Source organism: Passer domesticus, chromosome 4, assembly GCF_036417665.1.
Source record: "Passer domesticus isolate bPasDom1 chromosome 4, bPasDom1.hap1, whole genome shotgun sequence".
Taxonomy (NCBI): Eukaryota; Metazoa; Chordata; class Aves; order Passeriformes; family Passeridae; genus Passer; species Passer domesticus.
Genome location: NC_087477.1, coordinates 69219696 through 69291784, shown reverse-complemented (window position 1 = coordinate 69291784; position 72089 = coordinate 69219696). Strand labels below are relative to the sequence as shown.

At 42.4% G+C, this 72089-nt stretch overlaps 1 protein-coding gene across 4 annotated transcripts; it reads left to right on the top strand.

Moving 5' to 3' along the window:
• The first annotated feature begins 21992 nt into the window (after window positions 1-21992).
• On the top strand, window positions 21993-71647 carry C1QTNF7 (C1q and TNF related 7). Of its 4 annotated transcripts, none has more exons than XM_064418621.1 (4): window positions 21993-22447; window positions 68645-68844; window positions 69726-69971; window positions 70650-71647. In XM_064418621.1, exons 3-4 carry the CDS (start codon window positions 69734-69736, stop codon window positions 71279-71281), a joined length of 870 nt encoding a protein of 289 aa, XP_064274691.1. In that variant the 5' UTR covers window positions 21993-22447; window positions 68645-68844; window positions 69726-69733; the 3' UTR covers window positions 71282-71647. The 4 variants fall into 4 exon arrangements, with proteins under 4 accessions (XP_064274691.1, XP_064274693.1, XP_064274690.1 ...); XM_064418623.1 differs by lacking the exon at window positions 21993-22447 and adding an exon at window positions 36395-36847 and having other exon boundaries at window positions 69726-69953; XM_064418620.1 differs by lacking the exon at window positions 21993-22447 and adding an exon at window positions 36399-36847.
• The last annotated feature ends 442 nt before the right edge of the window (window positions 71648-72089 follow it).

Genomic DNA, 72089 nt, shown 5'->3' with positions numbered 1-72089 from the left:
GTGCTACAGCCTCCTCCGTCACTGAAGGACAATGGCAGCGTCAGGAAAAGGCCCTGACAAAAGGGCCCAAAAAAGACGTCTTTTGCTAGTGTGATGCATGCTAAAAGCAGAAGAGCACCAGGCTAGATGTGGTTTGCTGAAAGCAAGGACAAAGTCCCCCAACCTGTGATGGGAGCTGGGTTCATCCCAATGCTGGCCATCAAAATTTGTTACCTCTCTTGCAGCTCCTCTGTGGCAGGAATGATGTATTTCAGGTAGAATTTCAGACCTTTCAGTAAGCATTTCAGCCTTTATATGTAATTTTTTATTTAGAAAAACCTCAGGTGCAATCAAAGCCACAGAAAATGTTAAAACAGAAAATTAAATGGACCAAGATGGAAAAATTGTGGTATGAGCAGATCGACATATTACCATTGCCAGCAAAACAGCCAAAATTCTGTGGGTTCGTGCTGAACAAAAAGGAGTCATCCTTTTTAACATTTTTTTCATGCAAGAGTAAAAAGAGTTTATGGATACACAGAAGGCAGGAAATGCATTACAGGGCTGCAGGGCATATATGACTGGAAGAAAACCCAGATTGCTCCATTGCAGGGACAGTATCTCCCCCCATCTTTGCTTATGTTTTCCAGCCAACACTCCAGAAAAGCAGCTGAGATCAAAGCCATGGAGGGAAGATTTTACTTTGCCTCCAAGAAAGGGATTAAAGTATTTGAAAATAAAGTTCAGCTAAGATACCTGTGATTTGACACAGTTTTTTGCAGGAGGAGCTTCAGCCCCTTTCCCTGCCCTGCAGATGCAGGTTTCAGGTAGCATTCCCTGCCTGTCTCTTAAAAAATCACTCAGCAGTTTTAAGTATGTCACCACCAGGATCAGTCTCTCTTTTTACAAGTAAACCTTTGAAAGGACACCTGTCCCCAGTGACACAGCATGGTGAAGTGGGCCTGTGGCCTGTGGAGCCATTTTAAATCTTCCACGTTTGCATGCATCTCCTGGAGCTGGTATTTCATACACCTGTCAGGAGCTGAAACCTCCACAGTGGCACTTGGAGAGGAAATATTGTGACAGATTTTATTTCTGAAATACATTGAAGAGAGTCAGAGTCAGGCAACCGGGTGCAGAAGCAAAAGGGTGGGGGGAAAAAGCAGGCTTGCACTGAGGAAAAGCTCTTGTAGCACTTTTCCAGAATTGCCTTTTCTCTCTCTTGCTGTTTTCACTGTTTTCATTCTGCCTACTTCAGCCCCTGGATAAAAATATAGAGAACCTTTTATAAGAGAAGATAAATCCTTTCTTTAGTGAGATGTAGGTTACTGATATCTGCCTGGTTATAAAACCAAACTGAGATTTCTAGCTCAGGAAAATTCCAGTGCATAGAAAAGCAGATTTCTTTTGGCTTGCTGACATAGGTGGGGTGCATCTCCATTCCTGGACAGGACAGTAGCATTCCTCAGGATTCTCAATATTTCAGCCTCATCTCTTTGCATTAGCACTGGCACCATGTCAGACCAACAAAACCATGATGAGGTTTGTAGAGGCAAGTGTCTCACACTGAGCTGTGCTGGAGAATGGGTGGTGCCCACCTCCAGCTGCGCACACACACATAACCTGACATGTGAGGCTCATCCTGTAATGACTCTTCACTCTGCACACTCTCTGGAGACAGCTGAACACCACTCATGCGCCAGCCTGGCTTCACCAGAGAGCTGCTCCAGGAGCCCTGCTAGTGAGCAGGCTGCTTGGGAAACCTCTGGTTTTGAGTGCGCTGGTTTTCCTGGAGAGCAAATGCAATTTGGTGTGTTGTTTTGATTCCAGAACTCCTGATCTTCTGTGTCCACCCTGCTGGCTATCACCAGATGATGTCCCCAGCCCAGCCCAACATGGATTTGGTCCCCAGCCACCTCCCAGGTCCATGGCTGTGCCTGCAGGAGGCAGGTGCAGTCCCAGAGACACGGCTTGGTCCCAGCTCCACTGCTGCTGAGGGACCTGTGCCAGGCCCTGCACCATGCAGAGCAGCTGGGTCATGCCTGGGGCTCCCAGAAATGGTGCCCAGGCTGAGCCAAGGCCAGATGCAGGGTGACTCATCATCCTCAGATCTCCCAACAAGAGGATGTGACTGGGTGGCTTTTAGCACTAGAATCACAGGATCATAGAACATGCTGAGCAGGAAGGGACCCATCAGGCTGGGGTCCAACTTCTGGCCCTGTGCAGGACACCACAAGAATCACACCAAGAGCTTTTCTAATGCATCTCATTTTGAAAACAAGCTCACACATGCAGTTGTGCTGTCAGGTCTGACAAGCTGAGGAATTATAGAAAGGAGGAAAGAGAAAAAGAGAAGAACCTTTCAGCTCTTTAAACCAAAATCTGTTGAGAGTCAGGTGAATCCATCACAGTTTTGGTCTGAATAGTGTTATCCATTCCTTTTGCTTATTTTGCACAATTACAATTGCTTTTGTAAGCACTGACAGAGATTAAGATACCACCAATCTTAGAAGAACAAATGATGTATTGCTAATTTCTGAGCATTAGAGAGAGAGGTCACATCTGAATGATTAGGTTAATTCCTGAGACCCCTGCTCATATCATACAGCTACCTCAATTAATTTAGCTATAATGGAAGTACATATACTACAAACATAATAACTGTCGCAGTTCATCATGTAATTCATCTTACAGTTATTGGATTACTTGCCCTCCCTCAGAGATCTGGTTTATCCCCAGATAAACCTGCATCTCCAGAGTGGCAGGAGGGCCCTGCAGAGCCACTGTATCCCTGGCAGTGCAGACAGTCTCAGTCATTCCCCCTGCAATGACCCCCTTGCAGCACCAAGCCCAGCCTTTGGCCCTCCAGCAATGCTGACCTTCCTTATCACTTGCTGTCCCCTTCCCTCTCTCAAACATGCTCATATTTTCCACAGGCAGCTTCTCCTGTTCAGGAAGAAAAGGAGAAAGGGCCCCTCCATCATTGCCACATGGCTGATCCTTTACCTGCCCCAGAAAACCTTTATGCTGCTGCACTAGTCCCTGAGATGTGCCAGGTGCCCAACTAGCCAGTTACAAGCCAAGATTCTTGCTTCATATTTAGCAGAGACCTCATTTTAGTGCTATTCTGTGCTGTACACAGATTCCCACTTTTTTACCATAGACTTTTTTATCTACAGATTATGTATAGCCACTACAGCATGCTGATGAGTGTGCTGTTTGTTGCCTGATCCTTCCTTAGCTCAAGCTGCAGATGGACCAATCTTGGTATAATAGAGACTTCAGCCATGCCTGCAGCTCTGCATGGTGCCTGTTGAACCTGGCACGTGGCACATGAACTTTCCACTCGGGAGGATTTTACTCTTTTTTTTTTTTTTTCAGGGCAGCTAACTCAAAGATAGCTCAATCACTGCTCTGAACTCATAGACATTGCTACAATACTGCTGCTGAACAAAGGCAGGCTTTGATTTATGCAGTGGAAACAGAGTGGGTGGAAATGTCTCAGGATTCAACAACCTGTCAGTTTTAAACCTTATCCTCAGTCCCCATAAATTATGTTTGAATTAAAAGCCAACTTGGAGCAGCAAAAAATAAATTGGGGTATATCATGTGTCTGTGTGTCCCTGTCCTTGTTCCATACTCCAGCCTTACACTGCACTCACATCTTTCAGAGGGATGCAGCATTTCCAGGCTTTCATGTGAGAACACATTGTACTTCCATTTTGGGTTTCTGAGACAATATTTTTTTGTGCTCCCATTTTGGGTTTGTGAGACAGAAACAGAAACCACTGCAGTTCCTGTTTTTGCAGAATTAATTTCCTTCAAGCCAACAGTTTGTTTAATTTACCAAAGCTTTAGCTGCTACACCTGCAAAGCACATCCTCATATGATTTTCCAACAAGCAGGAAAGAATCCAATAGGGAAATTAGTTTCCTTTTTCTCTCTTTCTTTTTTTGGTGCTTTTCAGTAATGATGCCAAAAATTTCTCTGCCCAAACAGTGAGTTTAGTGTGTTTGGCTTTGGGATGTGAATATTTTCACACAGCTTCTAATCTGCTGTTATTTAGTTACAGTTTTTATTGTGTTATTTTCCTGCACAACTTGGAGGCTGCAGACAGTTCACAGAGATTTTTGGCAACTTTTTGAGTGGCCTATTCTTTACTGTGTGCATTTGTGCTTGAAAAACTAAGAACAAATCGGCCTGGAGGATAGAAAGCTTTTAGAACTCTTGCCTATGCAGAAAAGCTTGAAAATATGGGCTGATTTCATTTGAAATATTCAAAAGCTAGAAGGAAATGAAGACTCACATATATTGTATTTAACATTTTATCATTTGGAGTTGGGAATAGTTGAATTCATGAATTTTGCATGTTTGGAAGTGCTCTTGTTATAATCATGGCCTAAATCAAATGTAAGTAGCAATAATCAGATCTAGTTTGAGGAGATCATAGAAAATTTAAGAAAAAAACTTATACTACTTATAAATGTGCAAATGAAAGCTTTCCAAATGACCAGATGAGTGTGAGAGACAAAAGAATGACGCAAAATGCTTTTAAATTGGATCTGCAAATGGTTTGATCAGATATTCCAGGCATGTCCTACCAAAGCAGCTACTATAAACCCTTGATACAAAAATGAAATGTTCAGCACAGGTCTGCACATCTACTGCTGAAAATCAGACACCTCTTTTGACAAATGCCTGCCTTTTTCTGGAGCAACATTCACTTCAAAGGCTAAACAAAAGAATTATTCAAAATAAAACAACATCCTTAAATTTCCCGCAGCTCTGAGCTGTGTTTAGCTCTGCAGATGCAGAGTGTCTGCAATCATACCACACACCTCAGGCGGTTGCTGTAAAATCTGAGCTTTCACCTCTGCACAACACTTCTCTAGTTTTGATTTATTTATTTTAAACATAAAATAGCCTGTCAGTTGCAAAAATTAAGGGTATTGGAGCACTGCTTTCACAACATTAATAAAAAACCCTTCAAGGATCTATAGAGGATGTGTTTGGCATGTACTTCTTTACAGGTTTTAACTGAATGGCTTTTATATGTGCTAATTAATTCCATCACTATTTTAAGCTAAATACTAAAATAGTTGCATGCTCACAAATGCTACATTTTTCATCGTCTCAGATAAATATCATACTATTGTGGAGCATCAGAAAACCCCATCAACAGACCAAAACAAAGAAAGAAAGAAACTGGCATAGATCTGAACTGATCACAGTTCAGGCTGAGAGCTGTGAGAATTGTGTCACCCACTTGCTGACCCTACAGATCTCCCAGCAGTGCAGGGTGGCTCAACCCTAAGAATTGTTGTCCTGCTATCCCAAACTGTTTTCTGGATGCTCCAGGCTGTTAGATGACTGCTGTGCCCATCAGGTCTTGTGCTCAGCCCCCATCACTTCCCTGTTCTCTTCCCCGGGGTGCTAGGACATCACACCAGCCTTTCCCCAGCAGTGAAGGGGCCATGGGGGGAGTGATGGGGAGCAGACTGACCCTGCAGGTAAAACTTCTTCCCTCTGTTGCTCATTTGTAAAATAATGGAGTAAAGGATAGCAGCACTGTGCTCCCACAGGAGATGTCCTGAGGAAAAAGATTAATGGCCATTAAGTGTTTGGGTGCTGTGATGGGCACATCAGCACCCAACTCCCCAGCCTGTCTATGGCTGCTTTAATCCTGCACATCAGTGAAAACAAGTCTCTTCTGCATCTGTTTCCTGTCTCCTTCCTCTGCAGCCCAATCCCAGCTTCCCTCCCCAAGCCTTTGTGTCCCCATTCCTTGTGCCTGCCCATGACCTTGGTCTATATGGAAATAACCTCAGCAGCACCTAATTCACTCCACTTATAGTGTGAAGAAAGCGCTGCTTTACAACACTAGCATTTTTTAGTTTAAAAATGGCATTTCAGTTATTGCAAATGGTTGGTAAACTGATAACCACATTGTTTCTTCCGTCTTACTACTTTCATCCCAAAAGGCACATAATATTCTTGTTCTGCCTTTAGAGATTTGGTTTTTTAAGTTATGTGTCTTGAGGTCAAATTGTTGTGCTTTTTAATTAGCTATAATAGCAACCCAAAATTCCACTTCCAAAAATAAGTTAATTATTGAATTTTCTATATTATGTAAATAATTCAAACTTTTGTAAGAAGAAACTGCAACAGAGTTCTTGATATTGCTGAAGTAAAACGTGTGTTTGATCCCACTCAGGAGATTTTTCAGGTCCTGGCTGGTGATTGAACAGGTACTGGATTCCCATAATTGTATATTCAAAAAGAAATACTGAAACATTCAAAAGCTCAAAGTGAAGCAGTTAAAAATAAATGTGAAATATTAAGACCATTCTTGGAGTGAAACGACAAGCCAAATTATGGTCTTGCTTTCAGCAGCAGGACAGGGTGTGTCATGCAGCTGCTATTGAGAATATCATGGGAGATAAGCATCACAGATCTCTGGGAAAAAAAATAGGAGATGCTAACAAAATGAGAGAGGAATGTATTCCTTTGAATTCAAGGGCTTTGAAAAACAAAAGAAAACAAACCAAACCAAACAAACAAACACCCCCTAACACAAAAAATAAATATAACAAAACAAAAAACAAACAAACAACAAAAACCCAATAATAATAACAAAACAAAACAAAAAGTACACACCAAAGACCCTGGCTTTCTTCTTACCTTGTTTTATAAAAAAGGCATCTTCTAGATGATGTTGTACAAAATTTCCCAATTCCATGCTTCAAATCTGGCCCTGTGGTTCACCAGACAAAACCACAATCACATTCCCAGGCAGATGCCTAAAAGATAAAGATCTTGCCCTTTTACCCACTTTCAAGGCACCATGATATGGCCAGCATCCAAGGCCAGTGCCTGAGCATCCAAGGGCCTACTCAGAACCACCCTTCAGCCACTTCAGCAGTGTTGCTAAGACCAGTTCTTTATCTTTTTTAATTAGTTAAAGCTCATTCTGTTGTCATATCCATTTCCATAATGAGGAATTAATTTACTAGACTTGCAATGTTAAGGACTATGGAAGGATCTACTTTCTTGTTTCTTACTGCATCAGAAGATTCAGTGCCTGGGTTTAGCTCTGCTGCCTTCCCTGCACATTAAATCCTTTTAAGATGTCTCTTTTCCTTTCCCTGTAACTTTGACTTGCTTCCTTCTCCCAGCCCAGCAGATGCCTCTTGATCCTTGCAGGCATTTGTGAGCTCCCTGGTCCTTCCTTTCTCCTTTGCACAGCCCCAGGGGCTGTAGACTTCCCACCAGAAGGGCACATTAATGTACTTTCCTCACTCTGACCTGAGGCACTCCCTAAGGCCTGTAAGTGTAGAAGATATTTCCAACAGCAGGAGACTCTGAAATGCCAGTTTGGCTTTGCTCGTCTCAGGGTTCAGATCAGAGCTCTGCATTTCTTTTGGGTTTGTTGGTTTGTTTCTCAGTTTGTTGTTAGGTCTGAATTCTCATTCAGAGGCTGCAACAATTCTTTTTAAACCTCTGTGAAAGAGCTTCTCTGATTTTGGGAACAGCTGGGTTCAATGGTTCAGAGTGGAAATCCAGACGTAAATCATCATTTTTATGCTATCTTATCTTGTGTTATTTACAGACCAGGTCTGCTACTCAGCCATGAAAGTGGAAGATCCTGTTGGTGCATCAAGGTGGTTTGTCTGCCAGCTCCAGAAAAGAAAGGACCACATGCCAGCTGGTTTACTGGGGTCGCTGCTTTTCACGATCTTTAGCACAGTTAGCACTGAAGTTGCCTCTGCTGTAGAATCAAAGTCTCACCAAAATTACTTGCTGGGAGCTCTGCAGCCTCTTCAGCAGGGGCAAGACATGCACAGAGGGAGTGAAGGCAACACTGTACTCAGAATTCAGCTGGCCAAGACATGGTCTCAGGGCACAACTGCGGGAGAAGTATTTGACAGCCGAGATACCTTTTGGAACAGGAGACTGAAGAGCTCATACTCCTTTTGCCATGGACAGGGCTATGGGACCGGGAGGCTCTGGGTCTGCTCTTTCACAGCCACACAGTGGGTCTGCAGCCTCCTCACCCTGACACCCTACATCCTTCCCTCCCACACCCAACCCTCATACCACCTGTGTGGACAGTCTGGTTTTGGAGGGATATTTCCCATATTCAGTCAAGTTTACTAAAAATGTGGATGTTTTCCAAAATTTTATGAATTTTGGGTGAGGAAGGTTCATTCTTTTATTTTATATGAAAGATCTCTAAGCTTTAAGTTATATCTCTAATGAAAGATGCTCTTTTATTGGTGGAGTTGATTCCGAGTCTTCGTCCTTCTAAACGTACAGAAGTTATTCTGAGAAGCTGTAATGCTAAGCTTGTTTTAGGGCAGACCATCTCCATCCATTTTCACTGATGTCCTGGAGAAAACAATTCACTCTTGTCCTGGCTTCAGAAAAAAAACTCCAAACCTTTCTTGAGCAGAAACAAGCAATTTGAATATTGGGGTGAATATTGAAGCCAGCCCACTGGGAGATGCTGCTCCAAGAGTGTGTTAAACCAAGAAGGGCACATTCTGACCTGACGCAATCCAGTGTGCAGGAGTATCACCCTGAGCAGGTTAGGTGGGTGAAACATCAGTAGCAAAATCCCTACTGATGAAGGAGGATCTTTTACAAGAGCTTGGTAACCAAGCAATTATGTTTTAGCATCACCACTCTGAAGCTGCTCAAGCTGGCAGTGAAACACGTTGGAGGCAAACTGCGAAAGAAGAACACCAAGAGCGGAGGCAATGGGGGACGGACGGCGGTCCCAGGGACAGACAGCCACGATGGCATTTCCACAAGTGCCACCAGAGGGCAATCAGAGGCAGAAAACGAGAGAACCCTGGGCTCTCTGGGGCTGGGCAACTCTCGCCTCCGGGCGTGGAAGGTCCTTTGACTTGTCCTAGAGAAAAAAATATTCCCTGTGGTTTGCCTTGCGCACCCTGCTTGGCAATGCGGGAGGACTTTGCATCTCAAAGATTTCGTAAATATTTCTGTGTCCGTGCAGGGAGCGGAGCGCAGGTACCGCAGAGCCCCTCGAGCCCGGGGCTGTGCCCGCAGCTCCCAGCCGGGAAACTCAGCATCCCTAAGGATGGAGCACGTCCCTGCACCCGGCCCGGCTGGGCAGCGCACGGGCTGCAGCTACACAGCCAGCTTTCCGCTGGTTTTCTTTCTTTCTTTCTTTCTTTCTTTCTTTCTTTCTTTCTTTCTTTGGGGTTGGGTTTCATTCATTCCTAGGAAAAGCTGGTTGGATGGCTGATGTGGAGAGTGAGGCTGCAGAGGGAACCAGACTCAACCTCAGGCAGATGTGCCTGTGGACCCGTGGAGCTGTGAGGATTTTCCACGTCAGGAAGGAGGCCATCACCTCCTCACATCCCTGCATCCCCCATATCTTCACATCCCCACACCCCCCTGCCTGAGCACAGCAGCCCAGACCGTCCCTGCCCTGGTGCAGCTCATCTGCTCCGGAGGGGCTTTCCCCCCGTTGCTCAGCAGCAGATGAGTGACTTGGGAGCAGTGATTCCATCATTTCTCACCGTGGAATCCAACTGTGACCATAGCAAATGTTGCTTTTACATCACCCTTTTTTTCTCTCTTCAGAAAAGTTTAAAAGCAGCAAATAAACTAAGAGATGGATTTTCTGGAGTACAGCTAGGAAGACTATTCTATTTCCTATGTCTTTTCTTTGAGGAGGGGGGAAGGGAACAAATAGCTTTCTCTTTAAATAAAATTATTTAGAAGCTGCAGATGTAATTTGTGAACTCATACGGAGATTTTCTTTGAGTCATAGGGAGACTGGGATGTGGAACCTCCCCCTTCACTGGGGAGTGTCCTCACCCTCTCAATGATAAAATAATCTCATTACCTAGTCTGTAAAGCTGAACTTATGTCAGCAAGGCTCAGAGGATCCACCCAAGAATATTATCACAGCTGAACATCAGGATATTTTCCTGGAGGGAGGGACAGATTCAGATATTCTGAAGAAGAGAAACTAATTGTCTCCCACACTTCATGACAGTCACATTTTTTTGTTTCATTGCTTTTAATATCAGTATTCAAAAAATTAATATTTTTCTCCAACTCAAAGCAGCTCTTCCATTCTCCTCCATTTTTAATTTTGATTTTGCTTTGGAAAAAAAAAAGAGAGAGAAAAGAAAATGAAGTATTCGGAAGCAGCTTAGCCAAATTTTTCTCTCAATTGGCAGCTAAACCAAAACAATCCATGAGCCGCAAAACTATTATCTAGACTTTTTAACTCCTATTGAAAGGTGTCAAACAAGGATGTTTGAAAACAGCAGATTCCTTGTTTGTGGGTAAAAACCATACACACACAAATTCTAGCACAGAAGTGGGAAGAAGAGTAGTTTAGCTTATGTAGAAAATAGAGGGAAGTGGTCAGAATGAGAATCAGCTCTTTGTGTATGTGGTGGTATACAAGTGGAAAGGTCAAGCCATGCTCCCTTTCTATGGAATATGTATAGAGTTCCTTGGTGCTCTGAGGCTTTGTGCTATGTTGGAGGAGGAAAAATAGTAATTTTAACCAAGAACTTATGGGGGGAAAAAATTACTTCTTTTCTTTCAAGTGCTGTTCAAATCCATTCCATATCTCAACCCATCCTAAAGTTACTGTTTCTCCTTGCACTGAGCTGGCATCAGGAGGGAACCTGGGGATGGGAGCAGCCTGTCCCTTAGCGTGATGGCCTCTGGCCCTGGGGCCACTTGCTGTGGTGCCAGGTCTGGATGGCTCAGCAAGTCCAGGGAATTGCACACCTGGGCACAGTGGATGACCTCCTCCCTCCCTCCCTCCCTCCCTGATGCCAGTGGGATTCTCCCTGCTGGTTTCACCAGCAGCTTGACATGGGCAGGGTAACATCCTGTCCAGGTGGGGGTTGCTGTTTAAAAGATCTGCTAAAAATAGCAAAAATACCCTATAGAAGTAGTTTCGGTTTTCAGGTGTTCCATTCTCACTGGAAGGACAGGCTTTTAGTGGCAGAGAGGGTATCAAAGAATGATCATTAAAGCCACAGTAGCTATCTCTGCACTGGGGCCATTTGGGAGCCAAACTAATTGTGTCTCTCAAAGATGAGCCTGTTATGTGTGAGCCCACTCAGGTCCTTCTGTGCTAGCACAGCAACCCTTAATGAGCCCTTTTAAATGCCACAAAGAGGCACAAAGACACATTAGTGCAAAAAGAGATCAAGTCCATGATTTCTTAGCAATTCCTAATGATGTAATTCTTTTGCTTTGCAGCACTAATACTCCTGGGTTGTTTGGCTGGAGTCACTTAGGAAACTTCAAGAAACTTTGGAAAACAGCACTGCGGAAATTGGAGGTTTCTCTCATATCTGTGAGGATAATATATTCACAGCAAAATTAACTGCTGTGGAGTTAAAATCATGTCCAGAAAATATAAGGGGTGGAGAATGGTGACATTTTGGAACAAGAGAAAAAGATATTTGGAAACATTTAAAATATAAACCCTTTAGAAAACAGGTCACCTGGGACACAGAAAGGATATCCTCATTTTTCATCATTAGAAAGAAACAAGACTGTAATTAAAAACACATTCCAGAATACTGATCTGTTTATTCACTATAGATGGTCTGAATTAGCAATGGGTTAGGAAACATAGATGCACAAGGATAAAAAATAAGGGTACGTAAGACTGGGTTTTTCCTTTTAGACTTCCATATCCAGGCACAGACAAGTTTTTAATCTAATGATGCATGTTCTTCTCTTTGCTGGAGTGAGGTAGTTTAACAGCTCCCAGCCTTAGATGGGAACAGGACATGGCTGTGATGATCTTTGCAGCTTTCTGGGCTTGTTACCACTCCAATTTCTGCTGTGTGCCATGATTTTCCAAATTCCTTGCTGCTCTTCATATTACATTTGTACCTTCATTTCCAAGTGGTGAAGGCTGAGCTGGGGGCTGGGTAAGGACAGAGTGGGGAGGACTCAGCCTCTGGCAGTGTCCCTTCCCTGGGCAGTGAAGCTGCAGAGGCCCTTGTTCCTGGCAGCAGCAAGGAAAGCCTTAGCACTCCTCTGCTCCCCTTCTGCTCCTTTTTCCACAGCCACTATCTGACCACACCTATGGACTGTTGTACCCTTGGCCTGGCTGAAACCACATCACTCCACCAGCCAGTTTTGGGCTGCCCCCCACTGCTGCTTCAGCACCTTCCCTCCATCTGCACTGTGCTTTGCTTTACCCAAGAACCAAGCTTTGCTGTGAGAGCAGTGGGGTAGGAAGGAGCAGAATTTCCAAGACTTTTCTCCCAGTTCAGTGCTCCAGCAGCCAGGCTAGGCAGCTTCCCTCTCTCCCACAGAGAGGGATGCTGAACCACAGAACCATGGGAGGTGGCTGTAAGATTGATGTATCTTCTGCTTGAGGCACTCCAATAAAAACCTAGAATGGAGCCTAGTAGATTCTAGCCTCTGTTCCTTTAATTCAATGAAATATATCCTTCAAACCTAAATCAAACCCCATTACCCAGGAAAGTTTGTGCACTCCCAGTCTCAGCAAGTGGTTGCAGTATCACTGCCTCCAGCCACATTCCTGAAAACTGGACCTGAACTGGACTGAAACATGAACTGCAGTATCTTGATCCAGCACAGGCCACTATCATTTGCTCTGGGATAGGCAGCCTGCAGAGAAGAGTTGGTGATGCCAGGGGGTGGCAACATATTCAGCCACCCAGGTCTAACATGCTGCCTGACATGGGTGGGTGCATCCCTACAGCATCCTGCTGCAGGGAATCACTCCATCACTGCTCTTCACCAAGTTTGATGTGCTCTGAGTCCTCCACTTTCAGCTTGTTAATTAGGCAGGTGACTTCATGCTGTGAGTCCCAGGTTAATGGGCTCCCACCAGCGAGGTGGCCAGCAAGTGGGAGGACCAGCAGCAGGAGCACACAGCTGAGCAGGACAGGGTGCTGAGGGGCAGACACCCTGTTCTTGGCAGTGGGGAACTGCCAGATAAGGTCAGTCTGTCTTTTGGACTGTACCCAGTGATAGCTGGTTCCCCAATGCCTGTGTATTTAAATCCATATCTGCATGGCCCATCATGAGCTGATCCCCAGTCTTCTGTTAGTAACAACACTCAGTTGCACAGAGGTAGCAGTAAATCTCCACCATGGCAGCACACCCTGAGGATTTAAGATAAGCATTAAAACCTTCAGCAGTGCCTGTTGAAGTTGCTAACTTAAATTTCTGGTCTTTCTAGAACATCTCTGAATGCATGATAGACAGATTTTTCTGCTAAGCAATAATAAATGTTCCAGCTTTTTAAGATAAATTGCTCATTCTGGTCACTGCTGCTATGCTACCTCAACAGCTTGAAGTATTCAAGCTAATTGTGACAGCAGTGATTTGTTTGTTCCGAATCAGAAGTTTCATTACAGAAAGTTACTGGCTATATTTTGTTACCATTAGTGTCAGAGAACTTGTATAGGTCAGGAAATGCGTAGAGCCAGCAGTCTACTCACTTGGAAAGGTATCTGTAGACAATAAAGTTTTATGAACAGAAGTTTAATGGCATGGATCTTTCCAGACTTTCCAAAGAGGCTAAACATAAATGATTTTTAATGCTGAATCCTTTTAGTTAAGTATCTGCTGGTAGCACAGGCTGCATTCTTCTCCACTGCTGTACAATGAGGCCATTCTGCACAATGGGGCCATCTGTAATTAATGAACCTTCAACCTTCCTGCATTAGTTTTGTCTAAGCTTTGTAGGAAGGTGCTGATTAAAAATTAAAAGAATCCTCTTTCCATTAAATTAAAGAGCATTTAAAAAAAGAAATGCCACCCTCTGATAGCAGTTTGGCAGCCAGGAGGATCGTCTATCAGGCAGCCAGGAAGGAGCAGCAGAAATGAATATACATGTGTACCCATATGTAGTGCTCCGTTTTCTTGAGCAATTGCCATTTTATCCTGGAGTAACCCTTGAATCATTTGCAGGAGGGTGTCAGATAATGCTTTCTTCAAACCCAAGCCAGCTGTATGTGCAGTCAGGGAGAGCCATATGGTGCCTCTTGTGCAAGGCTGATACTTGCTGTGTTCTGAAGATAGTTCTAAAGACTGTCTCATGGCGTGAGCCCTGAGCTGCTCTTGGCAGCTGCCCTTTCTGCCTGGGAGACTCATGGATCAAGGGACACATTGGAGGCATTGGAAGGCAGGACATTTTCTGAATTATGTAGAAAAGCTGTCCCTCTTAAAGAAGGAGATTTTTTTCATTTTGCCATTCATTCAAACCACTCTCAGCAGATAAAGTAAATGTGTAATTGTTTTAATGCTTTTGTCTTTCTGGTTACAAGGTTCATTAATTCAGTACAATTCCTGTCCTTCTTGGAGGTATGCACCCTTTTCTTATCAATTTTTTTTCTGTAGTGACTAAATGTTAGAATTTAATAATGAGTTTTGAGACTGGGTAACTGTGCTGCGACTCATCTAAATACTGCATTTCTGTCTGGACAGGTCTGCCAACATCTCAGCATAAATTGTTTTGCATGTACACTTAAAAATTCACTTTTTTGTTGTTTGAATTTCTTTCACAGTGAGTTTTTTCACAATTACTCAAGACCAATAGAGTTTGGCTTTTCATAAACCCCATTTTTGAGAGGTTTGAGAGGTTGGTGTTCTCTGCACTTCCTTTACTTTTGAAGGACTTTCTCCTTGTAAAATATTACTAGAATAGATGCATCCTTCACATCCATGGACTTGGCTCCTTTGTTTGTCCAGGGGAGTTTTATATGCAGGTGAGCATGAAAGAGTTCAAGTCTACACCTCTTAATGCTCAGGAGGGTGCCTGACCATCAGGCTATGCCCAAAGGACATTCTCTGCCCTTCTGTGTCATGCTGCAGTGGAGAAGTTGTGGATCCAAGGGTCACTGAGTGAAGCTTTATTTTCTCCTTAGCCCTGTGTTCAAACAAGTGTCCTTGTTTGGAAAAGGAATAGCTTCATTCCCATTTGTGCTTTGGTACCCATTCCTAGCACTAGCAATGTTAGTGTTAAAATAAACATAGCACTGACCCCTGCATCTTTTTAGGAGTTTGGAGCTGGAAATGTGAGAGATCTGAACAGGTACATGGCACAGCTGAGTGGGCATAGTCTGGAGAACCTTGTCTGACAGCTATGATTAAATTCCTAACTCTGTATCAGCTTGTTTATCTCCATCTTTTTACGCCTATTCATATTCCTGGGAAAAAATGATAGGTTAGAGGAGGAAAAATGATAGGTTAGAGACAAGGAAAATACAGAGTTTCGTTTTAGCTGTGTTAAATTAAAGGAATTGGCAAGATAGTTAGAAAGAAAGTGTAGGGACCAACAGTAGAAGTTAGATCATTGTGAGAAACAGGAATATTAACTGCTTTGTACAGGGGTGATGGGATCCCATAAGATTATTATTTTCCCAAAAAAGATTTATCAAAATATTGTAATATCATCATAATTTGTCAGCAATTGTGAAGCCTAGGCACCTCAGCCAACTTTTCAAATTTTACAAAATCGTCAAAATCTATGTGAAATACAATGAAATATGCCCTGTTCTTAATTGATTCCTTTTGCACCACATTTTTCACACAGACTTGGCTGTTGGCCTTTCTTTGCTAAGTGAGGGTTTCAACAAGTGAAGAAGATGGATGGCCAAACCAATCAACTCCAGAATATGAAAAGGTCAAAGCACTCAGTGAGCACACTGCAGGCTGCTTCCAGATAGCCCAAGCATAATGAGTCAGATAAGTTTCTCTTAGAACAAACAAAACAAGGAAACTAGAAGTAGTTCAAGGCAGTAATGTTTTCTTCATGACCACCATGCATAGTACTGTGGAGTACAAAACAGGATAAAATTCCTTTCCTGATCTATCCTGTTGAAATAGAAGAGAACAAAAGTAAATAGTTTGCATTTGCAATGATGAATAGATTTGTGTCAACATTTAAAGTAAATTAAGACTGATATGTGCAAGCAGAGAGATGTTGTTAACTTTTGTGTATGGTTACATCTTCCTTCTTTGTAAGGGTTTTAAATGAGAGGCTTGTGGAAACACGACCTGTGTGTGTACCCTTAGCTCCTGGGCAAGGGACACAGCTAAGCAAAAGGAGCACAGGAGGGCTGCCATGCTCTCTCTTTGTGTCTCAATGCCAACAGCTCTACATTGCAATGACTGAATTGAAGCCCAAGATGTAGTGTTTTGGTGGGTGGTGCTGGGGGATTCCTGCCCACAGCATGCCAGTAGCAGCAGGGCTGTGGGAACTCCACTGGTGTCAGCAGAGCACGGATGAAAGCACCCGTCGTGGCAGAGGGGCCCGGCTGCTGGCAGCCCAGGGCCAGCAGAACCTGCCTTCTCACCTGGACAAACTCAGTGCATCTGGGAAGGGGAAACTGTTCAGAATCATCAGAGGAAGTGTTTGGTTTGACAAATAGTCCCAAATCAGTATGTGTGCTAATTTTTAATGGGTTTCTGTTACTTTCAGGCTTATCTTTAGCTGCTGCTCTGCTGCACTTGGCAGGAGAGAAATAAATATAAGCCATTACTGCTGCACTATCTTGAATACCAAGCATGTTTTCATTCCATCTAGCTAACATGAGTAGAAGATAAACTGGCAGCTTATTCCCTCTTTATGTACCAAAATAAAGGAGAGTGATAAGTGAAGACCTCATGCAGAGGAAGCTGTGGCTCTGGAGGGTACATCTGTACAACCACATATGAGATAAAGACAATAATACTGCTCTGAAAGGGACATGAGTGACAGATGTGTATTTTACTTCTATTTTCATCATGAACAGTTTGTGGGGATTCAGAAGAAATAATAAAAGCCCAGGGTATTTAATGAAACATCTCTAATCTTGTGAAGGAGCTTCATCTCAGCCCATGTGAGATCCTAATTCCCAGTCAAGTAATGTGGAGGTAGACCTTGTTGTAACTTCCAGGAAGAACCTGTGCCCGGTGATATTACCCTGGCACTTTCTGAGAAACACAGATGTCCAGCTTTGGGAGAAGAAATACTTGGATCTGCATTCAATACAAAAGCCATTCTCTCTGCTTTGGGAAAACAGACTAACAAACATAAAATTAACTAGAAGATCTATACAAAGCATTGCTTTTTGCAGGTATTGTCAGCTTACAATAGCGCCCACTCATTTTGGGAGCCTTTTAAATGCCACTGACTTTCAGGGATGGAATGAGGTGTCAAAACACCTTTGCAAGTCTGGGCTCTGGTATTTAAGGCTCCTGCTGGAAAAGTGTGGTTGAAGGCAAAAGGGAGGGGAGGTGGGGTGGAAAAGCCCTCATCATCTGGAGGTGTAGGCATGTGAAGTGAAACTCCAACTACAACTTTAATTGCAAATGTGTGGTGGAGGAAATGGAGCTGTAATGCTCTGCCCCATTAAGACTCCAAGCCCTAACACTGGGGTGATTTGATTCATTGGAGGGTGAGAAATTTAATGTGCTGTACTGCTTGCCACAAACAACATTTGATTTCAAAACAGTAAGTATACCAGAGTTGTTCCAAGCTGTTCCAAGCAGATAAGATTTAAACCCAGCATGCTAGCTTTACATTGGTGACTAATGATTGAATGGAGGTGCAGAACAGAGGTATCTTCAGGTAGGTAATCTCACTGGGTAAATGAGATTTGGACTGTGTTTTCTAGCAAATTTAGCCTTAGAATAAATTACACTTTTTTGAAAAATTACAGGCCCTGTTGGAATTGCACTTTGCATCTCACATAGGTAGAAAATGCATGTGTAGTTAATCCATTAGTATTTAGCTGCCTCCCTGAGGTGCACAGCCCCAGCACCTGCAGTCACCTGGACATGAGCTCTTCCCATGAATCCATCCCATCCTGCAGCCATTCACTGGATAGGCATCTCCAGATGGATGCACCAGCTAGAAATCATAGAATCATAGAATGGTCTGGCTTGGAAGGGACTTTAAAGGTCATCTAATTCCAATCTCCCTCCATGGGTAGGGATGCCACCCACTGGACAGGATTGCTCAGAGCCACATCCAGCCTGATCTTGAACTCCTGCAGGAATAAGGCATCCACAACTTCTCTGGGCAACCTATGCCAGTGCCTCAAAACCCTTCCAGTAAAGGATTCCTCCTTAATATCATATCTAAACCTCTTCTCTGTCAGTTTAAAGCCATTCTCTCTTGTCTTATCATGACGTATCTTGTAGAAAGTCCCTCCCCAGGTCTCTTGTCAGCCTCTTTAGGTACTGGAAGGTGCTATATGATTTCCCTGGGCTCTTCTACAGGCTGAACAACCTCAACTCTCTCAGCCTGCCTTCATAGTAGAGATGCTCCATCCCTCTGATCAGCTTTGTAGCCTCTTCTGGACTCACTCCAGCAGGTCCATCTCCTTCGTATGTCGTAGCCCTGGAGCTGGATGCAGAGTTCCAGGTGGGGTTTCACGAGAGCAGAGCAGAGAGAGGGACAGAACCAGCTCCCTCGACCTTCTGGTCATGCTGATTTCTGGGCTGCAAAGGCACATTGCCAGGCCATACTGAGCTTCTCATCAATCAAAAGTAGCATCCCTTAAAATGGGTCAGGACAAAAGCAGCTCTCCTATCCCTTCCTCTTCCCTGGAGCTGTAAAGGCCAGGATCTTGTAACCCAAAAACTGAAACCAAACTGAAAGAAGCAACAGCTATATAAAATATCCTCCAATGCTCACCCATCAAACTAAGCAAAAATGACCATGTTCTTTGACATCTTATTTCTATGTAGCAAAGGATTCTTCTTCTCATTTGGAGCCACTGGACAATGACATATTTTTGTTTACCTGGATGAAGCCAGTCTTCTGTATGAGGGGACAACTAGACTTCTGGCTTTTAGCAGCTTTGTGACCTCCACTTGCCATTTATACCTGCTCATTGTCTGAGCACTGGGGCAAGATGAATCCTGAGCCCTTACACCCACATCTTGGCAGCTGAACTGAGCACTAAATGGATGTGAATGCATTCAGCCATAGCACAGGAAAATCCCAAATCTCAGCATCAAAGGATACTTCTCTTTTTAATGCCACAACATCGTAATTCCTTTCTGCCAACAAAACAACTTCTTAGTGGTTCACAGATGAAGGATTTTGTTTGATTGTTGGTTCAGATATTTGTGTTGGAAACATCCTTTATACTTATTAAAGCCTGCTGCATCTTAAAATGTTTTGTTCAGAGAAGGGACTTAGAGATGTAACCAGGAAAATTTATCAGCTGCTTGCCACATGAGAGGATTAAGGACCACAATTCGTCAAGGGTGTGACAACTCTATTCTTTAGAGCACATGTAATCTCATGTGACTCTTACAAACATTCATGTGGTTTGTCCTCAAGATGCAATCTGTTATGCAGCAAATGTCCACACACACCGGACCATAGGAAGACTTGCACCCACAGGTGAGCCAAGGGGCATTTTCTTTCCCATTGAAATTTCCCCAAGACGACTCATTCCTTTTTTCCTAACCCCTCTGTTGGCTGTTCCATTGTGTCTCTGAGGACATGAACACCAAGTTACCATTCCTGGTCCAGCTGCTGCAGCAGGAAGATTGATCCTACCTCAGTTATCCCTTCCTAAAGCCAAAAGCCAGAAAATCAGTGTTCTGGTGAAGTGCTAAAATGTGAAATAGTTGGCAAGAATTGGAACTTTAGAGGGATTAAAAATGAGCCTATCACAACCACCAGTGAACAACCCTATTAAAAAAATCTTTCTTCCAAAAAAATTGAACCTGTGTTTTCTGTTGAACATTTAATTCTCCAGGGCTTGCAGAGCACTTTGCAATTTCTCCTTCACTCTTACCCTTGTCTCTTTCCTCTGGTCTGGAAAGTCTGGTGAGCAAATTAAATGGATTCAACTTCTCCCTTTTCAGACTTTTTGTATGTTGGAGCTAACATCCCTGTCCCTCTGACAAAGCTTTAACACCATCTTCCCCCTTAAGCCTCCTTCCCTGTAACCGAAGAGTGGAACTTTCAGCTGGTTCTTTAACTTGGTGCTGTGGACCACAGAAAACTATTCAGGTAGACTTAGTGGGCATAAAATGTTAACACATTAAAATAAATATTTGATTTTAATTATTGCTGCTATAAAATGAGAGTGATTAATCTTATTTACTACTTCACCAATGGCTATTTAGCCTTAGTCACATTCCTATGAGGCAAATAAGTGGCATTGAGGAAGATTTCCAGCTCAGATCTAGGTATGAATCAGTGTCAAAGCCTAAGTTCATAATTCCAACCAGAATTCTCCACAGACCATTAGAAAACATGGGTTTGTTTTGTTTTTTCCAATGTGATGGGCAACATCCCTTGCTTCCCCCAGAAAGAGTCATCAGGAAGAGGAAGCACCATCTCATGCTTCCCTCAACAGAATCAGAAGGAGATCAACTCAGGGAATGAGGACAATAATCTTTGAGTAATTTTTAAAACTTCTGAGTAATCTTTAAAACTTCTGTTTGATTCAAACAAGGATGCAGGGCCAAGTTCCCAGAGGTGCCAGTACCTAAAAAGACATGCTTAATGCAGGATCACTAAGTGGAAATGAAGATACAAACCAGGAATATTGAAGTGACATGATAGCATGTTATTTCTACTTTCACTATTTTTCACCAGTAACTAAGTTTAACAGCAGATTCATAGAGCAAAATAAAAATACTCTGATAGAAATACTTTGGTGGAAAATTGAGACTTGTAAAATCTTATATTGAAGTTTTCATGGTACCATATGATTTTGTAACAGTTTTCTATATCTTGGTTATTACCATTTAGCACTGAAATGAACATCCATTAGAAGAAAGGGAAAAAATTGTTTGCTTTTCCTTAAACCCTTTATCCCAGAACTGGGCAGTATTTTACCTACATTTTTGAACACACAGGACTCTGTTTTTTAATTGTCTATTTAAAATATAAAATACTTAATATTTCAGTGCCATGGAAATTAGAATATTCAAACAAACAAGATCTTTCTTATCTATGTTACATGTGGCATTCCAGTGCTGACTTGATTTTTTATAGAAGATTCATTTCCTCTTTTAGTAGTATAAAACACCTTTGAAAATTTCACTTTAATGTTTCCATCTTCACTTCCATTAGTTTCACAAAAAAATAAGGCTTACAAAACTGAAGTCACTTACCAACAACCATATCAGCCTCAGGCCACCTTAGCATCAGCAGGTCAATTGGATGCATTTCCAAAGGTGCTGGGAGATTTGGAGCACAGCCTATGGTAGGGTTTTCAGGACCCTCATTTCTTAAACAATAGTTTGTTATGGTACCCATGGAGAAACTCAGAGTCTGAAATTCTCCAGATCATAATATTCTATCATTTGTTTATTAGTTTGCTTGCTTTTAGCTACTCTGCAGAGAAAAGTCACATTTGCAAAAGGGAACCTTTTCTGTAAGTTCATAAATGCACACCATAAATGGTTGAAATAAATTCCTTGCAAAGAGAAGGAATTTGACATGGGCATAGACAACTCTCCTATATGAACAACATTTTACCTGCTTCACTATCTTAATTTGAGCAAAGCAGGACAGAGCCATGCCCAGTGAGTGGATGCCTTTGAAAACCATACCTCTATTATTTAAGTCTCTATTACTCAAGTGTCAGCCTCTATTATTGACAGTGTCTCAGAAGGAGGGATGATTGCCAGGAGTGCATTTTGAAACTATCCAAAGCACCAAGTTTGAAACTCTTGAAACCCAAGACCTTTGTGGTTTTGCTCAGCCATGACCCTCAGCTGGGGTGTCCCAGCCCCCCTGTGCTAGAGGCACCTGCATTGCACTGCAGGGGAAGCCCTGGAGGAAGCCCCTGGACCTGTGCCCAAAGCCTCAAGGCCAAGGACTGGTGGCTTGTGTCCAGCGTGGGGACCAGGTTCCTTTGGGAGCTTTGAGCACTTCATGTATTTGCGTCTGTCACTTCCTGCATTTTGAGGCAGATGCTGCTCCTCCCAGATCCCATGCTGACAGGACTATATGCCAAAAGCAGCTTGGTTTTTTCCTTTTTCCTGTGCTTTTACGAAGAAGGAGGCAGCTTAGCCTATGATGCTTTCCAAAGATGATATAACATTACCTCAGGGAGGCTATGCCCCAGTCCTGTTAGGACTCTGTCGCAGCACATCAGTCTGGAGCACAGGCTTGCTCCTTGCTCCACGGTATAAGATGAGTTCCTTCCAGAAAGAGTTTTACAGCAAGCCCACAGTTGCTTTAAATTAGAAAAGTTGGCAAGTGGCCAAGGAAAGGAGCAGGAGCTTGCTCAGCTGAGACAGACAGAAAACTCTGTAAGAGCATCAAGCCTCAGATAGGTTTTCACAAAGTATTTTTTTGTCATCCCAGCATTTAAATTTCTTTTAAAGGATTTTGAATCACCAAAAATTACCTGCTGGCTTGAATCTACAACTCTTACACTACCCAAACAGAGCACGCTGCTTTCCCTGAAAAATCAGATGTCATCTACTCATCTACTCAACTGTGAAGGTAAGTTGTAACTGATTCTACTTTTCTGAACTGACTTCTCTGAAATGCATTTGGAGAAAGGAATGCAATAGAAAGATCTTTCAGAAAAATGCGTATTTTTGCTGAGATACATGTAATTCTCTTAGAAATAGACTGTTGTGGTGTCTTGGTGAAATCTGCTTGTGTATCTTCTCTTGTAAGAGATGAGTAATAAAATTGGACATTTATGCACAAAACATCCCCATCAGAAAGTTAGCAGACAGATTGTTTAAAAAAATCAAGGATGTAATATTCTGGTGGGAAAAAAAATTGTTTAAAATGTCTACCTTTCACAGGTTTTAGGGTGATTAAATTACCTAAAACATTTTAAAATTATTTCTCTATCTAGTGTTAATCTTACATTCCACCTCCCCAGACCAGAGATTATGTGTGGTTTTTTGCTCATTAATGATTCCATCATCATTCCAAATCTTCACTCTAACTGCAGTTGCTATGGTTTCATAGAAACTTGTTTTGCAAAAAAAAAAAATCTATAAATACCAAATAAACAGTTTTGCTTCAGACTTGCACTATCGCAAAATTAAGCTCATGCATTTACCTTATTAGTGTCTCAAAAATATATCCATTTGATATTTTTCTGCTGTGTTTCTTCTGCTTGATTGGGTCTTTTCCCAAGTCATTTTACTTTTTGTGTTTCCACTGCTACCAGCAGCGTGCTTTGTGCCTAATAGTAGGCTGGTGAGAGACTGTGTGTTGTTAAATACAGATGAAATGCTGAGTGTAAGTGATTAATCACAACCTTGGTCTGGTAGGTGAGAGTATAAGTGGATTAGCAGTTTCAAGCTCCCTTTTTTCTGCTGGTCTGTGGTTACCATTACCCAGGCGAGGCTGAGGCGAGCGTTGTCTGCTGCCCAAAACCTGATAGCCTCACTGGGGGCTAATTCCTCTATCCCACTCATTTTCAAGGAAATTATGAAGCTTTTCAGGGTGAAGTTTTAGGAAAATATGGGTGTGAGCACAGCATTACCCACAGCCCTTGGAGCTGTACAAGCCATGGAAATTTAGTAACAGGACCTGCTTCAGAAATCACACAACTATTGTGTTCTATAGCATGGGAATCTAGCTGCATTTAAGAAGCAGAAAATCCCTTCCCATAGTGCCTGTCCCCTGTGTGGCCTGACTCGGGACAACTTCAGCTGTGCTACTGGAGCAGATTTACCCTGGTGAGAATGGTGGGCTGTCAATGCCCCTAATGCTGTGTTCCCATGGATCACACTGTAAGACATGCATTCAAGAGCAGAGAAACACGGAGCAGGGAGGGCAGGGAAAAGAGTGCAGAAAATCAAAACTGGAAGTGAAGGAGCTGATATGCCTGCCCACTGTCATGGAAGAAATGCTAAAAGCCTGTTGACTCTGAAGCCCCTGTGTTAATTTTGTGCAAAATGGGAAGGCCACCATCACCATCTTTGCTGAGCTCTGGAAAGGTGGAGATAGGAACACTTCCATCAGGTGTCTCCTGGGAGAGAACTACACAGTGTAGGGATTGGGAAGTGTATTGACTCTCTCAGTGCTTGCCTATTCCTTGCCTTTCCTCCACAATACCCCAGCAATCTGATGAGTAGGTGGGAGTGAAGGTGGTAAAGGCTGCTCCGTGTTGCTTATTGATACTGCAGGCAGGAGGGTTTCTGAAGCTGAATATCTCAGCCAAAGGGACTGATTGTGGCTCGGCAGCAGTGACTGGGAAGGATGCAAACAAAGAAAGTAGTATTTTGTTATTTCATCCCCTTCATCATCTCTGCTGTTGCACTTATCTGTGGTTCAGTCACAGTGACAAGGTGAGGAGGTAAAAGGAAATCCATATTTCTGAGGGCTGGGTTTGAATGCCTGCAGGAGAATTTCTTCTGTCCAATTCACACAGCTGACTTATATCCTTAATTCTCTGTGACATGTCAATTCACAAGTCTATCCCATGCACTGGTAACCCTGATTTTCAGAGCCCTTAAACAGATGCTGTATGAACATTACACATACTGTCATTGCAAATAACATCCCTGTTACCAAAGGATCACATTGCAAATGATGAAACTAAAACTTAGATTCACCAGAAAAACTTAACTTGACAGGGAAGCAAAAATCCTAAGGTTTGAACCTTTTACACAAATAATGGTCATTAAAAAAGAGTTTCTGATTCAGAGACCTTGCTTGTCACAGATACAAGACAGGTCAAACTCCATTTTCACTGCTGAAGTGGATTCTCTGTTAGCAAAAAGAACAGCAAAGTGATTATGTGATTGCCTTGGCAAAGAGATCTAGAGTCTTTTCAGGCTCATCTTCATGGTCCTACCTGGAAAACAAAGGCTGCAAATTAAATAACCACTGGGTAGATTTATATTTTAGTTACAGATATTGGGCTGCAACTGTCAGCAAAGGGTATTTATTTCTGCTCCCAGTCTCTCTAAAGTAAAAGGTGCACATCACCTCTCTGTGTTTCTCTGTTGGGCTGAAGAAGGAATCTAGATTACTCTGATTTCCCAAAGCTGAAATAAAGAGTTTGTGTTCTTCATAAACTAGGATTCAGCTTTCATTTTTTGAAAAGCAGTGTGAAACTGTTCTTGGTTGTCTGAGTCTCCCCTGATGCTGGATGCAGATGGGAAAGCCCAAAGTCATGAAAACAGAACAGCCAAGCACCTAAGTCTTCAAAGATACTTTACAGTTTCATTAAACCTTCCAGCTGGGATATGACCACATGACCAAGGAGTTTACACATTTCTGTGAGGTTTAGGTGTTTGGAAGAACAGAACTGTTTGGTATAAAATTAATTCTTATCAAAGAGGATCATGAGGACGACTTTGAAAGGGAAAGAATAGCCTATGAATAATGGGAAAACACATCTGGCAGTGAGAGATATACAGTTATAAAATAATCCAGAGGGAAAGAAGGGAAAAGTCTCACTGGCTGGGATGTTTCACTTACTCTGGGCAAACCTAGTAGAAATCTGTGGGGAGCAATCATTCCTAGGCTGAGAGATGTGATAGTCCATATGTTGTGCTGGCTTAAATGTATTGGCTCATCTTCAGTCTATCTACTGTGTTTGTCTTCCTCATCCATGTGAGTATCACGTCTCTCAGACCCAAATGGGGCCAGATCTCAAAAGTTTAATGGAGATAGTTGATTATGTTTGGACACCATTAGGCCACCCATCCTATTTTCAACTCACATTCTCCCCTTCTCTTTTGGAGAGACCCCAAACCCAAAATCAGACATACTGCTAAAAACAGGAACATCTCCTTGGCAGGAGTCCAAGGTTAAAGTTAAGGGAAGGGATAAGGAAGGTTTAAGGAAAGGAACTGTTTGGTTAAGGGGGTTTTTGATGTATTGTAATTCATGAACATTGTTTTGTTTCTCTCTCTCGCCTTATTTTTTTTCCTTCTTTTTTGCTACATTCTTCAATAAAGATGGTTTTCTTTCAGGAAAAAATGAGAGTGAGGAGAACATTAATAGCTGAGGTGGGACCTGAAATGTAGTTTAAAAATGTGCAATAAAAACAGGGAGTGACTTGCTATAAAACCAAGGAGAGCTGGACGGGCAGAGCTGAAGAGATGAGTGTCCAGCCTGCTCACCCCACCTCTTCCCATTGGGGTGATGGGCCTCGTGACTGGATTCAGGCCAGCGTAGGAGTCCCATCACTGCAGCACAGGGAAAAGTGATTTGTGAGCTGCTGAGAGAGAGACCTCCTCTGGGTTTTTTACCCCTTGGAAAAAAACAGAGAAATTTGGTTTTCTTCTGTATTTGTCCAGGAAAACTCTCCCTTTTCTTGGAGGGGGACTGCCTTGGTGCTGGAACATACATCTGCTATTCTCACTAGCAGTTACAACTCAAGACCAAAAGTCTTTTTCCTCTTCAGGAGTCTATAAAAACTTGATGTTATGCCAGCCTTGCTAGGCCTGCACTGATGTTCCTGCACAGCGCCAGCCTGCTGCCTTTCAATGCACCTGGGGATTCAGCCTACTTCCCCAATACATCCCAGTCTGCTGTTTCCAACCCTTTTCACTATCACTGAACAGTGGAAATGCAGAGAAGCATGCAGATTACTCTTTGCATCCATTCTTTATTCTAGACACCATGTTGGTATTTACTTTACAGAGCAATTGGCTCCTTTGAGTCTCTGTAAGTTCCAGCTCTGCACAGACGAGCTCTGAAAGTTATCTCCCAGAGACTGTCCTTTTTTGGCCCCCAAACCTGAGATCAGAGCCCTGCAACCCACGCAGTCTCACTCATCTTTGCTTGTCTCCTCCTGTGAACCCAACCTGGAAGCTTCCTTCTCACAGACCTTTCACTTTCCTGGAGTGTCTGTGTGTTTACCCAGGGCAAACCCCTTTACTGCTTCCTCCCAGGAGGTTCCTGAGGGGAGCAGCCCTTCCTCCCAAAACTACAATGGTTGATGGGCCATCCTGTAGCCTGCTCAAATGATCTGGGAAGGCATTCTCCAGCTTCTGGGCAGCTGATTTCCCAGTGGAAAGACCAAGGCTGCTTTGGCCTTTCCTGAGTTATTGTTTGTTCCATTCAGTGCCAATATTCCTGCTAGAAAGTAGTGACACATATCAGCAGATGACCTCTGAGCACCAGCTTTGATGTGGGGCAGCAAGAAACTATTCCAGGGAGAGGCAGCAATCTTGGGAGTGGGAGTAGGATGGCCTACACTCCAGCAAAACAGCTTGCATAAAGCTGTGTGTCTTGGTGTCTGGATCACAGCTCCTGCTCCTCTCCTGGAAGAAGGGAATTTTCATTTCTTTCCCTATCTTGGGTAAAGGAAAACAAAAATAAAGAAAAAATGTTCCCTTTACTGAGTCAACTTCACCATCGTTAATTTCTCCATGTGTCTGAAATTTCCAAATGGGAATGCAAAGATCAAGTACCATCAATAGTCAGACAGATGGGAACAGTTTAGGCAGGATAAGCAGGACCAGTAGTCCTGGCTAACTGTGAGACAGGTTATCCTGTTCCCTCTCCCCTCCTTCCTGCACCCCCAGAGGGAGCAGGTACTCCCTGTCCTGGGTTGGCCCCTGGGGTCTCAGAGGGGCTGTGCTGCATAGCCTCCATGGCTCTGCAGTGAATATTATTTGATTCTCTAGAGAAGGGGCTATATTTCTCTCTATTTTAAGATTTACAGACGGGTTACACAGCCTCACATTGGAATTTGGGTTTTGGAAGCTGTACTGGAGACTGCCTTCATCTTTTTAAGAAGCTGCAGAACTGCCAAGGATGGCTATCTCCATGCTGACAGGCCACACACCTCAGTCCTGATTCAAAATTCCTGTTCATGGAATTTCTCAGACAGAAGCACATCATTTTGCACAGTGTCACACCTGAACAGTGCTTCCTGCACTACCAGGAGGTGCCTAAATTGTAGGACTTGTTCTGTACAGTGAGAGTCTGCTCTGAACCTGCCTGGAATGCCTGCCTCTGACAGATATACAAAATTTGTTATCAATTACAGATAATCCTTAAACTCACCAGGAAAAAAATAAAAGGGCTCTTTGGGAAGAGGAGCTGTTAGAAACCACTGATTATCTTGTATTCTCCTTTTCTGCAGACATGCTCTGTCCTTAAGAGTCAGGACTTCTGTCTGAGACTTTTGATTGCCAAAGGCTGGTAAAAAAATGTCTGAATGGTGTGTGTAAAACATCTGTTTCTGCAGCCCAACAGGGCATGTATTAAATCCCTGTAGTGAGAGTCAGGTCACAGCTGAGGTCAGATGAGTCCTCACAGTTCCTTTCATGTGTGTTACATAAGGACAGGCACAGACTGGCTCTGCTGTGGGTGCAGCTCCAGGGATGCCCCAGGGCATATTCAGTTGCTGTATCTGGCAGGATTTAGCCCTAGATTTCTCCTCCTGCAGATAAGGGCTTATAGCCAGGAGGATTCTTTCCACACCTCCTGAACAGGTTAAACACCCATGTGAAGTACTTTGATGTGTCTCTTGGCCATTTCCAACCTGACTCAGCAATCAGGAAATTGTATCACCTCTGCAAGGATAGGCCAGGCTTGTAAAACCTCTCTGTTCCCTTAGTTAGGACCATTTTCTTCATCAGAAGGGACAGCTGGGACACTCACTGCCATCAGTGTTTATGCTTGAGCAGCCTCTGCATTGACTCTGGCACAAGCTTTGGATTCCTTGTCATTAAGACCTGATGATCCCATAGCAGAAACAATTTTGTTTGCAAGGAAGAGCTGCCAAGACACCCTTAAAAGGAAGGCTCTGCCAAGAGCACACTGCTGGAGATGCTCACCACTGCTCCAGCCTCCCCAGGAACCCTCCTGAGCAAGGCCAGGAGCAGGCATGAGCCTCCCCTGCCCGCTGAGTCCCAGGGCAGAGGGGACACAGCCTGATCCTTCCAGAGCCCATGGCCAGGGGTGGGCAGGAGCATGGCCTGGCACAGAGTCCCCCCTCCAGAGCAGCCCAGCCATGTTCCTGTGCACGCCTCCATTCCAGGCTGTCAGCAGAAGCAGATGTTTCTAATTTATCACTGAAACCAAACAACTTAATCCACCAAATATGCAGTAGTGGGGGGTGAGCAGGGGGGGCTTTCAATTAAAGCTGATTTATAAATTGGATGATTAAGGTTAATTTGTCTATGAATGAGGCAAATCTGTGTCAGATATTGTTACTAATGCTTCCTCCCTCTAATTTTTGCAAGTCCTAAACAACCAAAGCCTTTTCAACCTGAGGCAATGGGACGCCTTCCTGTTCTGCTGGCCAAAAGCGTCTGGCACTGTTTCCTTTCATCAACAACTCCAATATTTATCCATTTAGCCCTTCAGACCATTATTTGGGTGTAACAGATGCTGCAGCCCTCTGTGGTAAGGGTGCCAGAGGCAGGCCTCAGCAGCAGCCCTGGCATACACCTTGCTCTTGGGAGCGTTATTTCCCCTTGGCTGCCTGGCAGTGATGGCTCCAGAGAAGCCTGTGCTGCCAGCCCCTGGCAGTGGGGACTGTGCTCAGGGCTTGCACAAAAACTGCATCTTCATAACTTGGCTGAAGGCCCTGATGGGAAGGGTCCTGAGTACAAACCCATTTCAGATTAGACTGAGAAAATTATTGGGTTTCCCTATGTTTATCAATCCTGAGGGTCATGGCCAACCTCAGATCATCTGTATTTCAGCACATGCACAGCTATTGATCCATCCAGCTACAAACAATCCACACACCCTGCTCCTACAACCAATGCACGTGTCCTGCTTCTGCTCACACCCACTTCACACCACCAGTTCCTACTGCTCACAGCTTGTGTTGTTGTTCATGGAAAAGGGCTCTTCTCCAAGCAGCTGGCACTCAGCTGCCATGCACAGCAGCAGTGAAGTAACAGCAGTGCAGTAGCCTTAAAAACACCTTAACACCAAAGCCTTGTGTGCCTGTGAAAGGTGAGGGGGAAAGGCAACCCCAACCAGCAGCAGGATTGTCAAAGTAGCTGGGCATCCACAAAACAGAAAATACCTGGTGCAGGAATGGGAGGGGGTCCTTGTGCAGGGCTTGGCAGCCCACAGAGCCCCACTCCGTGGTGGCCAGGCTGGGAGCACCAGGAGCACAAACTGGCACACTAAACCTGGGTACATGGGAAAGGAACAGCTGTACTGATTTGTTCAGCTACATCTCTAAAAATAAGGATTTCATTGGGCGTCCTTGCCTGGTAGACATTGCAGTGCTCCTTGTTCCTCACAAGCCAGTGTCCCTGCTGCAGAGAGGGACCCAATGGCACAGGCAGACCCCTGCATGCCACACACAAGAATGAGCCCCTTCAACCCAGGGGTGTGGGAACCTGTACTGCAGCCATGGCATGGCACACGGCTTTTGGACATTTGGACTTTCAGGCCGGATTGCAGTAGCTGAGTGGATTGTAAGAAAATACAAAATAGCCTCGTATGCAGCTCTCTGCGGGTAGTTCAGGGGTGATAAGGCTGTGGGATGCTGTTGCAATGGCCAGTGCCCCTCTCCTTGGCAGTCTCTTCAGCTGTAAGCTGGGGTTGGAGCAGTCAGGAAATCCTTCTCCTCTTATTATTTCCATTAAGTAGTAGCATAGACAGCGTACCAGGATGCCACTGAACTTCTCTTCCAGTCCAAATGTCAGGTAGGCTAAAGGGAAGAGTGAAAAGGAGAACAGAAGAAAACCAGGAGGAAAGCAGCAGCTGCAGTGGGAGCAGGAGTCAGAGCCCTTAGTGCTCTGCCACAGCTACTGCATTCCCATCCCTCCCATACACAAAATGTGTAAAGCAAGCTGGAAAACAGTGGGTTTGAGAAAAAATCTGAAGACACCTGGAACAACATTAATCTTGAAAAGAGCTGAAGCAATTCTAGTTTTTGTCTAACAAAAGAAATCACTCCTTTTTGTAATTCAATCCAGGCAAGCTTGTAGCACTTTAAGAGTTTTAAGCTGCACACAACGGGAGCACCATAAACAATTTTTTCTGCAATGGTGCTGTCTGCTTTTCAGTCATGAAGCCTTTCCCCAAATGAAGAGATGGCATTCAATTCACTTTTAGCAGTGATACAGCTCTTTACTTCTTGAGAACTGGGCTGTGCTTCAAGTGGTGATATACACTGTAAGTGGCTTCTCCTCTACCTAGTTAAAGAAGTGCCTTCCCTCATTCTGTACCCATAAGGGATGGTCAGAGACATCCTCATGTCTGAAAGCTTTGTGCTCATAGGAAGGAAATTCATTGCAGATCATTGCAAGAAAAGAACATTTTATTTTGATGTTTTCGATAGTTTGGTCTGAAATTGCCTCAGCCTCACTCCAGACCTGACAAAAAGTGATGAATTTGAACAAGCAAAGTTGTTTCAAATTTCCAGATACATATTGTACATGATATTCTAGGGCCCTAATTTTTATTTCCGCTTGTTTTTTCAAGGTTATAGAGAAGAAAGGGATACAGATTTAACTTATGGGAGACTTGATCTGTGCATAAAGGACCATTTTCTTAAACTGTCAGAAGATTAAACATAATGTTTTGCAATCATGTTCAAGGTACATGAGCAGCAGATTTTTGATGGGAAAGTGACACAAGCTACTGATAGAAAGCCTGCTCTCTAATTCCTGGGGAGTTTATTTTGCCTTCCTACCTCTGATGAAGTAGCAGTACTTGAAATAGGTTTTGCTTTTGGCTGAAGATACATTCCACAATGGAAGAATGTCCTTGACTTAAAATATCTCCAGGATTCATCCATGTTGTCTGACCTCTGAGAGGAAAGGCAATTTAATAAAAATTCCTTTCTGACCCTCAGATGGAAGATCACATGAGTGCAGGCTCAGGACATTTATATCTGAGCGTGAGAGTTTCTTCTGATGGGTTTTAAAGTTATATGTTGTTGATGTTCCCAAATTATACAGCTCAGTGAAGCATTCAAAAACAATGTTCAGCCCTCCTGGGGTATGTTCAAGGCCTAAGGATAAGCTTTGATGTGGATATAAAGCCATGATGCCTGTCAGATCCTCAGTCATTTTCCAGTGGCACCAATGTGACCAGAAAGGGAATATATATGCTTTCACACAGTTTTGAGCCAGAACTTCAACTTCTGCTGCTGCAAACTCAATATGCTGCCTTTGCAACCAGTGCAGCAGTATGGGTGTATGTCAGCTCAAGAACTGGCTGTTCAGATTTCAAGACAGAAGTTATATGGGTAAGATATTACACATTACAGGTTTAAAAAGCAGATTTTCCTTTTAGATTTTAATGACATATTAAAATAAATTACAAACTAAAAAATCAGAATTCTTCCTTTTTTAATGGGCAGTTTGAAGCATCAACAAGATTTTGCAGATCTTGAGGCCTTGCCCATTTTCCCCTAGTCCCCACACTAGCTGAGACCATGTGAGTTAGTGTCATTAGCATCTTACCCCAAGTGAGAAATTGCTGCACTCCTCATTTGGCTGGCTTGGCAGACCTAAGCAGGAATGCAGCAGAGTGTCTAGAATGGGACTGGCAATATGAGACATCCACATAAAGGTTGCAAAGGAGCTTAACTGGATCCCTCCAGGAAGCAGAACTAGTCTAGCATACATCTGTGGCCCATACTATATTGTTTTGTTTTCATAGAAGTGATATATCATTTCCCAGCTACATGCCATATATATATATATATATATATATTTAAACATGGTGGAACCAGGTATAAAATAGCATTACTCACCAAAATCTAGATGTGAGATTAAAATATGAGGGCCATGCTTATGAGCCACTCATTCAAATATAAACATTCTTGTCTTTCAAGAAAATACTATCTTGCCTTTCAATTCTTCTCAAGCCCTCCTTATGTATGAACTGAATTTCAAAATTAAAATTGATTGCAGGTGTCTTAAGTATATTTTTCTAGGCCTTCAATTTAAACAAGTTACAGCAATACTCACCTTCATACAGTTTTTGATCATTATGATATGAATTCTCACTGACAGCAATAATGACCATGGGGACCTTTCCTCATTTCCAGAACCAGATTTTTTTAATTTGGATCCCATTTTAGGCTGTCAGAAGGGCTGTTTTCTGAGGAGAATCATTTATTTGATGATCCCTAGTACAGCTGCCTACCACATGTACAGCAGCAGTGTTGGCATTTTTCATTTTCCCTCACTTTCAGCCTCAGCACTGGAACCCATTACACAGCTGGCATCTCAAAAGTGCCGTGTTACTTTGACCCTTGCTTCAAAAAATGATCTGTAATAGCAAGGTGGCTATTAATAACTAATAGCAGGAATGCACAGAGAGCTGACAGCAAATAGGATGGCAGCCCTGATAGGTGACCACTCAGTTTTTTGCTCTTCACAGATTGTCATCTCTGGCAAATATCATCCTTGTGCCCTAGGTCCCCATCTGCAAAATGAGATACAATGTTTTGGCTTCCAAGCCAAATAAGTATAACCAAATAACTGGGTGATCAGCTATGGCAATAACCACAAGTTTGTAATTACCTGGGATAAAAGATGTAAAATCCCTCTGGATCATAATCACTGAGTCATCTTGCTCCTGGAGGTAATGGGGGTCAGGTGTGCTGTATGGAATGGAAACCTCTGAATACCAGAGTGATCACTGAAGAGGTAGCTGCCAGCTGATTAGACCTGCTTTAAGCAGATGTTGGATGAGATGAACTCAAAATGTCCCTTCCATCCCAAATTACCCCTGTGACTCTGTTCTAATGCTGTACCTCTGCAAATACATCCCCTTGGGCCTCTGGGGACCAGAGTGCACATGGATAAAGCAGTGCTGCAGGACACAGCCTGCCTCCATCAGGGACTGATCAAGCCGTGGACTGAACCAATTAAGGACAGATTGATGCCTCCACCAAAAGCACTTTGGTGCTTGTGGCCCCAGGCTTGTTCTAGAAATAGTATAGGTGGCAGGTTCATCTCCAGATTAGCTACCTAAATGTAATTAAAGTTTACCACGTTGGGGAATATGCTCTCTAGTTAACTTTTACCTGACATTTCATCTTACATCACCACTGCATCAGTGTTTCAGTCCTTCTTGCTCAGCCTTTACATGGAAATAATAGTTACTGGGACATATATATATATATATATATATATATATATATATATATCAGTGCCATGCCAGCAGAGCAGTGCTCCCAGCCAACAGGCAGCACAGCCCAACCCATCTCTTGGGTGGAAAGATAAATGAGAAACATAAGACACTAATTTATATATAAGGATCTTCACTTCCTCGGGGGGGAAAAAAAAAAAGAAAATATATTCTCATGTTTTTGATGTGGTTGATCATGACACAGACTTCACCCTAGAAGCCTTGTACTTTTTCTATCCACATTACAGCTCGTGGGGTCCTGGCCAGGCTTCCATGGTCACATTCACAATTGCAGTTGTAACTGTGACTCTTGTGTTGGGAACTGTTTTCTTTACTCTGCATGAACATCTGTGAATGCACATGCAATAATATCCAGCAAGGCAAATGACATTTGCAGTGACCAGCTGCCTCCAGTTGTGAGGCAGCACTGCACAGGGTCACAGTGGGATGAAGCACCCCGAGGCTTGCAGTGCTTACACAGTTGTGGTGTGGCTGAATTGGGCTGGGGATAAATGACATCATCCATTCCTGGGGGCTGCAAGTGCACTGCCCGGTGGCTTGTTGCTTCCTTAGTCAAAAGCCAAATCCCTGGGGCAGAAACCAAGTCATGCCTGGGAGTAATTAAGTGGTGCTCAAATTAGTACCGTGGTTTAGATGTCCCTACTGAATTGAACTCAGTTCAGCCCTCAGAAGTTAGGTATATATTCTGCTTGCCTCAAAACACTTCACAGAGCAGCAGGTCATAGGTCCCAGGCCGTTTTTGAAGTTTAGCCTCTTGTAGTTATGGACAGAAAGCTGGAGAGGATCCCGATACGCCCCACTCGTGGGACTGCTGCCTGCACCCTGGGCGTGTGCGAGCAGCTCCGTGCCAAGCCTCACTCCTACACACCAGGTCACAGGCTCTCCAACATCATAAAACAAGACTGAAAGCCAAAAATGCCAGCTATTTCTAAAAATAGAAAATATGAGCTGGACGGAGGGAGAAGATGCCTCCTGCCGATGGTTTAGCACTGGGGGAAGAGGTCCAGCATGGCAGCTGACAACAGGCTCACCCCAGCATGGCTGAGCAGGAGAGAAATAGATTTCAAAAATGGGTTTAAATTAAAAACAAACAAACAAACAAAAAAACCCCCCAGCAAATATTTTGAAATTCAAGATATATGGTTTGAGAGTGCCTCAAATTTTGAAACTGTTAGTGGAGAAAGGAAAAGTGAAAACAACAGGAAGAGCTGAAAGGAGCCAAAATTAATTTACTGTGGACTTATTGTTTTAGTTTTCAACAAAGGAAATGGATATAAATGGAAACTAAATTGAAACTGAGGTCTCTCTCATTCAACAAAATATATCACTGTTACTAGTCAGCTACAATGCAGAAAGACAATTTAATTACTAATAAACAACTTTGAAGTTTTACTTTTGTTTTAGTATCATAATAGAGCTGAAAAAAGAAAAGCAACAATAAAAGCTGAATCCAAGTCTTCAGGTTCAAGAAAAACATTGATAACACACACAGAAAATGTGTAGGGAATTTTTTCAAGTCCATTGTTCGCACAAGAGAATAAAAAAAGAGATAATTTGATCATTCTTCATTAAAAACTTTTATTTCCTTAAGCTAGAAATGCTTGTTAAAAGTTTCGAGGGCTTTTTTGTTTGTTTCTTTTGTCTTTACATTTCATAAAGCCACAAAAATTGAATCTACAATATTTTAAAGTTTGATTCTGGACTGTAAGCTTATTTCTCTTTTTTTCCTCTTTTGAAACTGAATACAATGGAATGAATGAGGACTTTGATTTCCTTTCTTATCTTTGCTGCTCTTAATATGACTTTTTTCATCTTCTCCATAAAACTCCTGTCCTTAGCACCTGAGAATTGTATGTGTTTAAACTATTGTCTTTAGTCTCGAAGATGTAATTTTAAAATGGAACAGGGGAATTTTCTTTCCTGAAACCTTGCATTTGCCTATTTTCAACTACAATATCTTTTTCCTTTTCTTCTTTTTCTCACTAGTTGCTCCATCGAGGACTTGTTGCAAAAATTATGCTTGTTTTTATGAAATTTAGTAAGTTTAAGTAGAGAAAAGGGAAGAAATAGAGGGGAAAAAAAGTAGTAAACAGATCTTTCTTTTGAAGGATAAAAAAAATCTGAAAACCACTCATTTTGCTTTCAGGTAATTAATTGCATTTATGATATCCAAAATGCTAAATTCAGTATGGGTTACATTTCCTGGCTGGGATACAGAGAGATTCTCAGAAAATCGAGGTTTGAAATAGAAAGCCAGCAGCAACCTCATCTGGAGCACAAGGAACCCCAGCAGAGGGGACAGAGCTTGAGAGCGCTGCCACTTGGGACCCACGAACTCAAATAGAGAAGCCTGTCATATTTGCTTTATTTTTACCGTATGTGAACAAATGAGAAGGCAGGAGCAAGCCCTGTGTTTTGGGCTTGCTGAGGCTGTGCTAGCAGCTCTCGTGCCCTCCCAGCACAGAGCACACATGCCACAGCTCCTGCTCCCGTCGCTCGCTCTTATGTTACTGCTCAAGTATGCACTCAGCAAAGAGCCAGCAGATACAGGAGATTTATTCTAGTTGTTGAGGTCAAGGACTCCTTTCTTTGGATTCAGCAGAGAGGCAACTCTTTCCTCATAGCACCAGACAGGCTTTCTGCTTTGCAGTCTACTGTCAGTGCACACCACAGATAAAGAAACATCTGAGAGCATTTTTAAAGGATTTATCAATCCGAAGCACTGGTGTGCTGTCTCCAGTGTCAGAGTTAGGAGACTTTCAACAAGGGACAATATTTGCACAAAGTGCAAGCCAGAGGCTCCAGCTGCTGCAAACTTTTGCAAGCCATGTAAGTAAAGGGTTTTATGTTGCTGAAACAAACTTTATATGTTCTCTTGCCTCATAAAAACAGTGAGACAATATAAATTTTAGATGAATTTCCTAATACTAGTAATGTTGCTATCCTGCTGTCTCTTTGAATAATGCATGTATGTCAGCACAATAATTAAATATCTTACCTTGTTTTGCTTGTGAGTCTTGTAAGGAGCAGAAACTGTAGCGCCTCAGGCAGGCTCTGTTTGCTTTTCTGATTGCTTTTTCATTCTGTTTCTGAATCATTTCTGTTCCCTGTTTGTGATCAGCACAGAGACCTTTCTGATTTCTCTGATTTCTTTTATTTCAAGGACAATGAGAAGCTGGCAGGGAAATGAAAAGGCTGTGAAAACAAAGAGCATAAAAGTAGTTTATAAAGTGTTGTCGGTGAACCCGAAAGTGGTGTGTAACCCCCATGTTGAACTTGTGGTCTTGTGAAATTTTATGTGCTTTATAGTGAGGTTCAAGGAGTCACAGATTATGTGACTAAGAGGAACATTAAATAACAGAAGAAATATTTTGATTGCTTTATAGAATGTAACTTTATGTTCATATTTAAATTTGTCACTTTCTCTGAGCTGTCAGGAGCTTATGGCAGGGGATGGATCACCCTTCTCTGAGCTCCACAATGTAACTTAAAGTCATTAAATATTTCTTTGTCTTCTATGTAGTTATACACTTTTTGGCATCAATAGGCCTGGCAGAGAGCTGTTGAAATGCCAAATTTCTCTTCTTGTCTGTGAAGTCCTCCCTGCCATTTTGATTGCTGCCAAAATGTAGACATGGGGATAAATAAATGGAAGCTATATTAGATTCACTGGCTAGGTACAGGTGGTAGTACCCTGAGACTGAAATTTCATGCACTCAGAATTGCCAGTGTATTCCTTTTCAGAGAGTCTCTAGCTCCCTTGTATTCCTTATCCAGAAAGCATCTGATCCCTATGACTTTTCACATTCTATTTGGCTCACACTTTTCCCCAGCTCCCAATAACTTTAAATAGGCCCTTTCCTCCAGGCCCATACGTCTGAAAGGTGCAAACCCTTCCCTCCAACCCTTCAACCCTGTCACAGACCCACAGGCACCCAACCCAACTGGATTCATTGCAGATATGCCACCACATCACCTCTTGCATCAGGTGCTCAGAGGAATGTGGATGCTGCCCTAAATAAATACCTCTCCCACATCTCCCAGCCCTCCTCCTGCCCTTCATTTCCATGGCAGTGCAGGATCTGCACAGGGAGAGGGGTAATGCCCATTAAGGGAGATGCCAGCCTTTGAAGGCCATGGGAAGGCCCTTCATTGCTGTCAGCCCTGCAGTCAGACCTGGCTGCCAAAACAGCAAGGAAATGGACAGACCTGCTGGGCTGGGAGATGCTGTTTGCTGCTTCCAGGAACGCTGGGGAGTCACCTCCCTAAGCAAGCACAGGGAAAGGCTCTGCAGAAAGAAGTTTTCAGGGTAACTAGGATCACAGCTTGAAGGTGCACTGGCAGGAGCAAGTCAGAGGTGAATGGGGCTGGTGTGAAAATCAAGAAGATGTTGCTTTTCAAGGGTGTTTGGAGAATGAGAAGAAGTTTCATTTTCAGCACAGAGAGGGGTAGGAGCTGTTTTCTTTGCAATACAAAACTCTCTTATACCTAGCTGGTGCAACCACACTCCAGAGAGAAAACAGCAGTTTATATTATAGTTTTTCAATTTATGTAATTCATAATTTATTCAATTTATGTGTTCTCTTAGCAAATGCATCTTTTGAGTTCTAAAGCTTTCTGAACCTTTCATATATTCTTCTGCTTTGAAGCAACAGATGTCAGTGATAAGCAGATGGTTCTGGCTTTGAATTTGAACATCTTTAAGTACTTTGTGTATGGTGAGGAATGCACTCTGTCTTGCTATGCAGAACTGATGCACTACATGAAAAGTATCCATGTCTGGATGCTTGATGCCACTTCCTAGTTCACAAACCAATAAATGACATATTTTTCAGGATTATTTGTTACGAGATATTTTCATCTAATTATTCAGCTTGTGTTTTCAAGCTTGAAACAAACTGTGAAATGCTCTAATCTGATGTGAGCTCAAAGAGAACAAGAAACAAAAAGAGCCAAAGGAGCTGCCCTGGTTGTGAATTGCATTTTCACTCTGCTGTATCCTGTGAGCAGGTTGAAAGCTTCCTTTTGCACAGTTTCCCAGAGGAAATAATGCAGTGCCTATGGAAACAACTGAAAAAAAATCTTTTGATATTTCTTACTCTAAACTTTTGTTTTCAGGCAGTACAGCTATGAAATTTGATGAGTATAAGAAAATAATAATCTAAGAACATAAGATCTTAAATCAGGAATAAATTTGGGGACACAAATAGAAAGAATAAAATAACTCATTTTATTTCAAAGAAAAGAAATCATACAAACAGATTTCATCCAAATGGTTTTGCTATTGGATCATAATTTACTGCTCTAAAAAGTTCTTTTCTCCCTCTCTGCCTGATTTTCAGTCCTGAAGAGTTTTTTTTTTAAAGAAATCACCTGAGATAACCTGTGACATGCAAACTGTTTAAACTTTACTTAGTTGATCTTAAGAATGGATTATTGCACATATTGTCAAAGGCTTTATTAATTATAATGACATAAGATATGTTATCAGTGCTTATGCCTAGTGAACCAGCCTGACTTCGAAAAAGAGAAATGCCTCATTTCAACCAAGCTTTGGAGCTTTTGCCTCCCTCTTTGAGAAGGAATGGGACTGTTGCAGGGTTCCTGGTGCTGAGGGGGTGCTAGATCTCAGTGGTGATGCAGGACATGCTCTTTCCCTCTCTTTTTTCCCCTCTTTCTCCAATTCTTCTTGAAACCTTTTCCTTTCTCCCTTCTTCAGGATACAGAATGTCCTAATGCCAGGCTCTTCCAGAATACAGGTGTCCCTCAAGTCAGCCTCTCCACAGCACCATGGCTGCTGTTCAGCCTCTGTGCAGTAGAGGAGGCTTGGGCTGGAGAAGGGGCCTGATGCCCCAGCACAGCTGCTGAGCCCAGCTCTCCACTGTTTGAATTTCCGGGGCTAATCCCCACCTCTGCAGGTACAAGTGAAGTCACCCACGTGTAAACAAAGCATGAAAGCTTTTGACCCTTGAAATCTGATGCCCAAGGCTAGGGGATGTTTTCATTACTGCCTTGCACTTAATTACTGCCTAATGTTATGCATTTCCAGACCCAGACATCTTCTGGGACAGGTCATTACCCAAAACAACAGAAGACTGACAAATCCAGTAGCTTGACAAAAGAGAACATTTCCTCCATTCCACTTTGAAAGTTTTAAGATCTCTTTTCTATCCAATACCATAGAGTTAAAAAAAAAAGGAGAAAAAAGGAAATTATTAAAGTGTTCTATTTTAGTACATTATTTGACAATATCAGGTTTCCAGGTTTAGGAATCTACATACAAATGAGAAGGAGTTGTGAAAGCTTCTGATTGATGGACTGTCTTTCTTTCTGACAATTCTAATTATTTAAGGATTGGAAATGTTGAAATACTTCAAAAACCAGAGGCAGTATTTTGCTACTTGACAGCAGCATAACTCAGAGAGTGGCTCTCCCAAATAAGTCCTTGCAATATAAAGAGATTACAACCTGATGTGTGATAGACTTAGACTTCTCTGGTGTCTATCTCAAGCCCCTTTTCTCTTTGTGAAGACCTGCTATCCCTTACTGCTCTGGTACAACACTTCAGCACACGTATATTTATTTTGCCAACCACCTCTCAGGCTTACACACCTGAGGACTGGGGCATGACTCAGTGCCTGTAGAACTGAGATTTTACTAAAAGTCTGAGAAGATGCAGTAAATTGAAGGTAGTTTTCCTGAATTCTGGAAATATGAGTCCATCCATGGTCACACATAGATAAACAGGTTCTTTGTAAAGAAGGAGAGAAAACAGCTTTTAATCCTTTCCATGGTGCTGTGTGCCTGCAGCTTTGCCATAGGTTCAGAGGCAAAATAAAAAACTCCACACCTGCTAGAAAGCTCTCAATCTAGGTGTTATACCAGATAATCAGAAAAACTGACCACAAAGGACCATAAGAAGTAAAATATTCCCAGATGGCCAGTGTGGAGAGCTGAGAGCAGCTACCAGTACTGTGCTGCCTGCAGTGGAAAAGCCCTTGGAAGGGAAGGAAGCAGTGCAGTGACATTCCAGTCTGCAGATGGAAAGCAAGTCTGGAAGCTGCTCTGAGTGAGCTGCTGCAATGGAGGATCCCAGTGGAAACATGGATTTTTGCTGTGAATCTGCAGGAATACCATCACCCTTTGTTGTCAACTGATTGTTCATGCAACTTTTTTTTGAGTGACTGCCCATTTCTGAACTTCAGTGAAGTAACTTAGAAACTTGATATCTTAAAGGTAGCTGGGGAAAAGAGTGAAGGAGAAAGGGGGATGAGGAGGGATATCTGCTAGCATTCATATTCCAGAGAGAATTAATTCTGTTTTATTTGTAAGGCTTCCTCTGTGGCTTTTAAGTTATTTCCTGAAATCTGCAATTACATTCATGCAAGATCTGCATCTAGCTTTTTCTAAAACAATGTTAAAGTAGAAGAAGTGATAAGTAAATCAATTTTTTCTTTGAATGTCATCTCTGTTTTTGTTTATGAGCTGATGCTCTAGCAAGTAGTTTCTGCCTTGAGGGGCTGTTGCTAGATAGTTCCTTGAGATAGCTCAGTATCTCAGCTACCTTGTCCCTGTGAAGTCCTTTTAAAACACTGAGAAAAAGTTGTGTTCACCACAAATTGATTTTGGAACTTATTGGTAGTTCAGATCCTTGACAACCCTGAAGGTATGTGATGGAGCATGTGGGCAAAGGTGACAGTGCAGGGAGTCAAAAGAAAGCATTGGGAATGTTTGGGGGTTTTTGGGTGACAATCAGGAACCAGATTCAGTTTCACATGGTTGCAGCAACAAGGCACTGCCAGCATGTCCAGGTCACTGCCTCAGTGCATGCACAACTCCCACCCACGTGCAGTCACCAGCACGGCCTCTGAATCCCCTCCCTCAGAGGAAAAGGGGAATCCTGGAGGATTACAAAAATTATTCAGGGTACAAGAGAGCAACAAAGTGAATGTCTGAGCACCCCAGGTGGGCAGAATAATCCCCACTTACAAAGCTGAAGACTTGGCAACTTATATGACCATTGTGCTGACCATATCATGGCTGCTGTGTTCTTCTCCTTAGAGAAAATGCTCTGTATCCATGGCCATTTCTTGTTCAGGAAAGAAAATGTTCAGGAACTGTTCTCTGGTCAGACTGGCCACCAGTGGTCATAGAATAAGAGAGAAAGAATCTATATTTTCTGACAATTAAAATATTTTATCATTGTAATTATTTCCAGACACCACATACACCTCAAACTTTTTAATCTACATATGTGGAGTCATCCTCCTTTCATTTATACCCACTTTTGAACATTTGCTAAATTCCTGTAACTTAAGTGGAAATGAGAGAAAAAACAAGTACAACTTTTGGGGATTTCTGCTTAAATGATAGTAGAAGATGAGAGACATAAATGAACACAATATCTTGGGGTTTGACAGGTGACCCGAATACAATATTCTTTAAGAATAGACGTGAAGTCAGTGCATGAGGGGAAGAGTCATTCTCATTGTTACCTTCCTAGTTGAAAAAAATTACAGTTTCAGGTCAACAGCATGCAGAGATGCCTGGAAGGTGTTGCCGAAGACCATCCCAACAGTGCATCTATGCTGTAAATATCATATGTGAAATTAGTCAGCAACAGCTATGTCATCTTGATTTGCATGGTAATAAGATGATGAAATGATGCTCTGGAGAGATGGATGTACAGCTAGCTGGCAATAAATTTTTTTACTTTTCTGAAGTACTGAAATTTTAGAATTCTCAGGGATGTATTTCTCTGACTTTGCACTTAAATAAAAAAACACCCTGCTGTGGACATATCTAAGATACCACCTCTTCAAATGTCACACATTTCTTTCTGAAAACAGCATGTGCAGAATCTAATATGTGGACATTTTTTCATAGACATGAGCTATGAAAAAAGTTTGCACATTATCAGCCTTCCCATTCAGAATAAGATACCTTATGGTTGAGAACAAGCTGTGTTTCAGGGCCTACTGGACCCTGAAACAGAGCACCAGACCCTGTTCCAGAAAAATATCAGTTCAGGGAGAAATATGAAATGCCTTGTCATTGATAAATGTTGTTTCCAAGACAATCTCTCTTTGAGCTACAGGGCCATTTCCAAAATGTGGAAGGATCCTGGCTCCTTGCAGACAAGGGAAGGATGTGAAAGTCCAGGGAGGCACCTCTGCACATAGGATGGTGATGGCTGTGGTCTTCCTCCTTGTGGCAGATAAAGCAGCACATGGGTCTTTTGACATCTTTTCTCCTCAGTGAAGCCCTTCCTCACTTTCTTTATCTCACAAAAAGACTGAAAAAAACCTTTTTTCAGCATCTCATCACTGAGAGAATTGTTCCATGCAGGATTTTTTAAATCATCTCCTGCTACATTTATGGAAGTTATGACCCACACTTCTGCAGTCAAGGCCGTGGTCATATTTACTCATACTGATTTCACTGTAATGCCAGATAGTTGCTCCTTGTTGTACTGAGGTCTTAAATGTTTTCCCTGTTGCTCTGAGCTGGTATTTTCCAGGTCATGGGAGTACTTTCCCCAAACTAAGAGTGTGTTACATATTGTAGCAGTGTTATGTCTTTGAGGGCTCCGTTTTCATGCAGGTGCCTAAAGTCATTCTTGAAGATGATACTCCAGTGCAGACAGGATGTTTGGATGATTTCTGCTTCAGATGGCTTTTACCATCTTTTCTTTAGTGCTGCCAGGGTTTTCTCTTGCTTCCCTGGGGACACCAGATGCATCTAATGAGTCAGTTCCAGCTTCGAAGCTGAAATGGGTCATGGACAGCAGCCATATGTTGTTCGGATTCTTGCATGGAAGGGAATTTCCTTTTGCTCTTGCTGGACCAATTCACTCAATAAGAACTTGTTTTAGATCAAATTGGCATTGCTTTCAGCTATCTCAAACCTTTTCTAACCTTATCCTTAATTCCAATTTTTTATTATATGTTAAAAGAAAACTGGTTCCTCAGACAGTGTGGTTGCTCCCAGTTTAAGTGATAGGAAAATAACAGTTTAAACACAAAAGTCACTGCCTGTAGCTGGTGAAAAATGACAACATGTAGCTAGTGCCTCTGACAACAGTCAGAGCCATGCTTCTCCCCAGTGTTGCATAAGTAGATATATAATGTATAATGTACTGCAACATCACAGCAGGTTTCCCAAAATGAAAACAAAGAGGAATAAAAGACTGCCGTACCTTGGCTCTTAAATCCCTGAATGTGTTGCTGTGTTGATTAGTTACTTTGATTTGTGCTTCCCTGCACAGCTCATTTTTCCCTTTAATAAGAGTTTGGCTTGTAAATTGTCACTTGCATTTGCACCAAACAGTGCAATTAGGCTGGAGTGACGGAATATATTACATTGTTTGTTTTCCATTATGTTTATTCCAGATGGTTTTTGTCACTGACTCTTTTTCTGAGCTGGGCTGTTAATAAACATAGGATAAATCTAATGAATAAATTTGCCTGCTTGCTACAGATCTGTGGTGGTGGCTGAGATGGGGTTATGCAGCTGAGTAATGGGTTCTCAGAAAAACTACAGAAATGTCAATTCTTGCTTACTTAGCAAAGGCAAACTGTGCCTATGGTTAGTGAGGGGTTAAAGAAGATGCTTGTGAGGTGCTTTTTTCCTTTAAAAGATATACATTTAAAATTTAAACTGAGGTTATGGTGAGTTCATGGTTGTGACGCTTTATTGCTTTTCTGAACAAAGGAAATGTTTTATGGTACAGCTACAGAGTGAGTACCCATTTTCAAGCTTTTCATTGTCAGGAAGCTCCTCTGTGCCCTTGAGTCAGCTGTTTCAGTTTTTGTCTTGGTTCCTGAACAAATACTTCTTTCCTTCTTCAACCATCTTGTCTCATCAAATAGAAGTTGTTAAAAGTCCCTGACTAGGCTGGAGATGCAAAATCAATTTTAGAAAAAGAACTGGAACATTTTGGAGAAAACATATGGGATAAAGAAGAAATGTGGATGTCTACAGGGCAGCAGGATTTGTCTTAATCTGTTCACCTGCCAAAGTGGTGTTGACTGGAAAAAAATGAATGCTGTCACAGCAGGTCTTGGAAAAGTCATAAAACTTAAGGAGTTTTCAAGTAGTGGCCTCTTAGTTTTTTCACCAGAAAGGAGCGTAAGAAAACCCAGCCCTACCACCTTGCAAAAGTCTCAAAAGCTGCATGAGAAGAGGTGACTGTGGCTGCTCAGCTGTGGGATCTTGGTTAAAGTGAGTCTTGGTTAAAGAGCACATTTTTTAGAAGATAAGCTAAAAGCAGATCATAGTAAATAAGTTTTGTTTCTACAAACATTTCCCACTTTCTCTGAACTCTTCCAGGGAGGTTATAAGCAGGAAGCTGCCAGCAGTGCTGCCTTTTGTCAGTACAATGGCTTCTCACGTGTCTGCCAGCTGCTTAGCTCTGCTCTGAGCAACAAAAACAGTGCCTCTGTCTCTGAAGGTAGTGCAAGGCGATGCTTCCCAAGTGAGCAACAAAGTGATGAAGACTGGAAGAAGAAATTGCTCATCTGGGCTCACATGGACCCACTTGCAGCAGGCTGAGGGCCCGGTCAGTGCCATGAGCTGGGGGGCAGTGGGTGTCAGCCACAGTGGGGAAGGGAAAGTTTCTGGGAACGGGAATAGACACGGGAGGGGAAGGAGAAGTAAGAGGTATGGGAACAATAATTGAAGAAGGCTCCAAAGGAATGCTGAGCTAAAAAAGGCTAGAAAGATATGGCTGTTTTGGTAACTGCAATATAAGGAAATGGGGATACAGCCTGTACCCACAGCACTGGGTGCCTGGCCAGGCTGCGAGGTGTGAGAGTGTTAACTCTTCTGGAATTAATTCAGGACATTCCAGTGCTTTAATCCACACAGTAAAAATAAACCTTGTGCCAGGCTTGTTGCCTATGGGGCTTATGCTCTGCTTTTTGATTCAATCATTTAGGAATGCAAAGCTCTTCTACCAGGTCTGGGCTTTAACAGCATCTTTGCTTTGCCATTACCAGCTGCTGACAGTGGAGCAGATCCACAGTAATGAAATCCATGGCAAAAAGGTCCATGTCTGTCTGCAGCTGCTCGGTCATGCTGATCCTGTAGGGTTTGATTCACATCTGCACTGTGCTGTCCCTCCTGTGTGTCTTACCCACCACACTCTTCCTGGGCACCACTGCCTGTCCACTCACTCAGCAGGGCAATGGTGAATGTGGTCCATAGATACCCAATGAAGGCTGAGTGTTCACTGTGAAATAAGATAAATTAACCACTTGTACATCAGATTCCTGAGTGTTTCACTGGTGGAGAGGAGAGTTTAGCTATCCCCAGCCTGCTCTCTTTGCATGCATTGTCACACCAAAATGCAGCAAGGTGCAAGTTGGACAGCAGAACTTGGAGGCAGACAAATGGGGCTTGGCCAGGATAGAACTTGGTTTTTGTAATTCTGAACAATAGTTCCTGCTTCTGCCACTTCATTTACCCCAATTCCTGGTCCTTGGTGGCCTCCAGTGAGAGCTGCTTCCCATTTCACATCTTTCTCTATCACACTCCTTACTTTCAAGCTGACCATGATCAAACACTTTCGTGTCACTTCCCACACCCCCAGGCATTCCTTTGGGTTGCAGATATCTTCAGATTTCAGAGCTATGCTTCCTCTGCTCCCCAGACCCACCAGCTTAATTTTTCCTGGGATCATTGAGGCTGGTAATACTCTGTAATTTTCACAGTGACAGGTACATAAGGAAAAACATTGTGGTGTTATTTTTTGTCCTATTAAAAAGTGGAGAAGATGCAGTGGGCATCTTATTTTTGTTGATTTATTTATGAGTAGTACTTATTCAAAGGAGTATAAGAGAGAATCAAGGAACATGGACCAATTTCTATTTGGTTACTCCTTGAAAAACTGGAAAGGACCATGATATAGTCTGATGATTTCCTCTGGATTTACACCAGTGCTAATGAGAACAGTTGAGTCCACTGATTTTACATCACATCCCAATGGACATGGACAATATATGCAGTGTGTTAAAACCTATCTGAATGCTGATTAAGAGTTCAATAACAATGGCATTTACTGAGGATTATTTAAAAATGCATTTTCTTGCTTCACTACTTCCATACACTCTCTTTTGGTCTTCTGTGATTATTGCTGTATTCATTGTATACTTTGGCTATAAAAATGGGAAGCAATTGCAAAGTCTTTAGTGAACATTGTGAAGTATTCCACACTTCTCATTTTATTTGTCATAGTATTTTGCTGTCAGCTTAGGCTTTCTGAGTCTTGCCTTTTTAACTCCAGAATGCATTATTGTATTTGAAAACATTTCATGTAGAGTTTTGAAGGAAAAATAATTTATAACACCCCAAAATTATGCCATGAACCAAATTAATTTTATCCATCTCCTTTATGAAAAAGATGTTTTAGTCTGTTATAAGAAATGTTGATAATAATTATTGGATCTATGCATTGACCTTGTTAACACCATCCAGGATGGTATTTAAAAACTGTTAAGGAAAACTGTTTCACTTAAAGATCAGCTGCATAGCAATTTTTGTAGCAAGCTCAAATAGAAAAATGTACTAGGTCTATTATTAGGCTCTATCCAATTCTACTCATGCCATTAAAGATGATTCATAAAATACTGCACATCTGATCCAAGTCAGATTCTGTCCTTACAGCTTGCATAATCCTATAAACCACACCAGTGCCCATGCATCACTTGATTCCCATCACTAGCCCCTCTTAGTGATGCATTGCAAAATGTACAATGTACTTGAAGTTTATGACCCTTTCACCTTAAAAAAAAAAAAAAAGAAAAAGAAAAAGTGCCTGTGCTCTCATAGGAGGAGAAAGCAGAAAAGCAGAAGAATAGCATTACAGCATGAATCCTCCATGGAGCTGGATGTAACAGGAGCTGCACCTTGCATTGAAGATTTCATGTGTCTTCTCCAATTTATTTTCATCTCTGTAATATGCTAATGTGTTAGCTTTACAGTGTAGCATGCTGCCAGAGCATTGCAACAACTGCACTCAATGCCAGATGCTAAAAAAGCTTCTTGAAATATTACTAAATAAGGTATTGTGAATGTTCTTCGTGGGAAAAATAAGTCCATTCCCTGAGCAGCAAGAATAAGGGCATCTCTCAAGTCTAATAGCTGTTTGTCAAGTGCTTGTGCTTCTTTATGGTGTTTTTCTTCCTTTTCATTTAATTTCTCTAACTTTCAATCCCATCTTGATAATTTTTTAAAAAACTAAAATTATCTATAATTTACTATTATTGTTTGAGATACATTTAGAGGAGTAGCAACATACCAAGATTTCAGTATATAAAAAAATCCCAGTATCTGAAGGCTGGTTGTTTGGAAGAAAATGGTGCTAAGAGCTAGAAGATGGTACTGAGTGTGTTACTGTATTTCTTATATTAAGGGAAAATAAGGAAATAAAACACTTTCTGCTCGCTATAAGGGACAGGGGCTGCCAAAGGACCCCTGCTTTATAAAGGGTAATAAACCTCAGCCAGGGAGACCCAGGCACAGGGGCACCACAGCAGGAGCACAGAGAGGAAACAAGCTAAGGAAACATCTCTTGATCTGCTGCTCCATGTGAAGGACTCCTGGGTGCCCCTGAGGCTGTGCAGTGCTTGCATCACCTGGGCTTCAGAGAGAAAACAGATTAACCCCTTCTATCTAAAACATCTCCTATCTGCTGCATCAGCTCTCCCAGAGGTTTCCAAGATCACTTTATTTACTGTTTAAAATCTTTAATGGAAACTGAAAAATCTCCAAGATCGTCACTAAAATGTGCAGTTGGGACAAGCGGAAAAACTAAATTTATCACTGGAAAAACAACGACAATACTCTTGTGAGTGATTAGAAATCAGTTTGGCACTGCAGTTACAGCACTTCAGTGTCTTCTTTTTTTTTAATGTAAAAATAGTTTTTTTCAGCTTTCTTCAAGCCCAATCAGTAATCATTTATTTTGTTGGGTTTGTATTGGTCTGACAGTTTTCCTGTGTCTCTCATTCACAGCCTGATTTCTCAGTTTGCTAAAGGACAGCTGATAAAACTCAGTTTCAGATAAACCAAAAATTACATTTATGCCATAAATACCCTCCGTGATTATGGGAAGACACGGTCAGTCTCTTTTTATTGGCAATGAAATCAGTGCATGAAGTATGCTTGAATATAATTGTTCTTTGTTTTCTCAGGGACATCATGCCAAATTCTCTTTTTTCAGTACTGTCCTTATCTGAACCTTTAAACACTTTCTTTGTAAATGATGAAAAGTACTTCCCTGTATACCCTGTAAAACTCTTTGTCTCTCCTAGATCCATATCCACTACGCTCAATAAAGGGAAAAGGAAATATGTTACCTCATGAGCACAACAGTCATACCAACTGCTCTGGTGAGATTTTCCCAGCTGCTAATGATTTCCAGTGGAATCATTATACTTTTCACTTAGCTCCTAATAGTGTTCAGAAATGTCTTAGTTTATGGTCTGGGCTATTAGAAGCCATTATGATCAGATTGCATATTTCAGCGGTAAATTCACCAAAGGTCTTGATCCTGAGGATGTACAAGAGAGGTTACAGAATCACAGAATGGGTAAGGTTGGAAGGGAGGTCCTCCAGTCCAACCCCTCTGCTTAACCAGGATTCCCTAGAGCACATTCTTCAGGACTGTGTCCAGACTACTTTGAGAAGGAGACTCCACAACCTTTCTGGGCAATCTGTTCTGGCACTTGGTCAGTTTCACAGTACGGAAATTCTTCCTCATATTCAGGTGGAACTTCCTGAGCATCAATTTCTGCTCATTGCCTCTTGTCCTGTTGCTTGTCAGCACTGAGCAGAGCCTGGCTCCATCCTCCTGCCACCCTCCATTCAGGTACTGACAGACATTGATGAGCTCCCCTCTCAGTTTTCTCTTCTCAAGGCTGAACAGGCCCAGCTCCCTCAGCCAGTCCTCAGAAGAGATTTGCTGCAATCCCTTAATCATCTTTGTTTCCTTCCTCTGGACCTGCTTCAGGAGCTGCATGTGTCTCTTGTACTGAGAAGTCTAGCACCAGCTCCTTTCACAGAGCTGGTTACCTTTCACAGTGATGAAAAGGTAATTTAATTATGAATTAACACCTTTAATTATGAATTAACAACTGGACCACAGACTGCCCCAAAGCTTCCTTCCCTCATCTGGAGGCAAGCCGGACTGTGGGTGGGGGCCAGGTCATGCAAATCATCATCCCTCAGCACCAGGCTCGCTCTTTGTCTCAGAGGGCTTTGGAGAGCAGCAGCAAGGCTGTTTTCACTCAACGTGAAATTTCTATTATGAATTACACTGCAAACACAACAACAACAAAAACTAAGTATTTCTTTCATTGTGTTTTATATTTACACATACTCTATCATCATATTACAACCATCACAGTGTCTCAGCAATGGCAAGATAGTGCAGGATGGACAGACCAGGACATCTCTCCCTTGCAAGTAGCTTACAATAGTTGTAAGTGCTTTTCTTCTCTCTGTTTGTGCTTTATGAGTATTAATTAACTCCTCTGGTATCACTGCAGGGCAGGAAATCATTGCCCTCCATATGGAAATAGAGAAATGAAGAGGATTATGTGATTTGCCCAAAGCTAAAAAGAGAATTGTTATCAGCCCTAGGACAAGAACTGATGAATTTTCTTAGTGCCTGGCCCTGTAATGCAATTAGCAGAGCAACCTCCCTTCCCCTCATCTTCTGCTGTGTTACTCTCCACCTGTGAATGGCACTGACTCCAGCAGTGCTTGATATTTGAAGCTGGATTTTGCTGTTAAGATTAATTTCCACTCGACAGGATGACTCCAACCAACACATTCTGGCATCTAAGAGAAACATTAAAATGTGCCTCTGAATTAAAGGGACATAAGAATCCCCTTTAACCGCAGCATGGGCCTGACACTTAAGTAATTTTCCAGGAACAAGCTGATGCTGCAGCAGCATTTTTTGTGCCATCTAGTGGTTGCAGAAAATCAGATGCCAGGCCCTGCCCCAATGTGCCACCAGCACCAGTGCCACAGCAAACCCTGCTCCTGCTCTGACAGCCCCTGCCCTGCTGAGGGCTGCTTGTGCCTCTCTTTCTTTTGCTGCTCCTGCTGCTGCTGTTTCACTGGGATGGCTGTGAGCTGCTAAAACTCTGTAAAGCTGCAGTAAGAGGTGGTCTGAAAAAAGAGATGAGTAAATGGATATTCCCAGGACTGCTCTCAGCTTACGTATTTGCTGTGTTTTTGTGGAATAGGGAACACTTTCTGCACTGCTTGGAGGGTGGGAAGGAAACTGTGGGGACTGAGGAAGCAACCAATATACACCGAATATTACTGATTTGTTTCCTGAGGAGAAGGACACAACCAAGGTGCCTTGGAAAAGGGAGCTGGCTGCTCCACTGGGCTGGGCACCTTCAGGGAGGACAAGCAACTCTCAGAGAGGACTTCAGGGATGGAACTTAGATCTGGGATTATTTTCAGACATCTTTTTGATTAACTTCTAAAAAAACACAGATAGGGACTGATTTCTGCATATAGCCATGATCTTTAAAAGGACAATCAAAAGGAATAGTTCTCTAGCAAAGGCAGTGAGGAAGGACTGCACCATGCATGCTTAATTAAAAAATGCCTCTCAGAGTTAAGGAAAGCCATAAGGACAGCACCATAAACAATAGTGACATTTTCCTACATTTTAGTGGAAGACACATTTTGTAAGGGATTTAAGTTGTTTTTAACCTAACACATTCTAACTGACAGTAGTCATGAGAAGAAATATGATAGTTCTTAATGCAGATAGAGTTTAAGATACAAAAAGCAATAAACAAAATGTGTTTATTTCTCACAGTTGACCTTTGTGTTACATAGACAGTCCAATACTATCTGCTGAGATAGTTTTGGCCCAGTGAAGCTAAGCAGCTCACCAGACTTGGTCAACATTGTTTCATACTTAATTTAGTGTGTCTGTACACACATTAACACATTTGGTAAAAATAGATCAGCTTGATGAGAAAAGCTTCCGTGTTTGGATTGGACTGCCTTTGACAATCCTTCAGCATCCCCACGGCCCTAGCTCAAGCCAGTGCCAAGACCTTGGTAAATGAGCAGTCCAAAGACATCAAGTCCCTGCCATTCTCCAAAACTCCTCACCCAGAGGCCACGCACCATGACCAGCAGTGGGACAGGTTTCTGCTCCCACCCCAGCACAGGAAATCTGCAAATAGATGGCAAATAGATGGCCTCCTCCAGATCCAACATCAGCCTGTCCCCTGTGTTCCCACACTGTCCCCTGGCTAGTTAGGGCTCCCCATCCCTAGCAGACACAAAGAACCAGAACGACAAGAGCTCTGTTCACTCACTGGACTAATTTTGACTGAAAGGGTCCAGGAGATGCATTTGTAGCTCTCAGCAGAGCTGACTGTGTGCCCTGGAGGCCAGCATGGGCAGGCAGGTAGTGACCTCTCCTGTCACCAGCCCTAAGTGCAGGTCTGCTCCCCGTTGAAGCTGAAGAGGATCTGGGATGGCTGTGCCAGCAGGGCTGGGAGGGCAATAACCTCCAGCAGCGTGGCTTGTAATCTTCATCTGGCACAGCTCTCTACAAACAGAACATCTGCCCACAGCCTAAAGAGATGTTTCAAAACTGATTTAATTAGTCCAGCACAAGCACCCATCTGGATACTTTTAGCTCTTTGGCTCCCCTTCACCTAGCAGACAACAGCAATGGATAAAAATCTTTTTCACCTGCCCCAGTTGCAAAGTGGTCAAAAGGAAAGGATGATGCATCAGCCATGCCAGAATCCTCAACTTTTGACAAATGCTTCTGGTGAATCCTGATGAGGTGCTTTATGAAGTGGCCACCTGAGATCTCTGGCTGAAGGTGGCCACACCTGGAAAGGGGCAGTGGGGGAACGTGTGCCTGCAGAGCCCAGAGCTCAAAGAGCTGATCCTGGTGGGTCCCAGGAGCTCAGGAATGGGTTACACTGCACTTGGGCAGTCATTTACCACATGGAAACCTTCCCTTACCCTTCTGGCTCTCACTTTGCCCTACACAACAGTACTGGACGGCAAAGAATGCTAATGATTTAACGCAGTGCCAGATGGGTTAAACAGCTTATGGAAACGGCAAATCTACAAACTAAGGGAGCCCCAGCAGAATGGCAGCAACAATCTGAAGAGGGATGGTTACATTGTAAACTGGTACACAGGTTTTTGCAGCGAGAGACTGACTATATCCCTAGTTCATATAACTCCTTCTTCCAGCTTGGGCCAAATAAAAATAAACTGGCTGATTCTAGATTAATTAAAATGTCAGCTAAGGATCTGGCATTCATCTAACAAATTATTTGAAGATAAACAAATGCAAGTTTGAGCATAAATGTTAGAAAAATATATTGTGGAGTTTAAAAGAAGAAGAAAAAAATCACCTATGAAAACTAAAAGCACCATTGCTTTTTCAGCACTATTTCAAGGCTGCAGATAACCCAGGTCTCTATTAGATTCTTTTCTAAACTCCTAATAAAAGGCTACAGTTTATATTAATGTACCTCACGCTTACTATCCAAATCCTTTTTAAGAAAAAACCAATTGGAATTTTAACTAGCTGCAGATGGTAGAGATAAAATTGGTCTTTACAAAATCTGTGTTTAAAATAGGATTTTTATGGAGAGGACTGTTTATGTTTGCTAATATTATCCAGTCTGTCTATTTGTAAACAGGAGTCAAAGGTTTACAGGCTTCAGCCTGTGATAAAAGTAAATCAGAATGAGGGAAGACCATGAGCAATGAAATCCCCTGTTACACTGGAGCTGTGTTATCCAACAGGATAAAGACCAGACAGGCCATAGCAATAGGCAAGCAATGAGCTGAAGGGAACAGATGCCCTTCAAAAAATGTCTGTTGTTTTCATGGAGAGAATAGCATTGGTAACTCATCAAATGCTCTTATCAGATTTCATGTGCTCTTGGCTTTTCCTGCTATTTGGCCTAGACCAGGATGGTAAAGAGGAATGCACACAGTCAGACAGAGACCTCAGCACTCCTGAGCTGTCTGCTGTATCTGGGACAGGGTGCATGGGCAAGAGGGATGCAGCACAAAGCCTCCACCTGGCCTCTGCCCACTGTGATTTTAGCTGCCACTGCAGGTGAGAAGGCTGAGGAGCCCCAGCCATGTCCTGCTGCTCCTTGGATGAGCTGTCTACTGCCCACTCTTGGAACACAGACATTCCTCCAGGCAAGAGCACAAATTCCCCCTTTGCCTACCCCAGGGAGACTTGCACAACCTCTTGCTGCATTGACTTCTCCCTCTCAGATTCCAAAGGCAAGCTGAGCTGCTGACCATTTGCACTCAGGAACGAGCAGCAGCAGCGTTGTGCCTGTGCCACCCACGGCACACAGATCTTGGCTGCCCCAGCAGCTTCCAGCTCTTCGCGCTCTTGGGCCTGCCACACATGTCAACAAGGCAGAAACATGGAAGGTTTAAAAAATCGTAGAAAAAAGAAAGCCCACAGCTTGAAGAGCAGACTCCAAACCAGAACAACCCCTTTGGGTAATGGGATCCCTTTTTTATGCCAAACCCACTATATTTGCTAATAGTCAAGGGTGAGTCATTGCTGCCCCTCTCCACAGCCAAGGGTCTCTGGAGAGGAGGCTGTTTTGGCTGTGATTTCTTCTGTACAAGTACCATCTGCACAGCAGCTCAGTTTCCAGGGCTTAGAAGAGAGAACTTGTCTTCAGAAGCCCACAGCTGAAGGGAAGGCAGTGACAGTGCATGAGGCTTGGGGCTATGCCCTACAGCCTGTGGCCTTCCAACAGGCTCTTCCTCAGTAACTGCTGGCCGACTGCATCCCTGCCAAGGTCTGAAGACAGACTCCAAACAGGGAGAAGTGACTGTGACATCTGGGCTCACCACAACTTCAACATTCTCCACAACAAACACTCTACTTCAGCCAGATTTCTGGCAGGAAAAGCAAGTCCCATGTCTGAGATTTCCATTTAAGGACTTTTCCCAATCATTTTTTAACTCGGCCAGTTGCAGCATCACTCAGAGGAAAGAAGCCTTCTCACTGACACCTTCCTGCCACCATTCCAACTTTTTGGACAGGTGCCCTTTTCTGTCCCATATGGGCATGGAGGAACATAATTTCTGGAGGAACAGAAGTGCACCAAGGTGGCCCTGGCTGCTCCTCTGCTTCCTTCACATGCTGCTGTGTCTGTCCTTGTCCCTCACTTTCAGCCTCACTTCTAGCAATTAAAGCAAAAAACACAGGGGAATCCACATCCCAATAGACAGGGAACAAAGGGGGAAAGGGTCTTTTCCCCACATGCCTGTTAGGACAGATTTTGACTTTTGGGCTCCTGGTATCAGAGCTCAGCAGTGTCAGGGGCTCAGCATGGAGAGATGCTCAGCTCTGTGCTGGCAGGCACAGGAGAAGGAGGAGGAGGAGGAGGAGAGGAATAGAGGAAAAGCCACCCAGGCAGGCAATGGCAGTGTCACCACACTGTAACCCAGCCAGAATTGTGGCTGTGACATGGAGCCACCAGTCACACCACTGTGTGCAGCTGGCTGCTCGTGAGGAGCAAAACAAGGGCCTGAACAATCTGACAGTCTGAGGTTAAAACAGATAAATAAACACACCAGGTTTTGAATAATAATGAGACACGTCTGCATTAAGAAATCATGGTAGTTTTGTTAAAAGTGTGCCTATGAAAGCAGTATTTTATAGAGTATTTGAAAGGCTGTCCTTTGAGCTGTTTGAAGCTAGCACATAGTTTATGTGGCTTTGAAGAACTCAAAGGGGTTTTTTCTTCCTATAAGAGCCACTGATGTCACCTAGAAAAACATTATATATATATGACTTTGTTTGGCTTTTAAGTCCAACAGAATGACAATTGCTACAGTGGGCAGAGGCCAGATAACACAGTTCAGGCAGTTGCATTTTTTTGCAGCCTTTTTGTTAGAGATGATGGGTTTATAATGACCTAAGGACATAACATGAAAACTGTTCTTGTGTGTCATTCACAATCTTGCTTACTAATGTTAATACACCACAGGAAAACAGCTCTTACAATTTGGTGGACCATATAATGACTAGAATTTTTAATTGTAAATTTATAATACTCAAGAAAGAAAAAGCTCTGGCTATCATAATGTTACTACCTTTCTGAGAACGATAATATTCTAATGAGCAGATTAATCACTGTCTCTTAGAGCAAGAAATAGAAGGAACCAAATTAGATTATTAGTTAAACAATTTAATGGGGACAAAAAGGTTTCAGGAAAACAAATGCATTCTGTGCATGATTAATTTAACAAATTTACCAGTTATGAGAAACATTGTGAAAAGCCAGAGTTTAAGCTCCTTTCAAGTTTATGGATAAAGAGTCCAACAAGGCTGACAAGAAAGCAAGGACTCAGAAAGTATCTCAGTTTGGAAGCCCTCAGCTGGACGGGAAGCAGGCAGATAACCTCGTGGCAAGCATCCCTGTGCTGCCCACATCCTGGGAATGGTGCAAGAGCCTGCTGCAGGACACGGCCCCAGACAGGATGCAGGGCCAGAAGGGCTTCTCATCATATTTACCAGAGTCCTTCAGAGGTAACATTCACCCCAAACCAGAGACATCATTAAATGACTGTTACAGTTGATTTCATAATTGCCCCAAGAGAACAAGTTGGGACACCAATTAATTTTATTGGAAAGGAACAGCAGTGGCTTATGAACTTCTGCAGAGACCCAGTTTCCTGCATTAACAAAATAAGCAGAATAGATTAAAAAACATAAAAGAGCAGTTATGCCAAGAAAATTGCCTCCAAATGAAATATTCTTTCCCATGAGCTGATAAATTTATGAGACCTATATTTTTAACTTTACAGTGTGTGTACAAATACATAGATATTTGAACAGACATACATTCAAACTTTTCCAAAGACAGAGGAAAAAGAGAAGACTCATAAGAAATCACAGCCTCTCACAAGTAGAAAAGGAGAATTCTAAGCAGGAAATATACGAATTTTGAGCATGAGAGTTTTCAATTGCAATTACCTGTCCAAGACAGGGTAATTTAAGCAATAAACAAAATCACAAATATCAAACTAGAACTTTTTGCAGAGCCCACTGAAGATAACTAAAACAAAGATAAAACCAACAAAACACTTATTGCATGTCAGCTTACTGTTTATCAGCTAGAAACAAATCCAAGTACATTGTAATTTAGGCCATCAGAGAATAGATCTGAATTAAAGAAAATTGATTCTATCAGTCAAAGTCAAATAGAAAAAAAATCTTTAATAACATATTTTACATAAAATGTATCCACCACACTCCAGGGCATTGAAGAAAAGCTATGTGGAAACAGGACTCGTTTGGCTGGTAAATGTAAGGATATGTGTGTGCATACACACATGTACACAAACACTTGTTTTCCTGTGATGAAAATATGCCCCAGCTGAGGCAAAAGTGACTGCCTGAACTGATCTGAAAGACTTTAAATTGTAACGATTTTTTTCAGTTTTACATCTTGATTCCATGCCATAAAACTCAAATAGAAAGAAAGAAAGGTCATTTTAACCAAGGCAAGAGAAAGCTTCTCCATGTTTTATGTATTTCAACTTTATTTGCAAGTCAATATGTTCTGAATCTCTGTAGGTTTCCATTAAAGTGGAAATTGCAAAACCCTTTACCCTGATGGAAATTTGAAGCTGATATGCTCTAAGCCCTACATGACTCCTCTTTTTAATATATATTTTATTTGTATTAACAATTATGTAAGGACATTTCTGGGGGACAGATCATTAAAAGTGATTCTGGCATACTGTTTGTCTCAAACTTGCCAGAATTTCTTAAGAAATAAATTTAAATCAAGGTCACTGTTTAAAATGGAAAAAGGCTCGTGGCAATCTGCTGCCATGGAGTTGCAACTGCAAAATAACACTGAATTTATTGTCATCATTGTAAACTATATCTGGAGATACTTGAGAGAAATTCCAGCAAAACTCCGGACACTACAATAACAGAATTTTATTCACTGATTATGGAATTGTGAAGAGGATTCTCTACAATCACTTCTCTTTGTAAGAAATATGTGTATTTTGGCATAACCCAGCACATACCATTGCCTGGGGTTGTGTTTGCACTGCAGCTGCACCCCAAGACTGTGTCACCCGTGGATGTGACTGTGTGCTACCTGCGTGTCCTGTCTGCTCCTTCCCCAGAGGAAGCCCTGTGATGCTGTGTCAGGACCAGCCAGCTGGTACCCCCCAGGCTCAGGGAGGGCATCCCTCAGCCTGGGGTCACCCAAATGGAGCCTTGCAGGCTGTGCACACTGGTGCTGCTGTGGGGGTCCGATGGCTCCAGCTGGGATGGTGCTACTGGCATCTCCATCAATGAAGGGAGGACCAGCTGGACTGGGGACATCCTAAGGTGACTCTGACATTCTGTGATTCAAGGTTAGGTGGAACTTGTTGACAGACTGAGATCAGGGGAAATTAAAGTGAAAATGAGATTTAGTTGGTTGCTAAAGAGTCTGTGACCTTCAGACCATCTGGGAATGCCCACTTATGTCCCATGGAGACTGTGCTGAAATCACATCCCACCACATGCAAAGTAAAGCCTGCTCCTCACCAGACAAAGGCCAGACTCTCCTGCTGAAGAGTGGCATGTTGACTGACAGCTGCAGCTTTTTTGTGCTATTCCCTGGAGGAACCCAAGGAAACAAACACTTCCCAGACAGGATGGATTTCAAAAGAAACCAGACCAATTATTGTTGCAAGAACTTAAGTGAGAAAACACCTTCTGCCAGAAATGACCGGTTATCGGATGCTAGACCTCATCTGCACTGTAATGAAAAAAACTGAAAGAATTATGCTGACTTCATCCATTTTAATCTCCCATGAGAGAATTGATTTGAAATACAAAATGGCACTTCACAATTACTTACAAAAAGCAAAATCTGAAAAGTGCTCTTGAAATTACCTGCTTTTACATCAACAGAGCAACATTACCCCTGATGTTTTTGATATTGTTATTTAACTGGTGAAGAAATAGAGTCATGTAAGATTAAATAATTGCCATGGAATAGACATTTCTGATCGAGGAACAGAAATTAGATCTCCTGAAAGAAAACTCTGTGCTCTGTTTTCTTTCCTCCTCTCTGTGAATTTGATCAAATGCCACTAATAAAAGAGAGATTTGCATTTGATTTCAGTACATACAGAAGCAGGCTGACAAATGATTATGTGTATCAAATTGAAGCTATTATATCACAAGAAAAACTGTCATTCTTCTAAGAGAATGTGTGTCACACAAATTTGTGTCAAACAAAAGAAGACAAACCTCTCCTCTCCTCTCCTCTCCTCTCCTCTCCTCTCCTCTCCTCTCCTCTCCTCTCCTCTCCTCTCCTCTCCTCTCCTCTCCTCTCCTCTCCTCTCCTCTCCTCTCCTCTCCTCTCCTCTCCTCTCCTCTCCTCTCCTCTCCTCTCCTCTCCTCTCCTCTCCTCTCCTCTCCTCTCCTCTCCTCTCCTTATTAAATTCTTTTTTAAAAAAGATGTGTCAGGACAGACTGTGATTAGGATATATACTAGTCCATAGTAGTTAACTAAACAGGTGGATAGATCCTCCAGAGTTCTATATAACAGCATGAGGTTTTCACTTTCAAAGTTTGTACAAATTAGAAAACAAATAAATGAGGTAATATTTCTATTTTCTTCATAAACTTTTTACTTGAAAATTTAAAACTTCCTGCCTGAATAGTCCAAATCAAAAATATAAAGAAAAAAAAGAGTCAATATTATTTCAACATGAAAGAGCTCTTAACACAGATTTTAGATTTTTACAATGTGTTGTAAGAACAATCCAAAATTTCTTTCATATAAGCAAGTTTGAGACTTCTCAGTACATGGCAATTCATGTACTAAACAAACTCTAAACAAGTTGGACTGAGACTCTACAAATCCAAACAGTTCAACATAGAAATGGTTCTCATTAGGAGACAGATGAAAGCAATACAAAATTCTGAAGGACACAGGTTGTCTACGTGTCTCAGTGAATGCTTCAGTGGGGAGAGGCCTAAAGATCCATATGGAATTGAAACAAACATTGGAATGCCTTGCACTGAAAACTGTTAATTCCATATGTGTAGACTGAATTTATGCCGCCAGACCAGGATCACAATGTTTTCTTCCTCTTTGTATAAGTACAACCTGTAACATCCCAGAGCCCTGCGGACACTGACATCCCAGAAATCCCTGCCAGACTCTCCTGGGGTGTCCCATTACCCTGCCCATGGTCCAGGACCCCGTTTCAGCCCAGCTGACCCCATCCACAAGCTGATATTCTGGTCTGGCCTCAGTTGCTACGTTGTCTCTGGCCATCTCCCCAGCTGGTTCCTGCTGGGGTTGGGCTCTGGCTGGTGAGATCCTGCCTTTGCACCCTGTTCCCTGTGAGTTCCATCAGTCCCAGGGAACAGCCAGCCCTTGCCCAACACAAGAAGCTGCACAAGATATGAAGCTGTAGAACATCAGCTCCATCAAGTAGAAGTGCAGGTTCTGAGTGAGTGCTGGGCACCAGTTGGGTGCTGGAGATACCGAGGGTGGGTTTGGGTGCAGACAGCTCTCCTGGCAAGTCTGCTGGGAGCAAGGATGCATTGTCCCTTCTGCTTTTCTATGGAAACTGAAATCTTTGTTTCAGTAAGAAAATATCAAACCACACAGAATTGAAATGGAATTCTATTTCACAGCACCAAACTGTTTCGAGCTGTCTTTCTAATGTGCATGCCCTTCTGTCTCACAACGAGGTCAACCTCTCTGAAAATAAAAGGTTTGATTTAATCAGGAAGAAGCATACTTTAAAAACCTGTTATTATCCAAAAGCAGACATTACATAAATTTTATTCTATTTTTATATCTTCCTGGCTCCAATCTCCTGAATCTGACATTAACCATAACAATTGCACATGTGACTAAACTAGGCCAAATTCTCCTTCTTCTGTTCCAATATAAATATGGAAGTAATACTGTTGAAGTAATAGCTTTGAGGTAGACTCCCTCCACGAGAACAGGACTTTTCTTAGAACAGCCAGAGTCAGGAAAGTATGCTGATTTTCAAGCCAGGTTTTTACTGACAAGTTGGAGCAGTAAAGTGGAGACCACCAGGGTTGATGTGAGAGCCTGTCAGTCCCAGAGGCTGGGGACAAGCCAATGTTGGTGGCATTTTGAAAGCACAGGAAGCTTCAAAGCTCTCATTTGTAAGGCCATTTCAAAATGCCTTACATTTTCAGAAGTTCAAGCACCATTAATTTACAGTAAAACCTCAGCTTTTAAATGCCTTTATCATTTGTGATGAGACACAACCTCTGTGAGATTTAGATTCACCATCACCTCTCTCATGTTTGACTTCAGTTTCTTGAAGCTCTATCTTTGCTGCTCTTGACCAAGCCAATATTACACCAAGGGTCAGGAGATGGAGACCTTGCAGCTAACTCTGGGCAGTGAACACTGCAGTGCCCTGTGGATGAAGTCCTGCAAGAAAGCTGCCAGCAATGATATTTCCACATTGTAATGTGGAAATATCATTGAGCTAATACATTGAGCATTGTGAGGTGTGCACAGCCTGGGTGTCAGATTCCTGTCCTGAGCATCTGTGTTGCCCAGGTAGGAAAAACTTCCAGTTTTCCTCATGGAAAAGCTATCAGCTTGGTTTGTTGCAAGCATACACCTAAAAGCTTAACTATGATGGTTTTTGAAAAAATTTACTCGTGTCAAGCCATGGAGAGATATCCTCTCTTCCATTTACAACAGAACAGGGACAAGAGACTGCCACTCAGCTGGGCAGGGCTGCTCCCTGCCCCAGGTCACAGCCTCCACTGCTCCCCTGACAGAGAAGTTTATGGGCACCCTCCCCAGCTTGCTTCAGAACAATCACCCAGCTTAGTGCAGTCTAAGCCTTTAAACTGCTCCTTTGGTCTCTGCCTAGTTCAATGTAGAATGTAGTCCCTGGCAGGATGCCGACTTTTCCACACAGTTCCCAGAAAGGCACAGTGCCAGGGTGATATCATTTGATGAACTTCCAGAAGAAAACAATGTGCTGGGGGAGGAGTGTCCTTTTGAGGAGGAGGCTGTCTTCTCTACACATTTTTCTGCTACATGCTGTGCCAAGGGAGAAACTGGGTGAAGGAGAATCCATCTTCAGAGGTGTCCATGATCTAATAACCAACATTTACCTTGAGGGCATGAGAATTAAGCCATGCCCAGCATATTCAGCTATACATCCAGTGAAGTTCCCAAAGTAGTTCTTGCTTTGCTGGCTGTCCCCCATCAGTCACTCCTGTGCAAAGTGATTGCTGTCACGAGGGGAGCTCTCTATGGACTGCTGCTCACAAAGCCCAGGTGGGAACACAAGCGAGCACATAGCACAAGGCAGGAGAAGTCCCCATGACTTGTGACTTGTTCTTATTTGTCCCCACGTGCCTTGCAGATTGGCGTTTTATTTTTCTGCCCTGTTTTTCCTCTTTCCAGACCATCCAAAATGGTTTACCCAGCCTGTTTTTTATTTCTCTTCTATCATTACAAGGTTGGCAAGGCAGAATGATCTAAGACAGGAGATGGAAATTTTCCTGGTAAGGGCTGGACAGGAACCAAGAGGAGGAAGCCTGCTTGAAGTGAAAGACTTTTCACAGGAGATGGGCACACTGCTCTAGGCATCCATCCAAATCTTTAAATGCCTACGTGCTTTCATATGCTGTATTCCAGTCCAGATTCGTAACTAACCCTTCAAACTCTAGGTCATCCCTGAAGACAGCTTCTAATTTATGTCTCCTGTCTCTTTTTCCTATTTTATTTTAGGGAAATAGAGAACACATTTCAAACAATCCTGTACCTGAGGTGTAGGTACACTTATATCCTGAGTCTCCCAGTGTTAAATCCTGGCCATTTTTCTCTACACTGCAAGCAAACATGTTATTGTCTCCATGTCACTTGCCAGCTGTAAGCAACTGGCCTCACTTCTTGGCTTTCTGTCAAAACAAATTCTGTCAGGTTGTATTTATTTGTGTGTTCTGCTACAGCTGGCAGTGAAACTGCTTTGGCTGCCAGCATTCTTGTTAAAATTCCCACCAGCTGAGTCAAGCTATCTTACCAATACACACCTTGACCAGGCTCTCTGGCATTTTTCAGAAAAACAACCTTCGAAATAATGGGAATACCTGGGAGACTATGTTTAAAGAGAGACACTGAGAAATAAAATTGCTCTCACTCTTCTGATATTTTGAAAATCAAACATACTAAACTTCTGGCCTTGATTACAAGCACTTGATTTTTAATGGAGGCTTGAGACATGGTTGAAGAATCTGACTGCATTCAACACAGTTATGAAGAAGATTGTTCAAACATGACTGACTACAAACTTAAGTGAGTGAGACTGTTGAATGTCAGCACTGCTAATGAGGCCTTTAAGGATTTTTTTCTCAGAAATATTTAGCTAATGGTCCCTCCCGCTGGCTGATTGATTCCTTTGGCCACCATCAGCTGTTCTGGTACTGGAAATCAGAAGTTCAGCCTGTTCAAAAACTGTTGGGTCACTTTCCCTTCTTACACAAGGGAAACAAAACAATGTAAAGCTATGTGAAGATTGCTGGATTGTGTAGGTAACCCAAGCATGTGGTAATGGCCAGCTGTAGTCTTGATTCATTAGAGTAAGGTGTGGTGTTACAGGTGAAGCTCTGGAAGTTCAGCATAGCCCCCATAACACAAAACAAGCTGGGAGATGTATACAGCTGTGGCCAACTGAAGGTGGGTGATCACTGTAAAATCCAAGGGGGAAAAGAAATCCGTCATTAAGACTTGCATTTTAATGGCATAAAAATCAAACAGAGCAAAGAAACTGCTGACTGTGGCATGCCAAACCATAAGCACCTGTTTCTAAGACCTTGTAGAAAGCTAAGTGGTGGTGGCAGATTGAATGGCAGATTTGAACCCTTCAGGCATGTGGACACAGCTGACTTTAGTGGATCATGTTTTGAGAGGGAAAAGTCTGGCACAGCCAGTGAGATATCAAATGAATTGCTGAAGATGTCTCTCTCTGCTTCTCATCCTGACTTATCTCCTTATTCACTTTGTTTCTCCTACCCTACAGTTCCTGGATGGGAGAGTCAGGGAAGGTCTGTGCATCTCACAGTAAGGATTCCTGGTAGCTATGTGGGGTATCTGGGGCCTTTAAATTTGGAAAGCCAAAGGACATATAGAGTATCTTGTTCTTTATCACTAATTCATTGCCAGGGTTGCAGACAGAAAGGGCCCACAAGTATCACAATTTCTCATCTACATCTTTGTGCACGAGGAAGTTAAAACACATCTTCTACTTCCCAAACAGCTGTGTGTATGTATTGGACGTAAATTCAAAGCTAGCAAGGCAAGACAAAAGTAAGAACATAGCCAGGGTAGCTTGTGACTAATAGCTACTGGCACTTGACCCAGTTTTTATTTACAAGAGATTCATGGAAAATCTTCTAGGCTTGTTTCAAAACAATGCCAATTAATAAATGTTAGAATTAGCCTTACATAGTTGAACAAGGGAGAAAGATTAGATCATATACCAGAAAGTCTCAAAACTGGGAATTTCTTACAATCCCTTAATTTCTAAGTTTAAAAAAAATGTTAGTCACATAGTCTGAGTGTACCAGTAATGAAATGAGATTTTCTAATGGCTTGATGATAAAGCCTCTACTGAGCCTTGGCTTCAATGGGGATCTAACTTACAGAGTATGTGCTCAAGGGAAATCATAGAATTATAGAACAGTTTGTGTTGAACGAGACCATTAAAAGTCACCTAGTCCAACTCCCCTGCAATCATCAGGCACATCTTCAACTAGATCACTTTGCTTAGAGCCCTGTTCCACCTGGCCTTGAATGTTTTCAGGGATGGGGCATTGACCACCCCTCTGGACAAGTTGTTCCAGTGTTTTGCCATCGTCATTATAAAAAATGTCTTCCTTCTGCCTATTTTAAATCTAGCCTATTTTAGTTTAAAGCCATATCCCCCCGTCCTATTGCAACAGGCCCTACTAAACAGTCTGTCTCCATCTTTCTCACAAGTACCACCTTTAAGTACTGACTCCCTCAGTGTTCATAGGAGAGGTGCTCCAGACTTTTGATTGTCTTTGTGGTCTCCTCTGAACCTGCTCCAGCATGTCCATGTCTTTCCTCACTGAAGGCCCCAGATTTGGATGCAACATTCCAGGTGGGATCTCTCAAGAGTGGAGTAGAGAGGCATAAGCACCTCCCTTGACCTCCTGGTAACCTGTTTTTGATTCTTTGGATCTGCCACCTTAACAGACTGCAACAAGGTCCAGAAAAGCTTTTTGAATGTTTTTCCAGTATCAAATGAATGAGATAACTTTAAGAACTCACTTAGAAAATGTGTTTCAGAAACAATTCTAAGCAAACTGATCTAGTGAAAAGTGTCTCTGCCCACAGCAGGGAGGCTGGAACTAGATTATCTTAAAGGTCACATCCCACACAGACTATTCTATGATTCTATGACCAGAACCAATCAGCATGTCCATCATCTTCCAGTGAATGCAAGAATGTGCATTCTTCCCCTACCTAGTGGATTTGAAACTCATTGAAATGCCATTTCCTAAATGTGGAATAATATTATTCTAACTCTGAGTTTATATCATTTTCATTATTATTTTTTGTGATGGCTATGATGAAGATGTCTGTTATTGTTCTGAAGAAGAATACCATGTGCTTATTCTGGCTTTTAGTTTTTGGAAAAATACATTGAACTCCTCAAATGTTGTTTTTCTCTGGAGACAAATCACTTGGCATATATAAATGACTTTGTTTCCTACCCCAGTTTATGGACAAAAGTTTTTTATCTTTGAAAAGGACAACCAGAAGCCAAGAACAAAGTGTTATTTATGATTCATGTTCTGCTTCTCAGTTAACTCTCTGTGAACAAATATTTAACTACAACAATAAAACTACAACAATAGGTGACTCCTGAGAAAGTGATCTGGAAAGTCTATTATACCCTGTAACTTCTTAAAACCCTGTGAACTGAAATCTCTGATTCTGGCTTCCTAAATCAACCTGAAATTTCAAAAGCCATGGTCATATGTTCTTTTTCCCTTTAACATTTCAGTAGCATTTTTAAGGGCACTCAGTGGGAAATAGGGGACATGGGTTCAGCACTGTCCTTCTTTCCTTGGTCTGAGGAGATTTCTTTTTGGGTCTCTTTCCAAGAGACTGCAATAACAGACAGGCTCCAAAATTCTTTCCCCCCTCCTTATAAAATGACTACTGTTATGCACAAAGAAATTCAAGAGCCTGAATTCAAAGGGCAGGAGAAGCCCTGATTCTCTGGCTTAATGCATGGTTTCCCAAATGCCATTTTTTGGCTACCACTGCTGGAAGCAGCTTTCTGTGTTCTCCCCAAGAATAAATTTAGGTCTGTAAGCATCATCACCTGAACCATTATGATAATTTTCTCCCAAGCCCAGCTCTGTTTGCCTAACTGCATTCCCACCATTCAGCTACACAGCCCCGTCACTCCTTAAGACCCCCAACACATGGATGAAATCTCTGTATATTGTTCTCTCTGCCTTCTCCATCCTAAACTGGTTCTCCAAACACAATGCCCCAGCCATCTAAGGCACATCCCTATCTCAACAACCCCATTCCCCTCACCTTCCCCAAATGACATTTTTCCCATGGTCTATTCAGAAATACATGTCCCAGACTAATTAATTTCCTGTAGGCACATGAGAAGAACAGCAGGGGAGGTCTGGGAGCTGGAGACAGCTTCACACATCAATAATTACTGGCCAGCCAGTGACAGGAGCAGCTGTGTGAGGTTTTTACTCTGATGTGTAAAATATCCTTGACACAGGCAAAACTAGAAATTGTTGAGACTGTTTTTGCCTGGCTAACATGCAACACAATGTGGGAATATCCAGCCTACTGATTCAGACTTTCATCTGGCAAAGGGCAGGGGTTTTTTTTCCAGTCCTTGATCCTTAGGTCATGTCTGCTTCTTATCCACCAGCTTTGTGTAAAATGCATATGCAGTTTTAAGCATGAAGTCCCTCCAAGCTGTTCCCTCCTGGCTAAGTGTTTAAAGCTTTTCTTCTCTGCAGAGATCTTTTTTGTCCCTGATTTAAGTCCTATGAAATTCCATGAGCTTTATTTGAGTTTGCTCAGTAGTACATCAGAGCAAACATCACTGTGAAGTTTGTCTTGTAGCTAACAACTGCCTTGGAATTATCATTCATTGCTCTGCTGTAATGTTCAGCATTCATATGCTAATCCATTTGTGGAGACTGCTATGCCTGACTGTATGGTAAGGCTTTATCAAATAACAGCAAAATTAATAGTTTGGCTTCTGCCAATTTGATGCAAGATGTCTAAAATGAGCAAAAAAATGTATATCACTGAAGAGAATTTTTGAGCATTGTTTATTTCTCTCCAAATACAATATTTTCTTTTTTTTCTGCATTATCACTGGTACAATGACAGTTTCTAATTTTCCACTCTGTAAAATAAAAGATTCTTCATAAAGACTGTGTATGTGTACATGCATGTATATACATATATGCTGATCTTTTCCTTGCTGAACAAATCTTACCACGCCATCCACATACCAGTTGAAATATCATGAACTGCAAATAAATGTAATGGCTTGGGGTTTTAAATCAGTTAATGCCAATCAGTATCACAGAGGGGAGAATGAGAACAACAATTTCTAGATTAAAAAATTCAGAGGGATTTGGACAGACTGGATCGGTGGGCTGAGGATGGTTGTGTGAGGTTCAACAAGGTCAAGTACCAGGTCCTGCAGCCCCAGGCAGTGCCACAGACTGGGGCAGAGTGGCTGGAAAGCTGCCCAGTGGAAGAGGAGCTGGGGGTTCTGGTGACAGTGACTGAACACGAGCCAGCTTTGCCCAGGAAGCCAAGAAGGCCAAAGACAGCTCGCCTGTACCAGCAATAGCGTGGCCAGTGGGACCAGGGCAGTGATTGTCACCCTGTGCTGTCACTGGTGAGGACACACCTCAAATCCTGTGTTCAGCTTTGGAACCTCACTTCAAGAAAGACACTGAGGTGCTGGAGCATGTCCAGGGAAGGGCAGCAGAGCTGATGAAGGGTCTGGAGCACAGGTCCTATGACGAGCAGCTGAGGGAGCTGGGAGTGTTTAGCCAGGAGGTTTGGGGGATACCTTATCACTTTCTAAAACTCCCTGAAAGGAGGTGGTAGCCAGGTGGGGGTCACTCTCTACTGCCAGGGAACAAGCGACGGGTGAAAGGAAATAATGACAAATTGTGGCACTGGAGGTTTAGATTGGGTAGCAGGAAATCTGTCTTCACAGAAAGGCTTGACTAGCATTGGAACAGGCTGCCCAGGAAAGCAGTGGAGTCACCCTCTCTGGAAGTGTTCAAGAAACGTGTGGATTTTACATTGTTTGGTGATGAATATGGTGATGATGTTAGATGGATGGCTGGACTTGATAATCTTAACTTAAAGGTCTTTTCCAACCTTAATGGTTCTATGAGTCTATGATTCACTGTAAAAAAAAGATAGACTGCATTTCACAGATACTTTTCTCTATTGCCTATTCCATTTTTTCTTTTTCTCCCCACAGAAACCTGTGGATTCTGACTTCCTTGAATGCTGTAAATTAGCTCTGACGGAATGAACATCTCCAACAAAAAAACCCACACAAATTTTCTGAGAAGACAGCAAAGGAACTAGAAAAAACAGCTTGACTTGTAGGTTCTCACCTGACCCATGATTGACTCTCTGGTAATGGAACACTAAATTTAAGACACCTTTCTATATCAGGTACTGCAATTACTCAGCATGTCACTGTTTGTGCAGTTAACTTTTTTTTTCTTTAGTATCCCGCTGTGGGACAGAGAAATCTAACTTTTGTCCAATCATTTATGAAAACACTCAAATACCATATATAAGGATTTAACCAATTTTCTTGCAAGATATTGTGGCACAATACTCATTGTATGTTCATTGTGTATGACAGCCCAAGCCAGGCTGAAAAAACTCAAAAAACTGTTAGCAGCCCATTCACACTCCACCATCCCCTGCTGGGCAGGGCAGCTGCCTGGTTCCACCTGACAGATTAGGGTGAAGTGTTTATTTGTGCTCTTTCCAAGGGGCACTGAAGCTGCAGCTCTAACTGCCATCCTTTCTGCAGCTTCAGCATGTTTCTGCTGCAGTCATTTAAGATGGAGATTCATTTGCCACCATAAGGGCAAATTTCAAAATGAAATGACAGTGTAAGCTTTATCCTCACTACAGGCATGTGCCTACAGCACAGACTAACTCCCTCCAGCAAGAGGGCTTTTATCTATAAATCTTATAAGGACCAAAGACAAAATAAACTATGCAAAGGTCTTTGCATTGAAAAAATCCAGATTATTTTTTCACGTGTCAGCACTTGGCCCCAAAAAACTGATATTCATCAGTTACACTATGGCAGTCTATAGCTACTTACTTGAAAGCCATACAGCAACTTGTACAGTGCCCAGAAAAATCTCCAACCTTCCAGACTTTTCTCCTTACCTCCTACATGGATTTTGGTAAAGCAGAAATTCCAGGTTGAGGTCTGCACCTCTGCTTGTGCATAATGCACCACCGTGTCACACTTATTTGCATATTCAGAGCCATTTCCACATCACTAGAGTGTCTTACTAATTTTTTTCCAGATCTGAGGATGTTTGTGTTGCTGTACATTACAAGTTTTGCCATCTACACAAGTGAACAACCTCTTCAAAGCCAGACCAAAGGAGAAAATTACTACACCAGATATATCTGCAGCATCCCAGGTCTGCCAGGCCCTGCTGGCCCTCCTGGAGCCAGCGGATCCCCAGGGCCACATGGACGCATTGGTCTTCCAGGAAGAGATGGTAGAGATGGCAGGAAGGGAGAAAAAGGTGAAAAAGGGAGTGCAGGTATTGAATATTTGTGTAACCTAACACAGTAGTACAAGAAAGAACTTTCATCATTGTTACACATATATATATATTTATATTTTTTTATATATATATATATCCACATATGTGTATATATATATATATGATGAGTGTGTGTATGTGCCTGTGTTGGTTTAAGTGTGATGCATATATAAATATAGTGAGAGTATACACAGATATCAGTGTAAAGAAATGTAAATGCACAACCTTTCTTCACACAGATTCTAAGAAAAAATATTAAAAGAATGCAGCATGCATGGCATCAAATAAATAGTCCCACATGTGCCATTAGCCAGGAGTAAAAGATTAGGAGGGGCTTAGGTGTGCACTAAAAATACTCTATTTGTAGAAAATATTTATTGCACAAGTATCACTATGTCATGCTGCTGTCTCTGCCATCAGTAGTGCCTGATAGCTCAGGCAGCAACAGATTGATTACATATAACATTCTTTAATGTGTAATCAAGACACATGAAGATAAGTAGGAATTATTGGCATTCCTTTTGCAAACTTACTAGAAAATTTTGAAAGTATTTCTAGAGTATTTTGAAATTCTGACCATGTTTTTCGTGTTTGTTCAGGCACACACAGTAGCCCACACAATCATTTACTGAGGTGATATATGCAACCATTAACTAACTTAAAATGTTTTTGAAGGTTTAAGAGGAAAGACTGGGCCATTAGGACCAGCTGGAGAGAAAGGAGACCAAGGTCAGTCTGGTAAGAAAGGACCTGAAGGATTGACTGGTGCCAAAGGTGAAGTAGGTCCAGCTGGGCCACCTGGACCTAAGGGAGATAAAGGAGAGCGAGGAGAGCCAGGAGCACCAGGGGTCTGCAAGTGTGGAAAGATAGTGCTGAAATCTGCCTTTTCTGTTGGCATCACCACAAGCTACCCAGAGGAAAGACTACCAATCGTATTCAATAAAGTCCTCTTCAATGAGGGGGAGCATTACAACCCATCCACAGGAAAGTTCATTTGTGCCATCCCAGGGATTTACTATTTCTCTTACGACATCACCTTAGCAAACAAGCACCTGGCTATTGGGCTGGTTCACAATGGCAAGTACAGGATCAAGACTTTTGACGCGAACACCGGCAACCACGACGTAGCTTCTGGATCCACAGTGATCTACCTTCAGCCAGAGGATGAAGTGTGGCTTGAAATCTTCTACTCTGACCAAAACGGTCTCTTTTCTGATCCAACGTGGGCAGACAGTTTGTTTTCTGGATTTCTCTTGTATGTTGATACAGATTACCTTGATGCTTTATCAGATGAAGATGAACTCTGAAGCAGATATCAATTGACATTCAAACTGGAGGCCCCACAAAGGATTTAATTCATCTGTGTGGGGAAAACAAAGTTGAAATAAAAAAAATCTGGAAATTCATTCTAGCTTTGATTGGAACAAAATCTGAGCTCGTAAGGATGTTTCTAAAATTAAGGATGGATTTCTTAACAAACAGCAGGGATACCAAAATGAACTGTAATTAACATAAAACTACACCACTCCGAGACTGACTCTTCTCTAAAATTACATTTATAATACTATTTAAACAAATTTAAAATACTGTACATTGGATTTTATATAAAATGTATTAACTTGCAATTTAGAATGGCTATTTTGTATATTACATTAAAGTAAAATTGAACAATTCACTGCAGTATCATCTTTGGTCATTTTAAGACAGGCACTATATTAAAAAAACGATGGGAGAAGAACAAAATAGGAATAACTGTTCCAGGATGCCACTGCAGAGGTCACAAAAACAGTCCCATCTGATATTCACACCAACAAATATCATTCATAGGTAACCAATCACACAGTAAGTACATGAGAATTTGTACTAGCTGGGGACTTCTCAATAGCAGCCATAAAAGTCTAGAACAAAGCTGTCAAACATACAAATAAATTAAGAACTGGAAAATCTGGAAACTTGGAGGTAGTCAATATTCAGTGGCTATTTTCAGTGTAATTCCAAGTGTCTTTGCTATTCTTTAAATACTATCATTTATCTTTATGAAAAATGTGGGGGAAAAGTATAAACTTTTTGCTGGAGATAATTGTGGATGACCAAAAACAACAGGACAGTAATCAC

Bases quoted from the DNA above. Each gene is read 5' to 3' on its own strand.
- C1QTNF7 (XM_064418621.1), top strand. From the start codon at position 69,734: ATGTTTGTGTTGCTGTACATTACAAGTTTTGCCATCTACACAAGTGAA. The intron at 69,972-70,649 runs GTATTGAATATT...ATGTTTTTGAAG, and splicing joins AGGTGAAAAAGGGAGTGCAG to GTTTAAGAGGAAAGACTGGG.